Raw genomic sequence first — 72,089 nt, forward strand, 5'->3', positions numbered from 1 at the left:
ACTCTTTGTTGTATTTGAAAGAAGAATCAGCGGGGAACGCATAATTTCATGTTCATGACATTAACAAAATCAAAACAAACAAACTAAGAAAATTACATAGAAGGTTTTTGGAGCTATTGGCTCTTAGCTCACTTAGCCATTTTAGACATTTAGGCATTTTCCACAACTTCTCAGACTGGTGGGAAGTGACGCGTATATTTTAAAAAGGGACTCACAAATGTCATTTTCTGATGGACCTCATGGTAATTCTGCTCTATATCAACGAAGCATTGTGTGTAACATGGACTGAATTTACAGCCAGAACTCTGTGATTTTCTCCGCCTGAACCAGTGTCCTCATCTGGGGCTGGAAAAGTGAGTTGCAGCAGCATGTCATGTCACATTAACACAACCTGATTACCATCCCACATTTAATTGGAGTTATATCACAAAAAACAAAACATGTCTAACCATATTCCAGCTCTTATGCGTCATTAAGCAACATTCAGTACTTTTTGGTGGGTGGTGAGGGGTGGGTTTTTTGTTGTTCTATTTTGCTAGAGGCCCATGGACCCAGGCTGTGTTTACAGACTGAGAGAAATAGCTTAAATCTGCTAGCGTCAATGCTGATTCATGTCAAATTGAGTGACAGGTGACCCGAGAGCCAGCAGCCAGACAGTGAGACGGATTACAAGTGAGCAAAACGCCAACAACCTCTGGCCTGCTGTGGGGCAACAGATGACAGCAGAGGAGGGCAAGAGGTGGAGAGCTCTGCACTCACCCCCCCCATCCCTCCATCCATCCATCAACCCATCCCCCTCCTGGCCACCATCCACTCAGGCTGACTGATAGACAGGAGAAAATGAGAACATTCAGTTGTTAAAATAATACGGCTCCGTCAGGTATTATGTCACACATTACAGATTGAGTGCTGTACTTTTTAAGAATATCACTGCTACTGGGACAGTGTTACATCTGGTTAGGGTTAGGATCCAAATTAGGTCAAGTTATAGTTGTTGCAGGAGCAGATTGTAAAAAATGCTTGTCAATCAAAAAGGTCTTTGTATGTTATGTGGTAATTACATTCTAGCCCAATACAAGTGAATGTTTCTGGCTTTAGGGCCGACACGGCTGCAAGTCAGGATGTGATCTAATAATATGAAGGTGTGAACAGAGGAGCGGAAAGGAAAATGCTTCGGTTCGCCTACAAATTCACAGTGGCAAAAAAGAAAGCATTCATGTGCCCTTGTTGACTGCTGGCTGCAACAGAGCCAACAAACCCTGAATTCTCCTGACAGTATCTGAGGGGTCCAAATCCAATCCTATCCAATTCTGGTTGTTAGTTTACGGTGAGGACGACCTTGCGCACTGCTGACAGTCAAATTCTTTCCGGACTCTTTCCGCTGATTTTATAATTCTTATACCTCATGTGCCATGACGTTAACGAAATGTATCAAAATGTTTGCAGCTGAAGGTCCATGAAACAAAATGATTCAACGCTTCCATATTCTGTAATGTGTAAGAAAAATCGACCCACTGCAAACTCGCATTAGTAAAACAAAGCAATAGTAATCATGTCGTCCCCAAAATGTCCCCATCTGGGCCAATCAGCAACAAATGTGTCACTTTATTTTGAAATGTAATTTCCCCTCGGACCAATCAGTGTAATTCTAATGGCAGGCAGCAGTGGTGAAATGCATCATTTTCCAAGTTTTGTCAAAGTGAGATCAGTCATGTCTGATGTTTTGTTGTTTGACACATAAATGAGCAAACAGATGCTGCACAGCTCCTCCTTGGGCTCATCTGTGTAATTCTGAAAATCTAAAAACACATTTGTGAGTTTCATCATTTTCCCAAGTTTCAGCAGAATCAAACAAACACTAAATACTGTGGCATCCTTCTAATAGGCCAATAACTTTAATTTTAAAAAGGCGTTGCATTCATTTCCTTTTGAAGAATGCTCCACTGCTGTTCTGTGACTTTTCTGTTCAGTCTTTAACCTTACCTGTATTTATTTAAGCTGTTCTATATATTTTTATATTAACAATACGTGAAATCATGATGTATTAGCCTAATGTTAAAGGGATAACTCATAGTGACAAGACTTTCGTCCAACTCTCAAACGCTCATGAGCTCTACAGAGCATTTAAGCTCATTGTTTTAGTTTCATGGCTCACAAATTGATTGTTTAGGTTCACTGTCACCGCTCTCATCAACTTCATTTACAACAGCGGCAGGAAGCTCTGATAAACCCACTGCGTGCTACCCATCTAGAAGCAAATAGCAGACAAACAAAGTCAGCAACAAACTGGTAAACATAACGGTTCATTTAGCAGCTAAAAATCCTGATATTTACCTCAGAAGTAGGTGGAGACCAAAACAGAGCTAAAAGGAGCCACGACCCCAAATTAATTACATTGTTGTTTTTTGCTGCTGAATGTGTAAATGGTAAATGAATGGCAAATATATGCTAACATCTTCACCCTAAAAGCTTTTAAAGATTATAATATGCTATTGTGTTTGTTTGTTTGTTTCTGCTTGTCTCTGCAGCCACAAAAGTGGCCAAAAAACAATTAGTGCAGGTTTAAGGAAACAAAAAATCTTATACCATCTTTTTTGCCTAAATTCATGCAACTTTTTAAAGCATTTTTTAATAGCCAGGAGTCATTGTGTGACGGAAGTTCAAACCTCTAGTCCCACGATTCGGACGGGTCATGCATAGCTACCATTGCAACCTGGCTAAATTTTCCACATGCTAATGTTGGTGGCTGAACAAGCATTTCTGTTTACCCGACAAACGAGAACACAATTGCTACTTCTTGGGCCGTATGCTAAAGTTACTGACCTCATCTGATAGCAGTCTTATAGGCTTAATTTTCACCGCGGCCAATATCAAGCTGGAAATTACACCAGCAGTACATCTAGTGAGTTCCTGGTCCTAGTCAATTGCTATCTTGTTTCTGTTGGCACTGGCTGTTGTGTCCAGTTTATCTTTGAGGAACATTTAAAGCCCCCTTGTCACAAACACTGGCACTCTCTGGTATCAGAGCCTCACGAAAAATGGGTTCTGTTGGCTAGAAGCTGACAAAAAGTGACTTGTGGTTTCTGTTTGCTCCCAGGAATGAGTCTTTATAGTCCCAGCTAGGATATGTTTTGTTCTTATGAGCTGCACGTCTCTGTTGTCCACACACCTGACAGTGCAGAATGTGGTTGGGAAGCTCAGTTAAACACTTCTGGAGCATCCACACTGAATTGTAACTTCTAGCTATATCTATTATAATTACTTCATGCTTGTGGTCTGAATGATTTAGCATTGTACCCTATAACATTGTCAGATTCATGATTAAAACGATTAAAATAGATGCAGCAGAGCCAAAGATTACCTTTTTTATTCCACACCTACTTTCTTGTCAAAACGTGGTGTTTGCTTTACCCACAATGCAACTCAGCCACAGTTTGGTCAGAGGTTTAGCTGTGTTATGCTAATAATGGCCAAGCTAGCCTTGACCCACTCGGCCTGCAGAGGTCTGTGGTAAACTCATTTCCTTCTTACTCCAGAACCACAGATTTTCTTTTTTTAATTTTCAAATTACACCGACACCGACTCAAATGACATCACTCGAGGCAGTTTACCGGCGTTCGCGGAGCTCCCCCTGGAGTCACAAAAGGCTTTATACAACTTTTTTTTTCACACATGCAGTAGTGCTCCCCAAGACCTGTAAACAGACTTTGATGTGTAAAATCAGTGGACTTCTCATAGTATAAATCATTAATGATCCAGTTACACTCAAGTTAATGAAGGAATTAGGATTCATTTAAAACATGAGGCATCAAACCTTTTTGCACACTGTTGCTGAACAGAGAAAATATGTTTTAGACCAGAAAATCTGACTTTTATATTATCTTTAGTTGGACCTTCACTTGGACGCAGAAAAACAGAAAACTGCTTGAAAATATTGACCTTGACTATTTTTTCCCGAAAAATTTAATTGTGTTGACATTAATTTTTTTTTAGCTATCCTCTGTGTGGATTTACTCTTCTTCTTCAGTTATGTCTTTGGTTGCAGTGCTTTTTTAGACTCCAAACATTACTCCAATACATATATGAGACATCCATCCTTGTGGAAAGTACAGATGCAGAATATTAAAAATATCATATGTGAATGTAGTGTACAAGTCAAACAACTGACTAATCCAGCAAGTGAGCTTTTCGCTTTTCATCTTTCTCAAGATCGAGTATGTTCGAACATGTTTCCGAGATATAATCTCTATTTACAGTTTATCCATGGATTACTCAAAGCACAGTCTTGTTACATGAGTTGCACATGTTCTTACTACCATATTAAAGCCCCCTAATAAGCGGAGGTGTCACCCCAGTCTCTGGTGTCTGGCCATTTGCGTTTGAGTCCAGAGATGCTTGGGAGGCACAAGCAGCCAGTCGGCAAGAATTAGAGCAGCATCCATGATTGTGCTGACGTCTGCAAGGGGCCAGGCTGGAGATTAAGCCCAATAAAAATGTGTGATTTGTTGCTTTCATATTTGGAAGATGTCAGCTTCAATTTGAGCTAGCACGCTGCCTTGAGGCAGGCTGGGTGACAAATATGAAGGATGCACTGATGAACTGCTGGCAATCAAGTGTTAGTTCTCTCATCCACTATATGATGGCAATGAAAACCTCCACACATTGTTACACAGAGGTTTGGCTACAGCTAATGGAATCGGTTTTTTTATAGACTGTAATATCATAAATCAGCTAAAAAAGATGGAAATTTTATTTATTTATTTATGTTTTGTTCACTTCCATGGATCAATTATTCATTTATGTTTCTGCTAAATGTTTCTCCTTCTACTGAATAAATATGATGTTTCACCCTAACATGCAGCACAGTAAACCATGTAAAAAAAAATGCTTTTTGTTTGTTTGTTAGCAGTGGTCACTGTCACCTTAAATCTCTACTACTACTACTACTACTGATTTGTATTAATAAAAAAATATATATTTTTTGACATATCGTGTTGAAAAGCAGTCAAAACCCCATATTACACCCTAAAAATGACTGGGTTCAAATAAATGATGCAATACTGGATCAATTTGGCCGTGTACCACTAATTTGTTTTGACCCAGTGGTTTTATTATTATTGTAATATGTTCCTACTGTGATGACTGTTTGTCCAAACTAAAATATAGTTATTTTGACCCACTCTTTACACTAAAAATGTCAACAATTCATCTTGTAAAACTGGGGGGAAACAATATTATTAACAATAAGTGACAAATAGCGACATGTACGTTTAAAAAGAGAGAGCAGACTAGAAGAGTTTACAACCCAACCAACAGTAAGATTAGAAAATAACACTGGCTCAAACAAGCCCTTGTCTTGGGTGATTTTCTACCAGTGGGTACTGGGTCATGCTAACCCATTATTGCATTGGCGGTACATTAATCTGAAGTGGGTCAATTTTGACCCAGTTATTTTAAGTATATACTCAAAGACTGGCTTGCAAATTAATCAATAATTACCACCTTCCTTTGCTATGGAAGATGGTGTCTGTAGTTAGTAAGCAATCATTACAAGTGAATACTTAAAAGACAGAAAAAAGGGAGAGAAATAATTAAAAAGGCAAACGTGCAAAGGGTTAGGATCATCTGAACATTATTAGGATCGACTGACTGTTTAAGATTCTGGAAGTTTGAAAATACCTCATGCATTATAACTGAAGCTCTACCCTGAGTTCCCTGAGTTTAATCCTTTTTGCAAGTGCTTCATCAACCTTCAGCTTTTTTGACAAGACAGAAGTTTCAGCATGTATGATTAATAAGATACAAATGTGCAACTGATATTTGATAAATGACTTTGGTTTCATATTCATGATGTACAATGAATATGCAGCACCAGGGGCTTAGGCCTACTTGATTGATCAAATGTATTCCATTCATCACTTATTTTTGCTTAATTAGCATATTTGAAGCAACACCATTAACAGTGGAGGACTATGGGCTATTTGGAAGATATGATGTATGTAAGAGAGCAGACATACATGCATCCCTCTTTGTCTTGTAGAGCTTAAATTCTCAGGAGGCAGAATTCATTATGAAGCATATTTTACAGCTTATTATTTACCAAAAAAAAAGAGAAGAGGTGCAGCATTTAGGTGCATCATTTTTCATGGCTTTTATTTGCTCCTCTGCATTTTAAAAATAATATCATGTCGGTATATCTGCACCGGTAGAATGCAGGTAAAAGGACAAATGTTGTGATATCTCTGTGAAAAGGAATGGAGAGATGTAATGCTCTTTCCGGGATATTTCTCAGAGGGACGTAATAACCTGAGGACTTTGGGGAGAATAAATGGGAGAAAAGGGAGTTAGGATGTGGGTCATTATAGCTATAAGTTCTAAAGCCCTTCATTAAACACATGAGCTAGTCATTACCCTGCTGCTGTGTGATGAACATTTTGAACCCTACTCCCCCCCCCTCCTCTGCTTTACAGGCCAGATGAGGCAGAGAACCCATGCTTGTCTGGCACAGGGCGAAGCAAAGTCAGGCACAGTGTAAATGTTTGGTGTGTATCCAAGCAGGCAAATTCTGATGCACATTTGCCCTATTACAGCACATCAGCATCAGGGAGACGCACGCTAGTGCAAGCAAGGAGCGTACACTTATCATTATTTGATAGCATGTTTAATGACAGATTGACAAAGGGTTTGCAAATGCGAGCTGGCGTCAATTTTGCTAAGGTCGGGTTTCACTGCGTCTGCAATGCAAGTGTACTTATGTGCATAATTTGATTTTTCAACTAAGCTATTAGGACTGTTTCAGAAAGTAACTCGAAGCTGGGCAAAACGTGAGCACTTCTTATGTTTTCAGTCACACAGTAAGACATTTCCAAAGCTTTAAGACACTTTAAAGCAAATTTACAGCCAGACTTAGGTAAAAGCCAATGACACTTATAGTTAAAATAATGTATTTTATATGTGTGGGCTGTATATTTTCATTGTCCTCTCTACTTTTAGAGTGATTCCTTTGAAAGAAAAGGTCTGAGGCCTGACTACATCCATTTTTAAACTACATTTTCTCTTATCTTTATTTTCTTATTACTGAGAGGGGACATGTACTGTAGAGCCAAGCTTTATCACCAAGTCATCTGCTTATGAGCTCTGGCTCGTGCAGAGTCCTGCAAAAAAAAAAAACATGTTTACTTCTTTTGTATGAACTGTGTGTGTTCATGTATGAGCATGTGATCGTGCTTAATGTCTATCACAATCAATCAGTTTAAAACCAAGGTTGTGTGTGTGTGTGTGTGTGTGTGTGTGTGTGTGTGTGTAATTGCAGAAAGCTGACTCTGTTCTGTAATTAGCCATGACATGTTAGATATACAGTGTGATTACTGTGTTAATATGCAAACATCCAAAATGAATTAATATAAAGCATCAAAAGAATTATGGGTTTATTTCACCTAATTGCATGAGATGTGCTACCTGAAGTATGTCAGTATTTAATAACTCAGGTATTCATATTAGAGAGCTTTATGTTTATATGAAATACGGGAGCAGCTTATATTTATGTTGTATGTATGATTAATGATTGCATGATGGGAATTATATTAACCCTACAAAGTTTGCTTTAAATGTAGATTACAGTCACATAGCATTTTTGTGTACTAACAATAAATCCCACATTGACTTTGACTTATTAGAGCAAATTATGGTCAAAGACAACTAATTTCCTTCTGTGATTGCACTGATGATAGCATTTTTCTTTGGTTAGCCTTGGGTGAATCTCTACTGGGTTGTGCTGAATCCTCAAAATGTACATGTAGCATATACTGTATACGCGCTGAATAATGATTTGTATCTACACATATGGAGCTGCTGTGGAAATCAGCAAATTAATAATAAATAAATAAATCCAATAAAAGTGAAAGATTCTATGATGCATTATGTACCTTTCTGTTAGTAAAAAGCAAAGAGTATCACTTTTAATTCCACCTAATAAACACCAAGTAATACTCTTGACCTTTTTTTTTCCTGCAAAGTATTCTGCTGCATCTTAAGGACAATGCTTGCTTCAATTCAGAATTAGTTGCTCCTCTAAAACATAATGGCCCTACAGACAAACCAGAGATCCATCGGTGAAGAAAGGCACTAAATAATTTATAGCTTTAATCTGCTCACTGAGGTGTGTGGTCTTTGACAGTAATTATAAATGCAGGGAGAAATTATAGCTGAATACTTTAACTGCATTAGGAGTCATCTGATGAACAACGTGATTGCCTGCTCATTTCCAACAATAGGGGGCAAGTTGGTGTCACAGCATTCAAATCACCACAGTGCCCATGTGCTTTTTCCCATTTACCATCAAATGTCAGTTGGCCGTTATAAAATAGAGATTTGATGGGTGGAGGTAATTGAGGACTTGATTGCTTGAAAAGAGATGAATTGCATAAAATGTTTATGAATTTAGAAGGCAATTATTTTTAATAGCCTTGAAATAATAGAGCTGGAGGAAATATGTTTAATTGTTATGATACCATCTTGCAGCAACAGCAGTGGCGTTCGCAGGAAAGCAATAAAGTCTGATAGGACGATGCATCTTTGAGGTGTATCTAAAAGTCATACTGTGCTGTGCAGTGTGCAGCATTGTCACACTGATGTTCTCCATGGATTTGAAAACTTGAAGTAGATGAGGAAGATACTGCAAACTTAAATATGAGACATTTTGGCAACATTGTATTTTATGGGCCTGTGATGTTTGCCTGTATACAAATGTCACATTTTGGCATGTTCAGCTGACCTGCTGTGCAGTGACTAAAAGACTCCTTCAGCGTCACTGGAAATTAACTGTAATATCTTTAATTGTGTTGCTATTATTAAATGACCTAATCTCTCTTAGAAATTTCCAAGGAAATTATCAGGATATTACCTAATAATTTAATAACATGTTACTGATATTGGCATAACATATGAAAATTTCACACTGAGTGGTGTTTGTTGGTATAATATATATTTATTGTTCATTTACTCAGTTGGTCAGTGTGTAGATGGGCAGAAAAATGTTAATATCTTAATAATCTCAAAAAAACAAAACGAGCTGCTAGCATCGTACGCAAACACTCCAAGAGAAAATGAAAATAAAGAACGATATACAAGCTGTTATCAAATGTTAACTCTTTATTTGAATAAGTAAAAAAAGGTGCAGGTATCACAGGTGTCATCTGTCTTGCTGTTGTCCTTGTTGCATGAAACACACGTTTTTTTTTTCTTCTAAAATATATTTACATGTGAAATATCCTAATTTTTTTTGAGTCATTTACAGAATCTGAGTCTAAACTGGTGATTAAACATTTATTAAAGTGCTTTTTTTTCTCTTCTATCATTGCAACACAAAACATCTTTACAGAGCAATACGCTGTACAGGTCTGCATGTGTGTTATCATGTGTCGGGCTACCTGTATCAACAGCTGCACATGTATGCAGGTGTACTGTATCACAGAAGTTGTAAAGTACAATTAGTTAATTATTTTGTCTTTGAAATACAATTGAAACTTGACATATCATACAAATAAATAGTAGTCATAGCCAGGGCTATTGCATGCAAACATCAGCAATTATGATTCTTCAAGCAGTAATACATTTCATTACTGGTGATGCATTTGAGCAGGGTGCAAAAGTATCTCTTAGTGTTTCCTTATACAAGTTCTAACCAGTGTGTCTTTGCTGTACTCCATGAAATGTTTTAAAAGTCATAATGATGCACACTACACAACGCTAATTTGAAAAATGGTTGAAATATCTGACCCGTGTATTAATAAAATAAAAAAAGAGGGGAAAAAAAGTGACAATAATATGAAAAACTACTCCTTGTCCATTTCCACATATTGTGAATGGTTGTCAGGGGATTTGCTGTGAGTTTTACTCAAGTGGAGTTTAACTGCGTGATTACTCGCAAATGTCCGACAGCAGAGTTTACATTTGAACTTCGAGTCAATGTCCTCCTCCGTGACTAGGGCCTCTGTGGCTCTGACACCGAGGGCCTTCGACAGTTCTGGCTCCTCTACCTTCGTCTGGTGCTCCACTGGCATTTTGCACATGTCTTTGATTTGGAACCCGAGATGGGATTCCAGATGGGAAATGAATCCGCCCGGTGACCTAAACTGGGAAGCGCAGTCATTGCAGTAGAAGACTGGGTGGCCCGTGTCCATGTTCTTCAGAAATTTGGTCCCTCCAGTTTTCCGCAGCTGATACTTTACATTTGCTAACCAATGGCTTATGGTGGTCATGGACAATCCCGTGAACTTGGAGATGTGCATCCGTTCCTGAGGGCCGAGGTCTGAGAGTAAGTACTTCCCCTCAGAGGTCTGAAAGAGGCTGGAGGCAAACTGAGCTTGCAGGATGAGAAGATGGCGAGGATTCCAGTTTGACTGTCTACCTTTACGCTTATGGACGGAGTACACCTCGGCAGACACGTCCTCAAAGCGCCTGACATCTGATTCCAGTTTCATGGTTGGGATCCTTGATGGTATGGAGGGTTTTGGCGTTGTGGCTTTTGGAAGAACTTTAACCATATCTGCAATGTCAGACAGAGCATATTTCTGTGACATTGGGGTGGAAGGCTGTAGTAGTGAGGAACTTGGCTTGTTGTGTTTAGATTTCGTCAGGTCTATTGGTTGGTCATCACTAACAAAGAGAAAGTTGTTATCAGGTCTATTTCTTATAGCCCTTCCAAGCATTAAAGCTGGTTTCTCACTGCTGCGGTTAATGTCAGCAAAAATAGACTTGGTGTGGGCAGATAGTTTATCTACTCTTGAGTTATTGGGCTTATTTGCTTTGCCCAAATGATTGTTCAGAACTGACTGCAGTGCACTAAGAGGGTTTATGCCAAGTACAGCCGGAGTGTCACTGAGAGGCTCTGAAGTAGTGCTGCGTCCATTGCTGGCAGAGGGGCTCGGTGTCTTGCCTCTGTCAGAGAAATCTGGGCTCAACTTCCCTTTGATCGCTTCACTCCCTTCATTCACACAGTCAGCATCAAGCTTTGAAGAGGAAGAGGAATCATCCTGACAATCGCTGTCATCATTCTCTACCAGATCAAACTTAATATTCTGACTTTCTTTACCATCGCTAATGCCAACCTTTTCTTTTTTGATGTCCACATTTTGATGCTGTCCCTGGGGAGCCTCAACTCCCACAGCACCGTGGTATAACTTCCCCTTTGGGGCAATCGGTCGCAGCTTGTGGTTAAATGTCTGCTTTAGCTGAGTAGGGGGAGATGCAGAGAGAGGGGCGCTTTTGATGATGCCGGAGAGCTGATAGGCAGCATGAATGCTCGGATAGGCACTCCAGCTTGGTGTCCCTGTTTGAGCTTTATTGATGGCAGAGGCCACTGTGTTGGCTAAAGATTTAAGAATGTCCCCTCCTCCTCCCGAATCCTGTTCAAGATCCTCCTCACGGAGATAAGGGTACTTAAAAGACCCATTGCCTTCCTTTTGATCCTCACTCTCTTGCTTGTCATCTTTAGCCTCAGTTTCTTCCATTTTGTCTGATGTACCTTCCCCCTGGCTATCCCTCTCACTGCTCCCTGGGGAAGGATTTTTTGGAGACACCTTTTCTCCCTCAGTGTCACTGGCAGCAGGCTCAGCTAAAACCTGCATCTTCTCTATGGCCAGGGGGTCAAGTGCTAACTGTTTACCCTTTTTAGAGGCTGAGTTTGTGACTTTGATGAAGTGTCCAGTGACCATCATGTGTGTGGTCAGTTGCTGAAGGGTGTCATGGGAGCTTCCACACTCCATGCACTTTAGAATTTGAGACTTGCATGTCTCAAATTGCCAAGTGTAACTCGCTCCGTTCTGATAGCCATAGCGATTATTGTTGGCATTTGAAATGGCAGCGGCCCGTTGTGCCTCAGTGTAGCCAGATAAACCAGTCGTAGAGTCGGGGGAGCAAGGTCTCACTGTTTCGAAGGCCCGTTTCTTTGCTGGTGGCAACAATTTGGGTGTGATTACTGGGATTGGCTCTTTTAAAGGCACTTTTTGGTAATGCTTAGTTTTTATCATATGGACGCTCAAGTCCTGGAGTGAGTCAAAAGAGTGGCCACAGAACATGCACTTCAAAACTTTTTGTGCATCCTCTTTTCCTTCCATATCTTGCAAATTTCGTTTTCTAGATTTAGAGGATGAAGCGGAGGCATTGCCCTGTTTGCTGTGGTTGTTGTCCTGATAGTGTCCACTCTTGTTCATGTGGACTGTCAGCTCCACGAGAGTGTCATAAGCAGCACTACAGTCCTTACAGCGAAATCGGCTGGCGCCTGTGAACACTGAGCCACAGGGTTTGGTGGTTTGCCTGTACAGGTGGACAGAGCTAAAGAGGTTAGGCTTGGATGTGGGCTTCGGAGTGAGTGTTTGTTGCAAGGTCTTAGAGAGCGCATCCTGGTGCCAGTCAAACTCACTCTTGGCGCTTCCATTGGTGCTGTCACAGTTGGCTTTGCTGGTGTTTTTGCCCATTTTCAAGTCCATTCCTATTCCCGTCCAGTAGGAATCAGAGAGAAAGTTTGCATAGGCTGCCCTCATTTTCTCCAAGCTGCCGCCCATCTCCTCTTTATGTTTGGAGCTGCGACTCTCGTCATCTTTCTGGCTCTCAGGTGGCGAGGAGGTTTTGAAGTCTGAGAGTCTGTCACTGCTGTCGCTAAGGCGGGACTCCAACTCTGCCTCTTGATTGGAAAGGACACTAATGGGAGAGTTCTGGTTGCTAAAAGTGTTGGTGCTCTTGTTGTCTTGCTCTTTGTCCTCAGACACTTTGGGGCTGGTCTTCTCTGAGCATTCCTCTTCAGTTTGAGTGTCGTTCTCTCCGTCTTCCTCGGCGATGGAATCCTGAAGAGCAGCATCATCCTCTGGCATGTACACTAGAAAAGGAAGAGACACTGGAATTAATGGCATAAAACACATAGTGTAACAGCAGTTTAAAATTTGTAATTTCACTTCCAAGGTACAATATTTAGAGAACATACATAAGGTATCAAGTATCCTTTTTTTTGTGAGAAGTCACAGAAGCTATTTAAGACGACATAATGGCGACTGCTTTGTGCATCGGGGAGGTGGGAGAGTATGGCTGGACATAATGTCTTTACTAACGGACTGCTGCTGGTGTAACAGCAGCATGTGATTCACGGCAGGCCATTGACTTAGTGCTGTGTCCAAGGGTTTTCTGGCCTCAAGTTGAGATGTTTACAACAATCATTGGCCACTGAGTGACAAAAGGAAATTGATTCTTCTGGGGCCTGTTAAGTGTTATTGTAAATGACCTATTCCATAGTGATTATGGATTCCTCAAAACTGCATTGAAAATGTGCGCCTTCCCTTCTTGGTAACACCTCAGCTTCCCTGAAGCCACATGTGAGGAATGGCCTAACACAAACTCCGACGTTTTAATGTCCCGCGTTGCTCTATCAATAAATTACAAGGCTTGACTGAAAAGGATGAGAAAGCATTCCTTCAGCAGACATTTAGCCATTTAGCAAAACACAAAAATATGTTGCAAATGTGATTGCTGATGCTGATGAAGATGTTGATCATGCTGGTGGAAAAGCTGATTCAATTATCAGTGTCAAAATTGGACGAAAAATTCAAAAAATTACTGGCAATCTGTCACATCATTATATTTTCCCTGACAGTCTCATAAACAGCAATTACTTCTTTCATTATTCACCTGTTCATTCTCCCAACTCATGGTGCACAAACATTATTGCTTCAATTAACAGATAATTAAACAACAGTATTTCTAATTGACATATTTCCCATCATCCAATTAGTGGAAACTGACTCAGCATAGGGGGTTTTTCATGTGGCTGCAGGGTCTGCTCTACATAATATGAACACGGCTGCAGATTGAAGATTGAAGTGTCCTTCCTGACAATAACTATTTCAGATTATTTAAAATCTAACCACCTGGCAAGCCCACGGAACAATATCACAACCAGTGTTTGCATATCTTTTGAAAACATCCTGCTATAAATGCAGTTTGTCAGTGCTGTCACATATCTGAGATATTTTCCGCCTCATAGTCATGCTGGAAAATGTGCATTTTGGGAGAGACGTGGCAGATGTGCTCTGAGTTAAATATGAATAGGACATAACAGCCCTGTCCAGGCACTTATGCATTTCATGTGGTTAATATTTCTTTTCTGAATAGAGGGCACTCCATGAGGGGATGGCTGAAGCTGAGCACTCAGGAGTCCCACACTGGGCGGCCCATAGAATGTCTTCCCTTCTTTGCCTTCTGAAAATAAGACTTTTTTTTATCAATATTTCACAAGTGCCTCAAGAGAAACCCTGGAGGTGAATTGCCTGCCAGCTAATGGATGGAGATGGAGATGGGATTCGGACTTTCAAAACAAACATGGAGAATGGGGCCTCGTGAACAAGAGCCTGCACACACACACTCACACCCATGAGCCCCGATGTGCTGTGACCTTGATCCACCGCAAGACTGATATTTTGATTGGCCAACCGAGAACTGTGATGGCCTCCAAAACACCCTTCATGCTAAGGGAGAGAGTTGTCAAGAGCACAGAGGTATGTTTTATTTATAGTCTTATATATAGTATTCACAGTGACGGAGAACACCAATGGCTATGACAAGCTCCCAGTTGATGTCCTCTCTCTTCAAAGTCGTCACTAAAACTGAAGGACTGGTTAGGAAATATACCAAAGTGGGGAGATGTGCACTTCTCCACGCCAGTGATGGTTTAACAGAAATGACAAATTCCTGATATGCACCATTATGTAAAAGCTCCATATTTTATGCAGCTTAACTTCACCAACACATGCAGTTCAGTTCCAACTACACTATTTGTAAGATAAAGGTGCATTTCACAAAGGAGGGCTTATAAGTATTGCTTTCCTTGAAAGAACCATTTAACCATGTTAGTTATATCAACTTTAATGTGAATGTTTGTGTCTTATCGTGGTACTTGAGGATGGAAGTGACAGAGATTAACAGCTGCCCTTCCTGCTGTTCTATGCCTTTCTATCAGATGCCCTAAGTAGCAAACATCCAGAGGCACCAATTAACCTTCTGGCAGGGATCACTCCAAGATACCCGCATGTCTAACTCTGCTCCTCGCACCATTTGTAACAGTGCTTTGCCAGCTCTTGGTCTACCACAGTGCTGCTGCCATGCCAAGCTGTATTACTCTTTAACACAAGATTCAAGGCCATTCAATGCCACAACAGCAGACAACACCTCCAAAAGATCATTATGTTATGACAAACAAGTTTGTCAAGACTACAGAATAAACAGTCGATATGCTTCATAAAACAACGTTGTTCAAAGTATAATGACTGGCGCGTCATTGTGTACACCAAAAGTGAAGAACAGCAATTGCTTATTCTCTGACACATTTTTTTTTTCCACAACTAAAAAAAAATAAAGAAAAGGAAATGCTTGTTTTGAAAATGTTGTCTAGGATTCCAAGCAGGGCAACTCCCATACTAACTAGCCTTACAAAACAAGAGGCTGGCATGCCTTGCCTGAGATTTAGCATGTCATAAACTGCTGTAAAGCCTCCAATCTGTGTCACTACAAATTTATATCTTCAGACAGAGATATGCAAAGGTCAAAAAACCTGAGGTGTCCATCATAAATCAGGCCGTTGAAGTGTTTATAACCTTTATCCGTTAGAACAGACTCTTGGCATAGCGAGGCCTGGATTTACAGAAGCAGCAGCCTGTTTCTGAGCCAACTCTTTTTCCCCTACATCTTGAGAAAGCAGCTAACTGCATAGGAAATAGTAGATTACATTTACTGCAACATTCGTGGCAGCATGCTGTCCAACTGGATTGGTGCTAAAGGCTTACATGACAATATATTTACAACTCAACTTTAAGCATTAGTATCTTCATAGAGTACAATCCCCTCTCCCTTGTGTGAGTGAGCCAATTCAAAATGTGTCAATCACTTTAGAAGTGTGTGTGTGCCAGCTGTAAAAGGGCATTCTGTTTCCAATGTTAACATGCCAGTAAAAACTTTTGTAAATTTGAGAACATCAACATTTATCCCCTGGAAGGTCAACATTTCCTTCATTAATCTGACAAGCCACAGAGAGTTAGCAGCCTGAGAAGCTTAGCTAATGGACAGCTGCAATACCCAGCGCAGGACTTTGAGAGTATCCGAGGTAACACTATCTTCAGAGAAGATTGGGTAATTCATAGGTGCCAGTGACAGGTCTGCACGTCTGTGCCACTTTCCCCAGTGCTCGCTGGTTGTCTCAAGCTACAGTTTTTGCTGCTCGCAAATCAATATCTCTTTTTACTTCTCATTGATTGCCTAGCGGTGGGACCAACCTAAGCAGGACTGTTATGACATTTCTAGATTTCCCCCTGTCCTTGGAACAATCAATTACACGTGCATGGCAATCAAAACCTCTTTGCAAAATGAACCTGCTCCATGACATTTTCATCTCCCGGATTTATGCCATGTAGAGAAGAAAAAAAAAAAAAAAGAGGAAAAAAAAAAAAGGAGGCCTGCTGGATCGGCAGAGAACACGCTAACAACGCAGGTCAGCAACACTGAACAATCTCCAGGCTGTCTCAGTAACTATCATCTGTGTCTCCTTCCCGCTTTCACTCACACGTAAGCAATGTGCCCAATTAATTGTGCCTGTAAATTTAAAAACACTTAGTCACCGTGCTTATCTGTTGTTATAAATAGGTGTGAAATGTCAGTCAAAAAGTACTCGGTGAACAAAACATAATTCCAAAGTTGTGAAGCTCTTTTGTGCCTGCAATGTTGGAAACGGGATGGTGTGTTTATAAAAGTCACCACGATGCGATTTCTTCAGTGAGCTATGATTAGAATGAGACACACATGTCACAAGGTTTAATATTTGACAGTGATATCTGACTAACTCAGTGAGCAGAGCACGTCAAGATCAAATGGATACATTGTCAGACATCCTGATGATAGTCTTGATGACACATCTGAAGTTAAGTCTGAACTGAATCACATGAGAAATGGTGAAGAGCTAATTCTGAGCCCCGGAGCCATCTGTAAAGATCTGTAAACACCTCTCTCTTCGTTGTTCCCTGTCAGGAAACAGTCTCCCCGAGCCCAAGGACACTGCAGAGTAAAGAGAGAACAATCACATTCGGGCTGCTCTCTTTGAAAAAATTTGTCTGGAGGTTAATTGATATCACAGAATAAAATAGTTTTTGACTTGCTTTTAAATAGGAATGTGCCATTAGTTCCCATCTGACCCATTATTTAATTTCACTTTTAAATGACTCGAATGATGCCTTTTACAGACTTCGAAACTATGCAGACACGCTGAAACTAAGTCTATATTCTGTTGTTGAATTTAGCATCATATGGTTTTAATGGTACTGTGGTGCACGTTCTGATGAAATGAAAAGGACAATCCATAGATCAGACAATAAAAAGTGGGGTTAAAAACAGCCATGAACCCCCACAAAGTGGTTTTGTTGGATCTTCCTGAGGCTTGCTGCCAAACCATGAGACTGAAACACTCTTGTTAATTTTTGTATGCATGAAGGGGATGTTACTTAAAGCGCATTACTTACTTCACTAAACACAAGCTATTCATGCAGATAAATGCCTTGCTTTCATACACCCTCAACTTTAATATTTAATAGTCTAATATAATCAAATAAAAACTCGGAGCTCAAAAAAAGACATGGACAACTTGAGGACAGATTGTGAACACAGCAAACGGCACAATGTGTTCAGATGGACCCAGAGCCAGATTAATATGATAGGATCGCAAATATGACACCATATCCTGCCATCTGGCTGTTCATTTGGGCAAAAATGATCACAATAATTATGGCAATTAATCAAAAATGTTTTCACAACCAACATTCTGTTAACTAAAAACACAGAGAACTTTGGAATGCACAAGCAACACACTAACAAACGCAAAAAACATCCGAAGGCAGTCAGTCTGAGCTACACAGCCTTTCAGCGTGTTTAGTTTGAATTACGGGGGTATTTTTATGTAATGATACAAATGTGGGAACTTCTAAAAGTCTGTCCTAGCGTGTTGCACGGATGCTAATCATGATATTTACTGAGCCACATCAGATTGCCCTGCCTGAAGCTCCAGGAGCCCCTTCCCTCTGTGATGTCACTGAGCGATGCTGCTCCTTTTGATGCCTACTAGAAGCTTCTGCTCCGAGACGCATCAGTCGGCCCGCTGCCTAATTGGAAGTGAGCGGTGGGAGAGCATTGCAATCTGCACTCCAGCACCTAAGTCATCACTTTGAACGTGCCACAGCCGCCGCATCACATGCAGTTGCCTGGTGTTGCATCTCACCGAAGGGTCCCCTATCAGCACCGGCAGAAAAAAATATATATACATGACATTCCCCATCCCGTCTCGTAGACCTTTACCAGACCTGCAACAGAGAGCCAGGTGGATACTTGCTATTTGTGTAAAATTCATTACTATATCATACACATGGATAGGCCTGGTCTTAGGTGGGACTTTTTTTTAAAGGGTTAGTTCACCCAGATTACAAAAGGCACACGCTCAGAGAGAAATTATTGTACCTTTTGATGCATTTATTTGAATGCTGTAGCTGCAAAATACATTTTCACGTTACTTTCACATTAAGTCTACGTATAAAACACATGATTCGTTTATAAAAATGTGTTGGGTTTTTTTTATTATAAAATAAACTATCTGGTAGATATATGAAGCAGTTAAAATTAACTCCACCTTAACAAACTAAAACACTACAGTACCACCCACATGTTAATGCGGCATCAAGCACAACCCAATGATATAATAACATGACACTGCTAGAGGCCATTCTGCATAATGAGGACATTTACTTTTGATACTAAACATACAATTTGTTGCCAATACGTCTTTGCTTCAACAAAGTTTGGAGTTCAGACCTTTTGACTTATTGTCATAGAGCAGTATTGCTACTTTTACTTAAGTGAGGGGTCTGGGTACGTCTTGCACCACTGCGTACCTGTGTGCACCAAACAAAATTCCACTGTATCGAGGAGGCAGCAGATTATCTCAAAACCAGGAGAAAAAATTCAAAACTATCTGCATGGCTAGACACCACTAGGGATATGTTTTTTTTTTTAATTTGGGTGAACTAACCTTTCAAATAACTAGCTGCTAAATAACCTTGATTGTATAAGCAGTTGAAAAACTGTACACAGCAGGACTGTCTCCCATTTGTCCTCTACTGCTAACAAGGAAAGGTAAATATAAACAATTTGGCGAGCATGTAGGATAACGTTACAAGTGAAGAGGCTTAAAAGCCTCAGTGTATATTTGTCAGATTATAGATGATCTTTTCTGCCCTGACTGATACAAGGTTCCAGTTGGCGGAGCAGAAGCGGGGCGGCTTCAGCTCCAGTGTATTTTCCACTAGCAGGAGGGGAGCAGCCTCGCGCCGCTCTGTCACTTGGTTTCTGAAGAGCCTGTGACACGGCTCTCCAGGAGCGACATGATGAGGTCTGATGGTTCCTTTCTGCAGAATAGCAGTTTACCCCTCATTCACCCTTATCAGAGAGTGAACCCATCATCTTACAGTGTGCCACTCAAACCGCTTCGCATATTGGAGCTGACCATTCGAGCAAACAGGGCGGTACTAATAAAAGACCATCTTGCTTTGGTTCAAATTTCCCTGATTGAATGTCAGTCAGGAATGTTTGCGTGGCAGCAGGGAGGAAAGTGGGCCATCGTTTAAAGGACCACTGCCTCGCACACATAAGGCCTTTGTTCTACTTTTATGAGATACTGAGTGAAAGGTATGATGGCCTACACTCACCTAATGTGGTGTTTGTTTTTCATGGCCACTAGCGCGACTAAATAAAAAGCTTTTCAATTCCAATTCAGTGATTGTCTGACGTTTTGTACACATTTGCTCATAATAACGCGATTCTGCTTTATTTTGCATTTGAGGGTCAAGTCATCAGTATACGCAGGTTTTAATTGTGTTCATATTATTGTGTGTACATCATGTGTTATTTCATGAGATGATATTGAAGTCACAGCCAGCGGCAAGTCTCCTTCACTCTTTGCTCCACGGACTGTGTTCCATTTAGTCTTCCCCTGAGATCAGCTGACGTATATACAGTACATACAGTCCCTGCATCATAAACTTTGCATGAACCCTAAACACTGGCCCTCCCAAACAACAACAGCCCTCCATCAAGGTCAGACCTTGATGAATCCGATAGTGCAGCTGGAGGAGACTGTGTGTATTCTATTAAAACAATCTGCATTTCACTAAGTCTTCCCGCCCGCTCTGTCCCTGTATGGATCTTTCATTAGATTCTGGATGGGCTCCAGCCAAAGCTTTCCTTGTACAAGCAGTTTTATGCAGTTTTCAGCAAAGGGAGGCATTTTTTTACATTCCAAGTTCATTAATAGTAGATTGCCACTTTTTCCCTTCATTAAATACAATGAGGCTACAGAGTGAATTTGCAGCTGAAGCGTAGTACTGTCAGTTTCTAGTGGGACCAAAGGCTGCTTCATGGCAAGCATAAAGGGAGAGAAGTAAGCCCGCCAAACCTGGAGCTCTGTGGGACAAGACGAGCAACAGTAAGAGAGGCAGAAATGCTTCAAAACAGCTCTGCTCCCTCCTATTCAGATTCATTTTAATGGCAAATTTCTTGTCAAGTGTCCTCCACAAAATGATTAGGGCCTGCTGTTTTCTGAAAAGTGCAAACTTCTGGATTTGCCTGGTGCGCATTGTCACTTTGACAGCCCATTCTGAGAACAATGGCTGCCCAAATAGTGAAATGTGTTGGCACCCAATAGTTGAAAGTTTCCCCTCAAAACAGGCTTTCTGCTGTTTGTGGGTATTCTGCTGTGTTGATATCTGGATGTTGATTAGAATGAAAAAAGAAGCCAGTGAATTGGGCTCCCCAGAGCAGGCACATCAACCATTGTAAGAGATTGACAGTCACTCCATTGAGCCAATTATTTCTGTTCATAAGACCTGTTTCTATAAAAAAAAAAAATGGTTAAAGACTACAGTCATTGTTAGAGTGTCTGAATTAAACTACTGGTAGAATTTACAGAACACCAACAGCAGTTAATGGCAGCACAGCCCACTTAGAGTGGCTTTTACTACATGGAATAATTACAGACATAATATTGTTTCCATTAACTGTTAAAGTTGAATACGGTATTCAGAAGGAATGCATAAAAGAACAATGTGAGTGTGTCTAGCCTAGGTACATGGGCTTTTATTGTGTGCTCAACTTTTGGCAAATTATCCTCAAGCCACCTGCAATAAAAGAAAACAGATGCAGCACCCTCTATGTGTGGGATATATGTTCATTACTACCACCCTGCAAACATATCAAAGCTGTTCAAATATTTCCACTGGAAAAGTCAGTGCAACAAAAATATTTTCTCTGTGCTATATCCTCATTTAGCCTACGAGTCAGCGGCGTGACATTTGTAAGGTGTTCAGCTGTAATGGAGGAGGAGTAGGTGCCGACTGCAAGACAAGTGCAGAGCCTTTTTATTCATTGCATGGGAGAAAGTGGTTAATTTATTGAAAAGAAGGTAGGCGGACGAAGCAGCGGAACGGAACTGATACCCTGCGTGGCTGTAGGTTGTGCACCGAGGGGGAGGAGAGAGGGGTGGAATGGAGGGGTGGTGGTGGTGGGGGGGGATGTGGGGAGAAAAAAGGAGGTTGAGGGGGGTGGAGACCAGAGCGACAGAGGAACGGTTAATGGAAATGAGTGACAGGCTTTCAGAATGATTTACAACGGGTGGCGCTGCGGCAGAGCCAGCGCTTGATGGATGATCCTGAAAGACGGAGACGAACCATAAATCATGTCTTTGAATCATTGACAGAGATAAAGGAGGGGGAGAAAAAGCAATGGCATTGACGTTCATTCTTCCAATAATGTACATTGACGAGTTACACTACGGAGCCTTAATTAAAAAGTGAACACGGGTCTTCTCCCTCTCTCAACTCCCCCTTACACCCCCCCACCCCCTCTGTGCCGGCTACGCTCCTCTATCCCTCTCTTCTCTATTGCGATATCAATGGTAATTAAAGATGCAGTATCCCCGGCCCCTGTCCCATAGCCACTTCCTCCAGCTTCCCACAGCAGCCAGATTAGATAAGTGCTCTGCTAAAAGATAATGTCACCCCTCAACAATATCAATGTGGGTCTGGCCCATTTGTTTCTACATCTGTAAACACACACACATAAACTGGGATGAGCGGGAGACGGAGAGAAAGAGGCTAGCTTTATTTCTTTAAAGGAACAAATCAAATAGGAATTCTAGTGTTGTGTACAAATGAATGGACACAAGCTAAACACAGGCGGAGTTCAGTTACAGAGGTTACCATGTTGGTTTTACCCTATAAAACAGCATTAAAAATTCAGCATGAGAGGAGTATGAGATTTTTTTTCTAACATGAAAAATAAATAATAATAAATAAAAAAAAAACATGGCAAGGAATTGTTCTTCTCAGCATCCCGTATCTTAAAAAATGGTGTCGTTGTGTCTTGAGTGCAGATGGCACTTTGATAAACAGGAGGAGCCCTGTAGGAGCAGAGAGCCTGAATGAGTGGCATTCCACATCAGCTGAGCTCCCTTAAAGTGCACACAATAGAGCAATGAGGTGAAAGTAATCCTAAACATCTGTCTTATGTGTCCTACACGCACAGGCTGTTTGTTCAAGTTCTAGGAAAGACATTAGCAAGAGGGGAGAGAGACGGAGAGAGAGGAGGATATATCAATTCATGCACTAGTTCTCCAAAGGGATTAAGCGGGGCCTCTGTTGTCTGTCCTCTCACCGCTCTGGCAAACAAAATGGAGAAGACTGCCCTACTAATGCAAATACCCTCTTTCATGACATACTGTAGCAAGCATGTCTTTAAATGAATACTTAAAACTACAGTATATGGAATGTTTTTAATTATTCAAACTTTACATTTCTTTTATAACCCGGTTTATGAGGCTTAGGTGGAAATCGGAGCACAATGTAAAACTGCTAATAAAGGAAAATTCTTTGGATTTGAGAATAGGATGCAGTGTTTCCTGAGCCCTCGCGGGAGCCTGCTCTGTCCATGTGAGAAAGGACAAGTGATGAAAACATAGCAGACCCGGTGCACCGTCCTGTTTGACGGCTATGCGGGGAGACTGGGGGCAGTCGGTCAGCCCACTGCGTATGGGGATATTCACCGACAAAAACTGAAAGACACACAAAGCTGTCGCCCTCGCTTTCTCCATCCCTCTCCTGCTGTGAGAAGACATTTTGGCAAGCTAAAATGGAAATGAATACACAATGGTCATCTCGCATTGAAAAGCTGTGGCAATAATATTGGTCAGGCAAAAGGCTGCCCTGCCCAGTGTCTGTGTGTTCATGTGTGTGTGTGTGTGTCTGTGTGTGCGTGCGTGTTTATGAATGATTCATGCCGCAGCGCAACACAAAAGCTCACACTTGAGCTTTGCACGATTTGAGAATCATTTTCATTTGAAGGCTTGAAGTTGTTAATATCATGTTTGATCGCATCCTTGCATCAAAACACAGTTTGATGGACAAGGGAAATAATTACTTGTCATTCATGTGTCTGAGGACTCTCTCCTCTCCTCTTTTGTTGCTGTTAAACATGTTCCTCTGTTAAACACTTTTTACCTCACCAAACTCCAAAACACTCCGACGCGACTTTCAAGTCGCACGTTAAAATAAAAATGAAACAATGTCAATCGATTCAAGCAGGAAAAAGGAATAAATCTGTGACGGGGAACCTGCCCGTTCAGCTGAATGAATCAAAGGGTTTTGAGTGTAATGAACTTCTTGGAGTCTCTGTCATTAGTGGACAATGGCTCTCGTTGATCTTAAATGGTCTTAAAAGATGATCCATACAGTAATGAAGCCAGCTCTGCTGCTGGCCTGATGCCCATAACTGGACATAATCAAAGTCACAGGGGATACTCTGGAGCTACTGTTACCAAACAACATCCCTCCACTTGCCCATTGTATGCCCTTGTAAAATTAAAAACGAGGAAAAATGTGTTTGTCGTTACACTGTAGCTTCTCAGTGCTAAATATTCAAATTCATAGCATGTGTTTCGGGGCCGTCAGCTGGGACCACAGAGCAGCAGGACAGCTTACAACCAACTGGGTCTTTTGGAAAAGCAGCATGTAGTGTCCAAGGCCCACCCTCCTCCTGACTCTTCTGCCTGGACCACCCTGCTCGCTGTGTTACACTACATGACAGGACGATGCTGCTCAGTCCTTGGACCCATCGCATTGTTTTTCTTGGACCATGGTGAAAGCAAATAGCAGCTAAAGGGCCCCGGCGCTCGCAGTAAAAACCAAAAACCCGTGCAGTCATTCATCAAAGCCCAGACAACTCGCTACTCCCCCACCAACTACCAACCCCCCCAAGGCACGGCCATCTCCCCCCACTCTGGGTTTTAACTAGGACTCCGAATAATTCCAGAAATGACAAATGATACTTATATCTCTGGCCTGTGCCAAATCAATAAGCATGCAGAACAACTATCCATCTTGAGAGGTATCGACAGACGCGACTCGACATCGCCGAAGAAGCACTTGGTGGCTTTATTCAGGATTGCTATGGGAGGGACGGGGGGGGGGGGGGGGGGGTGCACAGGAGAAACAGTGCACTATCTTTTAAATTACAATAAACCACCCAACACTGTTAACAATCAAAAACCAATTACAGGAACTGCAGCATCCGGAGATATTTTTCTAAAAAACGCGAAGGAGGTGGACACGTCCTCACAATGAGGAGGCCGGCTGACCATTTGTGGAAATATGCGTGACCTCGTGCACTGGAACAGGGGTTATTTTGACAGTAGCACCTGCACATGTTTACATGGCAGTTGTGTGCTGGGTATGAGCTGATGGGTGGCGATACGGCCCCTCTCTGGTCCCCCGGCTGGATCGGAGCAGCTGACAGATAGCACTTCAGAGCAGCTTTAGCTGCAGCTCCCCTTGAGGGGCTGTGATTGATGACTCGCACTGCCACCTAGATCCATTTTCTCCTCCAATCTGACTCCTCACAGGTAGAGTGGAGTCCTGCATCCACCCCCCCACCCCCCGTCTCTCTCTCATCTCCCTTCAAATTCAAGTGGGCTCATTTTCGCGAAGGAGTTTACCAACAGAGTGACTTCAAAACATCTACTTTGAACAAATTAAAAACAGAATCATACAGAGAAAATAATTTTAACTAAATGACTTGCACAGCCATTTTGATCCTGAACATTAGGGATCAGAAAAGTAAAGGGGAAAAAAAGCCATGAGATGTTTGCAGGCATAGTGTCATTAGCAAGGAAAATGTTAAGACCTAGGACCCCTGCAGGTCTGAAGGCATTTAAGAACAGTTAGCTTAGCCATCTGGTAGACAATTACACAGGAACAAACACACCGCCTCAGCAAATAAAGCTTGGCTCATCAATCACGAGAATGGCTAGAAGTTGGCCTGTTATTCCCTCTGATTTAATAACCCGATGAACTGCAGTGTTATCAACCACAAGTCTTCAAGTCAAGTGGAGAGCACCCCAACATTTACCAGCAGCATTACGTGACAGAGAAGCTCAAAGTGTGAATAACACGTAGCTTCAAATTACTTTTTTAATTCAACATTTACAATATATTTAATCAATTGTAGATGTTATCAAATACTTAACCAAAAATAGTTGATTTTGTCGTTGTTGAAAATTTACTGTAATTTGCACCAGACTGCCAATATAAATGGAAGCGAAAAAGAAGTAGAAGGTCAAAAGTAAAAACATTTAAAACATTCGCTGTTTTCAGTTTCAAGCAGTTTACTTAATTAACATTTGGCCCTCTCTTTTAATTGCAATCATTTGTCCCCATGGGACCCGAATGTGGATTGTCTGGTAATTGCAGATGTTGATACGAGATGGTGACACAGTGTCAAGTCTATTTCTGAAAATTATAGAACAAAAAGGAGGATGTTCAGGAACCCACGGCAACTGAATGAAAGACCCATAAATTACAATAAGAAGGGGAGTTTATAAAGTGAAGACATTACAGTGAAGAAACACTAACCCAGAGGAATTATCCAAAAACAGACCAGCACTATGCTATTACAGGTAGTGAATGAAACAGATCCTTAAACATAAAAAGGCTAAGATACAGCCTGAATTTCACCTGGATGGAGGTCAGTCTTTGTCAGTTTCACCGGGGTGTTTTCTGAGCCAAGAACATATTCATCTGTGTTTCTGGGTTGTGGCCTGCATGGCCTATGTGGAAGAAAAGAAGTAGGCCACCGCTGCGGTCTCCGATTCTCCTCTGTACACGCGTCACCTGCCAGCTCATGTGGCCCAGCTGAGATGTGAACAGGTCTGGCAAGAACCAAATGTTTTCATTTACCTCAGGGGCATCTACACTCTTCTTTAGCGGGCGGTGGCAGGCTAACATGTCAAGATACTGGCCCGGGACTCTGGGCCTCTGGGAGAGGTCACGCACTCAGAGCTTAGGTTCAGAAAACATCAAGATGTAACTCTCTGCAAAAAAGGAAGCCAGCTCAGGCCTCTGCACCGCACGTAGCTGCAGTCTCACAGCTGAATTTTAGCAAATAACATCAACATCAGATGTGTTATTAATGCAGTCTTGCAGATAAAGACAGACCAAAGGTAGCTTTGGATCACTTTGTTTCATAGCAGAATCTAACACCTTGAAACCTGAAAATGTGCTTCATTACACCTTTACGCTCAGATTTGATGTGTTCGCGTTGTTTGATGGATTCACATCCTACTGGGCAGCAGGGGGTGGCAGTGCTTCTTAGGCTAACCTCAACACGTCTATTTCTAGCTGAGGACTTGCTGACAGCACATTTAACTTTGTGATCTGCACATGAGAGACAGCTAACAGTTGCTGACAGCTGAAACACACCGAGCACCATTTCCCTATACAATACCTTATGCTTATTGACACTTTGCATTTTATGAGGACTTCAACTAAACTTTCAGATGGAAGAAAATAAACAAAAAGTCCGGATGGTGGGTACAAAAATATCATAAAGAAAAGGTTGATTTCCAGCCAGCTCATGGAAACCAGTAGTTCCTTTGGGGAGGCTCTGGGAGGGGTGGGGGAGGGGGCAGCGGTTGTCTATAGAAGCCTGATTTATGATCTACTCAGTTTTGCATGTGTGTTCACAGGTTTCTGGGAGTTACACTCAATTAGAGCAGCAGGGGTTAGGAGTATGTTTTTGTGAGGATAAGTTAAAGCTTGACACGTTTATTTCTGCCAGTGCAGCTGAAGAGCTGGTGACAGCCTATCAAAAGTCGTTTTCTTTGATCACCCAACTCAAAGTGTGGGAAATAGTAACCGTCCCTGACAAGTGAAAAGAAAAATCCAAAGGAACACAAAATGTTTATAAAGCACAATCTTAAATACCAGTCAACATAACCGAGAGCAGAAAATAACTGTATAGCGGAGATGAAATTGTCATCACTTAGCAGGACAACAAGAAGCTGACAAATGCAGTGCTAATCAAATTTGTAAATTCAAATTAGCTTAAATATAATTCTTGCAAAGCATGACCAGGGAGCTCGCAGCAAATCCAAGACTGAGGAGCGACTTAATGGATTCAGCAGGACAAAATCCCCAATTACAAGTTAAATGCCATGTCCCTTCACAATTTATATAAAAGTAGTAAATCTTATTTTTGAGACATTTAATGATTGAGGCAGCCAGTGAAACAGGGGAACAAAGTACCAGTGCAAGGAGTTACTCATATCCCTGTTGAAAAACTCCTCCGTTTAATGATTCACCACTAAGGAGAGTCCACACACTTCCAGAAGAATTCAAATCCCTTTTCCCACAGCCTCTTTCAGCCCGTATGATAAATGACACCCGTCATTCCGCCGTTGCCAAACAGCACAGAGGGGAATTGTACTGATATATGATTCACAAGAACAGGAAATAAACTCTGCCTTTCTCTGTAGCCCTCCCTCTTGCCAAGTAGGACGGACCTGGACAGTGTCAAGGCTCTCATGGTGGAGGCAGTGGGAAGGCTGACGGCGCTGAAACCCAAAAAGGGAATAGACAGTGGGTTTCCAAAATGAACTCTCCCCTTTTTCAAAACGCTGGAGCTCCTGATGACTGATGAAAGGCAAAAGATCCACTGCATTAAAATAACAGCGGCATCTATGGGAACGAGCTTAGGAGGATCAAAAAAATGAAACAGAGGGCTTGCTAAAGTCCGCAATTATCAAACAGGGGAAAGAAATATAGAATGAGCAACCTCCTTCTGCCCCCAATTACAATGCAGCAAGTGAGGCTAATTACTGCGCCTTGATTATTTCAGATTTCTGAGTGAGTGAGAGTGACAAAGACTCAGAGAGATGGAGTGCAAGTTCAGATAAGGCTAGTTCACACAGATTTAACATATATAAAATAATATATGGCACATTGTTCAGACTGAAAAGCATTTAATAAAAATATTCACACGTTCTATTGTCTGTTCTGTTAATAGCGACTGCAGCAGTTGAACCAAGTTGGAGCTCTGGTGTCAGAGAGACAGAAGGAGAGGCATATCCTGCTGCTGTGCGGCTGCTCGCCTTCAGGCTAGTCCCTTCAGGCCAACGCTCAGCGGTAGGCCTCCCACTTGGGCTCAGAGCGCAGGGATGTGCCCAGGGCCAGGACCAGCAGCACTCAATCACCCAGACAGCGACATCCTTTCACCATCACCATCAGAGAGGCCCCTTTGGGGTGGTGTGAGGTGGGGGCGGGGGGCGGAGGAGATATTTATGAGTAGAGCGTTCACACACACGCCCATGCGGCTGCGATTCCGCTGATATACTGCCGGCTGGACTGTGGGATGGAGCCATATAGTTCATCTCCTCCTCATTTTTAGCCCCTAACCAGACCCCTGTAAGTGCTCCTCTGAGCTTTACAGGTTGGGTCTGATGTAGGAAGCAGACAGTGAACACTGCACTGCATGTAAATCTAGCACATTTCAAATGTGAATGTGGAACAAGAGCTACAAGGTAGTTATTGGATCTCATTATAAATGATTGCTTTGTTTGAAAATCTGAACCAAATGACCAAAATAAGTTGCAGCAGGATGGAAAAAAAAAAAATACATGCACGAGCTGCGGTATTTTGGGACTATTTGTTACAAAAGACACTTTGAGTGAAGCCCTACATGATGAGCGGCACATGTTTACCTAAGAGGTGTATTTTAATGCCTCTTTACCTTTGATTTCAGAGCAGAATAATTACAGAGGAAGCCATGTAAAACCCTGTGGCAGATTAGGGAAGTGAGTTGGAAATGGGTTCAAATTGTCGTTCTGAAGTAAAGAGGCTACTTTGCACCACAAGGGGTTTCTTTCCTCAGGCAGGCCAGGGGATTAAAAGAAGCCATAAAAGGTCTCTGTAATGGCATCAGTAATGTCTTGCTGCCATTAAAAACGGTGGGAAAAACATCTGCTTTGCATTTTTCACTCCCCTGCTACTCATTTGTCTTTCAAACTATCTCCGAGAGTGCCTTGGTTTCAATCTGCTCATATTTTTTTTCAGAATAAGGTTATTTTACAGACTTCACCCGGTGAGCATAAGCCTAAAATCAGGATTGTGTTGGCAAATGCAAAAACAAAGGCTAAGTTGCGGTGGTCAAACACTGGGAAACAGTGCAGTTCGTATCCTAGTTGGTACTATTGAGTGGATTTTTTACTGCAGTTTCACTTCACCCTCAAACTGTAAATCTGCATCCAAACCTGCAGCATAATCAACATTCTTTAGTAGTGGTATGTTTATTTTCAGCCCAGCTTTTGCTAAAAAGACAGATTTTTAAACTATGTGTATTCACACCCAGATCGCATAATAGGAGCCAGCTTAGAGTAAACACCTTGATTGCTTTATGGCTAGCCCCTAACCATTAGAGGTGCACTGTATCCTCCTTCCCTAGGCTTCTGGGAAGCCGAAGCCCTGCAGTAATGTTTTTTCTGCTAACCCTTTAATAAACCATAGACTGCTTCATTAGCTTCCCCTCACAGAGTGATTGATCGGTGCCAGTCACAGAAAGCCCATCCTCGCTCTGCCTACCTCTCCTCAACCAACTAAATAAGGCACTTTTTTGTCAGCCAGCTACCACCCATCACACTATTAAAGGAGAGTATTCAGTGTGAGCCAAAGAGGGAGTGGCATCAGCCGTGGATGGCAACGCAACAGTGTTCCTTTTGTTCAAAGGCTGGGTCAAAATCAATTTATAGGATGCACTATACTGGGCTCAGTATATTAGATTCTTGTGGGTTCGGATTCTGTCTCGACACATGAAAGGGAAAAGAAAAGAGAAAAGATTCAGTGAGATTTCAACAATGAGCTGTTCATATTACACAGACGAAAATACATTAAGAATGCAGCCTGACTGAGAAAAATTAGGTGGGATTAAAGGTGCAGTTTATAGACAGGATGACTCATTATTTTGCCTATTGCTTAACAAGTCTCCTGTTATTATCAAATGATATTCACTGCGATTCTATTTCGCTCATTTCAAGTAGTAATAGTTGGGACAAATATAGATGGATAATCATCCAAAATCAGATAAAACTGAGAGGAAAAAGTTCAGATAAATTCTGATAATGCCCTCGAATTACAAAATAGACCTAAGATTATATTATTTGAGGAGGAAAACAGTGAAGCGAGACACTTTCATGGCAACATAAGAAACTGCACTCGCATGCTAATTCGGAGAAAATTACCCATCTGATGAAAAAAAACCCACCATAAATGCTTATCCAGATACCCTGTGTACAAGATCCATTTGTAAGAAGACAAACAATGAGACAAACACTGAGTTAAGATACTAAACTTAATGCAGAATCCAACCGGGGGGAAGAAGAAACATGTATGATTATGATAAGAGTGGATAATACAGCATTACCGTAATAAAGACACATCATTTTCCTGGCCCCCCATTAGGAGCTGGACTCTTTTCTCTTTAGTAGTACCTACAGTATATGTGTTGTGTGATCCTTCACTGCTCTACAGCGGAGGAATAGAGAGATACAGAGAGGAGAGGTGCTAGATGCTGCTCAGCTGCAGTGATAAAGTCAGTAATATCACTATCTCGCCCTCCTCTCCCAAGAATTGCTATAAACCTATTTCGAAAATTGCACCCATATATTCAGCGGCGACAGTTAGCTCATCCCGGTGACAGTGCAAACTTTTAGGCTGAATTATGCCGGTGTCATTCAGAGGGGTTTATCAAACAGGGTCAATAACTCACAGACCCAAATCTGAGATAGGCCGGCCCAGCACCTCTCCCTCTCTCTACTACAGGCAGCTGGTGTGCTGCCACGGAACAGCCTGCTGCTATTGCTCAGGACACAAGATGGTGCCCAGTCACACTACTACATGGCAACACTGGAAGCTGTGCAACTCCGGAGCAACCAGGCACAGGAGCACAACGTGAAATACTAAGCAAGTCACCAAAAATACCCGACTGACACTCAACAACTCACTTTCACAGTCCAAGGCAAACAACTGACAATTGTTCTCGTTCATCAACCTGCTGATTGTTTTTTCTCAATTTTGATATCATTGCCTGAAATGATCATTCGATTGTCAAAATAGCTGCTAATCAATTTTCTCTCTCGACCAATAAATTCATTGTTTGAGCAATAGCATTATTGATGCTTAATTCCCAATACAAATAATACATTTAGATTTGTCTTTATGAAAAGTCCGTGCACGTGTCTTTTTGTTTTCACATGAAATGAAGATGTGTGTCTTTTCCGAACCAATCCTAACAACGGCTATGATTCAGTGCTGACAAACACTCGAGGAAGCGGACAAACCTTTCTCAGTCTCTAAAAGAGATCTTGTGTTTCCACCACATTTACTACACCCTGGGCTTTTCCACTACTGTATTACAACAAAAATACATGCCGCCATTTTGCACCATCTTAGGCTCAAAAACACATTTCACCCTGACACTTATCTGCAATTAGCCATGTTAGATGTTTGTCATGTGCAAACACTTAGCAGAATCTGACATTCATTTGATTCTAATGGGCTTTTCAGTGGGGGTTTTGCCTGTAGGATGTTGCAGTGCAAATGCATGACTGTTCACAAAAATACATTTGTCACTTGGGGACAGACTAAATTGGGATCATTTATTGTTACAACAGACACTTTATATTTTCCTCAGTTGGTCGGACGGGATTCAAGAGTTCCTCTAAATCCTGAGCTTTTCAGTGGGGCCTTTTGGCCCTGCCTTGTCTATAGTCTGAGGGGTGATATCACCTGCAGCTGTTTGCAATTAGCTCAATTGCACAGCAGTGCTTAAGTTCTACTCACCCTCTTTAAAATCTGTATCTTCCAGATAGCCCAACGTCCAAGCTCCCTTACATTTGAGCCCAACTCAACCTGCACAGCCCAGAATAAGAATTTTATTCATTTTGAAACAGCGTCATGGAAAAGTTACTGGACATGAAATGGTCTATATGGTTTTCGCTAAGGGATGGTTGGCTTACTTTGAAAGGAAGTGTGACTGAAGCTCAGCCTCTACACTAACAGGAAGCGTGTACATTTTCAGATTGGAGTATGTGTTGTGGAAATTGCATTGTATGAATGCACAGGTCACTCTGCGTCCACCAAAATATAACTTGCCCTCGTGGTGAGAGATGCACTGGCTGCTGTACACAAAGTATTTGCTGCGCCGGTCAGCAGGAAAAGTGTGTTTTGGGTCAGAGTGATACATGCCCACACACTCTCTGTGTAGAGTTAAAGCTGCTCTATAAAAGAAACTGAGGTCTATCAGACACCCACAGCCACAAGCTATTTTGCATCTTGCAGGACTCAGATGACAGAGAGTTGCATGAGTACCCGCACGCTTACTGTACAGAAGGATAATTCTGTTATCATATGTGGCCCAGATTTGGAGCCCAACAATGCAGAATTAGTTCTGAGCCCTATAAATCCACTGGTGAAAACCATCACGTGCCATTTCTGAGAATGAGCTCTCACTTTGTCTACAAGAGGCAAAACAGTGAGGCAACTATCTGATGTAAAGTTGTCCGCATCACCACACAGAGGGCGTTTTCAGATTTTAATCTTCAATTTTGGAACTAAAGACAGACTGATAGCTTCAGGTCATTCACTATTTTGAAATCAGCTGAATTTTCATGCTTGGTAAAAACTGAAGCTTTGCTACTTTAATCTTTAATTAGCAACAAAGAATCTCACTAATTTCATGCAGAACATAGTTTTGTAATCATGCTCATGTGCTTCAATTCTTCATACGCAGAAGCAGTCGCATCAACAATGTGGTCTAGGTATGGTACTGTAAGTAGAAACCTCCATGAATGGTGTGTCATGAATAATGATTGGTGTGGGATGCTTGCAAACCATATACATACTCTGCTGTGTACGCCTGAAGGGCAGGAGTACATTCCAGTGAGTGGAGCGACACCGCTCTTTATCCAGCCAGAGGTGGAGATGATCCTCTCTCACAGTGGGGCCTTCCCTTTGTGTACATGTGTGTTTAGGGTTGTCTCGGCAACTGAAAGCCCGCTCCGTCAATGGGGCCGGGCCACCCCGCCCTGAGCGCTGTTGTGCATAGCGGAGGGCAGGATCCTGCTAGCGGAGCTAATAGTCTACCTGAGGTTTAGTTAAGTAGGCGCATGTGTGTGTTGAGTATATATGGCATCATCAAAGCACACCAATAATTACAGAGTTGGGTTATTACTGTATGTGACTGTTATTTTCATTAACATTCATTTCCCGTCTCCGGTAAGAATAAATACCCACCCACCAGTTTAATCACAGGTTTTTTCAAACCAATGCAGTTATCTCCATGATATCATAAAGCCCTCATAACTTGACGGTGGATGAGATATTCATTTCATGAGAAGCAGACTGCATTAAGTTCTGTAAATACAGACAACAGTGAAACTTTAGTAAATCAACAATGAGCCGGTTTTTAAGCTAAGGAAATAACATACTGCACTGTGCAATGATCCACACTATGATTCTGACAGTAGTGCACTGTATTATTGTAGTAATAACCCTGGGCCTCTATTTTTCTTTTGGACATGGCATGACACTAATAACATGGAACTGGTCATGTCCAAATGGGAACGTGTTTGCAGGTCTTTGCAGATTTACGTTGCATTGAAATGCAGACAACCTTGGCAGGAAATAAGAGATGGGAAAGAAGCCAGCCTTTCATCATTTTCCCCAAATCAGTGGAGGAAATGAATATGGATGCCCTCAGGCGTGAGGGGAAGGAAATTCAGGGGCTGATGAGGTCCCTAAAGGATGCGTCTGGACAGTACCGGAACTTTTCAGCTGGGCCGCTGCCAGGGTATGAGGGCTGCCACGGAGCATGTAGGAAACACATGCAAACATGAAGGCACTCGCACATACAAACACAGCAACTGCACGGGCACATAAACACACAGGCATGCGCACATAGAGACTGATTCGTTCAAGGAGTTGCAGCCCCCTCTCTCTTTCATCGTAACAAATGGGGGGAAAAAGGTGAAGAGAATGTAGTTGGGCAGGCACTCAAAACAGAAATGAAACTGATATGAAAGTCATCTCTGTTTCTTTAAAGGCCACAAAGCAAACGTTCCTAAACCCTGTTTATAAAATCTGACTAAAAGAGGAATGTGTAGATGTGGCACCTGGCTTTAATTCTCACGTTTCAACGGGACAATCAATCAAGTGTACCCTCATGAACCCTCACAGACATACCCGTAACACAGAAACTTAATCAACCCCTACTAAGCCACCCTCAGCCACAAGTCTCAGAACGAAGGAATAAACTGCTATCGCTCTCTGCAAATTGTCGTATGGGACCGATGGGCGCTGCTTGCTTGCACTGTAGCATGTGAGGATGTGGCAGATGACAAGAAAAAGAAAAGCTGGTGGAATACACTGAGCCGGCAGCCGGGGATGAACGGTGAGGCCGGAGAGGCAGAGTGCCCCCCTGGAAGTTGGGTGCAACGGATCCACCACATCAACAACTAATTCACTGAGGGAGTGAGGAATTCCTGGTTAGGGATTATAGCAGGCTTCAAAGGAAGCTATTCAAGGCTGCAAAAAGACCAGTGGCTGTGAATGGAAAGAAACAAACCACATTCCAAAAGACGGAAGCGCATATCGTGACATATTAAGTGGATTGTGACAAAAGATACATTTTACATTGTTGAGGTTACTGTTTACTGATTTAATGAGGTTTTGGCCTGCAAGGTCAGCTGTCCCATTATCCTGTTGTTAGAGACCAACAGTGAGATTACAAATAATTTGGTGCAATGTTCGGGGTTTAAAGCCACAGCGTGCCATTGTGACAACGACCCGTCATTATAACCTCCCTGTGACCAACAGCCACCCGTTTAACCGAGGGCAGAGTCAACGCTTTTTAGCGGGCTTCTAGTTTCTGGGTTTCGTGATATTTGTTTCTTTCGTTTTCTAATAAATGTGCATGAAAAGCGGAGTTTATACGTTCATTGAAAGATAGTTTGTTAGAGAAAGAAAGTTAACTTTAGCCCTGCAGCTAGTAATGTAGCCATTATCGCTAAATGTTAGCTACAGTACGTTTGACTGGTTTTCTAGATACAGGTGACTTTTCAAGTACTTTAAAAATCAATTGAAACGCTGATTGAAAAATGTGTTAGTGGCACAACAAGGGCTGTGCTTTATTACTGTGTACTTTATTGATCACCATATATCTCCATAATATAATTTCGTAAGAATTTAGATTGATGTAATCAAGGCGAATCTAGACGAAACACTGATCACTTCAGAAAGTAGAAGGAAAGGATGAGTGCGACTGACATCTCAGGTCCTCGCTGCTGTTCTGTGTATAAATTAGATATGATTGGACCACTGCTAGTCCCCCATTCTCACCTTTCCCTGTCATCCAAACCAGGTTTCTACGCCCAAGTAAAAACAACCAGACCATCTATAATTGTGATGATGGAGCAGATTTTACTCGCGTTATTTCCAGATCCATCACTGAGCAGCCACTGCACCACTGTCCTGCACGGGTCACTCTGTGTTAAAGTCAGGGCCTTTGGCGAAAGCAATGATCTGTGTGTGACCTCTGTTACATTTTAGGGATGAGTGGGCCCCGGGCGACAGTTACCAGGGATACACTATACAGCGCAGAGAGGACATGTCAGTCAGTAACAGAGAGAGCGAGACAGAGAGCTAGAGAGACAGGTAGATATTCAGACAGAATAAGAGCTAGATGTAACAAGAAGTCGATTTGACAGAAGGACAAATGGCCACCCTGAGAGCAGGCAGCTATGCAAATGAAAATATCTAATAGGGTTCCTATATGTCAATTTCATGAGTGGGTTTAAAATTTGAGTTAGATGACAGCTGAGTAGCCTTAGGTGTGTCAGGTCTGAATAAAAGTTGGGAGATCTGGAAATAATCTCACAAATATTTCAAGCGTTTTTAGACTTTCTACGAGCACCGTGAGTACAATGAGACAGGCTTGAAGACAGACAGCGAGAGGTGACTACGCTGGACAAAATGTCTTTAGGGGTCCCAATAGACTCTGTTTCAGCAGACTGAATAGCTTTGCTGACTGCCACAACACTGACCTCCTACTGACACAGAGAAAATGACCACTTTCTACAACTTTAAAATGGCCTGGGGGGGAACACGAGATACCAGTACTGCAAATACAACAGACAATTGCTGACTCAATGTTTGTCAGGATATGGGAAGGAGGAAAATGTGTCCTTGACAACTTAAACGGTTTTGGATTGAACACGACTTATTTTGACAGTTAGTTCTATATCAATGACTTTTTCGCAGGCAGACGCAGAAGCATGCATGCACACACACACACACACACACACACTTCCAAGACAAAAACATATTCTTCAAAGAAATGCTCAACGTATTGAAAACAAGCTTTGACAAAAATAAAAGATAAAGGATGAAAAGAATAACCTTGTCACGTCTGATGAGCACTTGTGAGGATGACCAGGTCCAGCCAGGTTTCTTATGGCGCGTACACCTGTATTATTATTATCAGCCTAATGAAAAACAGCAGTAATACAACACCATTATTTTCCACGCTCCCTGAGGTGCAATGCAGGCCTATTAGATCCTTCAGCTGATCCATCTACACACATACGCATACTTGGCCTCACGCACGAAAAGCCATAAAATATGACTGTAACATATCGTGCTATTATAGTTTGCTTTCAGAGGCCTCCCTGCCACTCGGTTAATCTTAAGAATGCTGTTCGGGTTTACAAGTAACAGCTGAAAATCAAGCCGAGAAACATGGTCTCGTCTTGATAGGCAGGATGACTTATGGCTGGCCTGGCTAGCAACCTCTTGAATGTCTGGGCTGAGATATATGATGAACAGGCAAACGTGGGAGGACATGGAGTCCCTGAAATTCTTGTAAAGGGGGGAGGGTGATGAATCTGCATCTGCTCTTAACAGTACAGCCAATGTGGACATACTGTAGTTATCATCAGTGATGTCATGGGTATCGTTATTCGTTTGGTAGACATGTAACCTTGAAAATAGGAAAAAAAAAAAAAAAGCAAATACACTTCCTTATTGGCTTTTATTGAAGCCAAATCCCATATGCCCACAGTGTTCCTGGAAGGTTGCTGCCAGCTGGACGTGCTATATAACAAACGCCTGACTTCTACCGTTGCTCAATCATTTGTGAGCTTAGTATCATGAAATCTGGGTGACGATGACATCACCGCGCACCCACGTAAACTGTCTGTGTGACGTGTCAGTGCAGTTCCTACTGGCAGCCTTTGGTATCATGTTTGCTCTCAGTCAGACACAGTTGGACCATAATTAGACATGCTGCTTCCTGTACAAAGACCTCGCTGTGTAATATTAATCATGTGAGGATAAAGTTGTAAATCCATCCTCCGCGGAAATTCCCACTCTTTCATGTGTTCTCAAAAAAAAATGGAGGAAAGGGCTCTGTCTGTTGCGGCGCGGAGCGTCAGCTTAATCAGATGTCAGCATGGCAAGGAGCGACGCGGGCCTTTAAAATCTGAAAGCGATAAGGATTTTAATGTCGAGTTTTCTCTGAGGCCATCACAGAAAACAAAACAGCAAAGAAAACACAATCAGATCATCATGAGAACTTGAGTATCTCCCACGTGCCCCGATGACCTGATCTCCATGTGGAATGTGTTTCTATGACATTGTGGAAAAACATTGTGAGTAGATTTTGTGGGGTATTTAGTGAAATTAGTTCATCTTCATGGAATTATCATGGTATATGAAATGCTGGGGAACAATATTTTTGGTTTCCCAGCATTCATTTTCTTCTCTAAATTATACCATTCGTCATGCACTCGTTACAAAGACAGTCAATTTTGAACCAATTCCAATTGCCTCTAATTTTTAACTGAAATAATACAAGATGCACATTTTTCATCTGCCTGACATCCATTGACTTTATTATTGTCTGGAAATGCCAGACTGTGGCTGAATAAACACAAAGAAAAGTCAACATAATTCGCATTTTTAGATGAAATATATTCTCAGGTGTTAACACTCTCTAAGTTATCAGAATCAAAGTCAGAGAAGTTATAAGCTGTTTTTAAAAAAAAATAACTTTTTCATTTAGAGTTTGAAAAGTTGTTTATTTCAACGGACCGACTTAAGAGCAGCTTGCAGGTAGCACGACCAATAAGGCTGATAATTTAAGTAGCTCGTAAGTGCACACAGACCAAGCCATAGGCTACAACACCGACATGTTGTGTGCTTCTCCTTAATCAAGTTGTAAGTACAACAGAATTATTCCACATTCATCAAGGACACCTCAGCTGTCACTGCTGTTTAATGAGTATCAATTAAGCTGTTTCAACAGACCAGCTCAGCACATACTGTAGACACACACAGGCAGGCACAGCCCCACGGAGCAGGCTCCAAACACAACGCCGTGCACCACCTCCAAGGTAGTTTATGTACAGGATGAGGGTTCAGACAAAGCTAAACTAAGCCGGGCGTTTTTATCCAGATGACAATCAAAGAAAGCTCAGTGTCTTTTGGTCGATAGATGCCGACCTGATTCTAACCATCTTAAAACACTTTAATGTTTCTCTGTGCTTAGAAAGGACCCTGCTCTTCTTCGTCTTTTTTTTTTTTAAACTTCTTTCTCCAAACTGATTTATTCATGCCTTTTTTGCTTTCTGCATGTTTGAACCAACACTGGCGTTTTCAGGGGAGAATTCACGACATGACAGGAACAATGCTGCTGCTCTCAGGCAGGGGCTTATGCTGTAGTGTACTTGACCAGAGAGAAAAAGAGTAGTGGTTACATACAGTCTATTGAGGAAACAAATGGTAAGTTTCAAAATAAAATACTTTAGTATTCAATTTTGCTTTGCCCACATTTGTTGGTGCTGTAATTTCATGACAAAAATAGAAAACTTAAGTAATAATTTCAGTTTTAATTGCAGAGAATAAAAATACATAAAAGTTGCAAAGTAAAACAGCACCTATGTTGTCATTCTTTATTCGTGTCTATATTTTGGCTTCGGCAAAACCATCAGAAGTGCACTCTAGGTATCAGGGGCTAAATGCTAATGTGTTTAATAGGGTGCATGATCCACTGGACCCCCCCCCTCCACCCCTCCACCCCACGAGGAAAAACAAATTCTCTTTTCTTGTCATTTTATATTCAGTTTGACATTAAAACTTGTTTGCTGCTCACAAAAATTATCAAATGAGCCATTCAGTATTTGAAAGCTTCGCTAATTAGAAAGCTGGAGTTTCTATCCAACAAATCAGTGTTTCTATTGAGAGGAGAGTTTGTTAGATAACAACACTGAACGCATTAACAATACATGGAAAAAAAAATCAGCCAGCTAAACAGTGCTGGTCGGTTTCTAATTTACTTGTACTTACTCAAGGTGCTACTTAACAACTGTACAACTAGTTTTTCGATTTCTATTGCTGTAACAAGAAATATGCAGGGTGACAATTGAACAAAGAAAATGCGGGTAAAAGTAGTTCAACAAAAAGTAGTTAACTTTTATTCACTGTTCGGTCCTGAAACATGAAAAAAAACAACAACTTTTAAATGATTTTATTGGCAGATATGTTATTGGCAGCTTTTATGGTTTAGGTAAGTGAATGTTAAACCACGTTAAATGTGACCTGCTCTTTATTACTCCTACATGCCGTCACTATGGTTGTGCCACTCAAACACACCAATTTAAATCAGTGAGACATAGGTGTTCTGATGGAGTTAATTATGGGGCAATGACTGTAAAATACCTTCGACTGTGATTTCTGCTTGTTTATATTCAGACGCCAAAGATATAACACACGTATTACAAAGATCAGAAACATAAGAAGCGTTTTTCACGGCAAAACGGTGGAATTTAGAAACGCATTGTTTTGCTTTGACTAGCAGATTAATTGATTCATTTGGAGTGATGGTTTGCCAAAGCTATTTAAAACAAACCTACAATAGCTCATTACAAATCAGTTCATTCTCGAGTGGCTGTAATAACCAGTCCAAGTTCAAGATTTTTTATTTATTTATGTTTTTCTCCTTCTGCCAGAATGTGACTGAAATGGTCAAAGTGTGAAAGCCTCTGTTTGACCCACGTGGGGAGACAGGAGATCACAGGCCAGCGAGGTCAAACGGAGCCTGTGAAACATTGACTTGATTCATCAAATTAGGTCCTATGTAATTGCGCTGCATGACGACTCATAAAACATGCAGGCTGTAAAGCTGTCAGGAAGCCATCAGCTTCTTGCTAAATGAAGTTGCAAGAGGTGCAAGGTTCACAACTTCATACAGCGCAGGAGTTAAGTGTCCAGCAGCACGCCCTGCCTCTCTGGTCATAACCTCATCGTGTAGGACGACCGTGGTGATCGGAAAACTGAGCTTATTTGTGCATCTACATTTTGAGTTTTGCCTGTGATCAAATGCACTAAATTCTTATACTGATATAGTGGAGATCATTATTGGTATACAGAGGCTGCAGCTGCAAACAGCACACTTGTGAATCTGTCCTACATCAGTGATAGTATCACGATTGTATCTGCCGTTGTCTGAAGGATACCTTAACAGAGTCTTAATAAACAAATTTACAAATCTCCACAACAGCTGAATGCATATTTAGCGGACTGACCTCTTGGAGACTTGCGGAGCATGCAGTGTGAAAGCAGTTTACCTTTGTAATTGTTACAGATCACACCATTAGCACAATATTGTCATAGCTCCTGCTCCTGCAGTCAGTAGCAGCTGAGGGTTAATTTGCATAATAAATCTTAATTGAAGCTCATTAAGGATTTGATAAGAAGCAAATCAGGTACACCGCGGATAACTTAAGATTAATGCTTTCTCTGTTTTTTGGCGCTCACATATTGAGGGAAAATGTCACATTCGTTCTCGGAATTTCGCATCACTGTTTGGTACATTATAGGGGATTAGATATATTTTATTCAACTTTAACATGTGAGCAAGTGGCAAAAAAAATCTAAATCATGATCTTTCTCTTAATAGACTGCACAGATTATGCTTTGTATCATCATCCATAGTGATCCTGAATAATAGCAGCTCATGAACCTCAGCTGGTCTACTCCTCTGAGACCGGAGTACATAAAAAGTAGATTTTTAAAACTGCAAAAGACAAAAAATGACATTGTAATCTCAGCACAAACATCCCAGCTTAGTTTATCCTGGCCCGGCTGTGATTGTTTATATAGACCCCCTAACCATATGGCCAACATGTATGCCCTCTGCCTCACTATACATGTAGGCCAACAACTACAAGATGGATGTCCTCACTTAAAACTTCTTGTACTCTTGTAAGAAAAAAAAAGGAGATGACGTGCTCGTGACAAAACTGCAGATGATATAAATTACAAAGATATAAACTATGGTGGGAATGTCCATCATTACAATAATAAAAAGCACATGAGGTGCAGTGGATTTTGCCATAAACCATATAAAACGTTACCATACCTCCTCCGTGTAATCAATACCAGACCCACGGTGCTACTGTATTAACTGTAAGCTTGCCTTGCATTCTTATTCTCTAAATCCACATAAATGAACGACCCAAGCTATAAAGTCTCCTCTCCATTTTTCTCTGTAAATCATTATATCTGTTGGGACCTGGACAAAATACCATAACATAATTTCTTTTGTGCTTGGGATGTCTAGCAGAAATAATGAGTTTTAGCCTGCTCGCAATAAACTCTCCCAATATTCTAGTTATTGTCAGACTTAATGAGTAAAAAAAAAAAAAAAATCATAACAAGAAATAGTCTCTTTTCTGCAGTGATGATCACATGGAAACATTATCCACATGAATCACCCCAACGGCATATCAAATTGTGTCATTTGCCTGGAAACTAGTGCAGGTCTCAGAGGGAAGGCAAGGTGAATGAGCAGTTGCTGTAGAAAGGTGCAACACTGCACAGGCACTTGCTTTGAGACCAATCATAACAGGCTGTTTTATCCACACAGGAGAGCGCAGAGCGGAGGAGAGAGATCACTGTGCTGGAGGGCACAGGAGTCTTGGTTCTTATCACCTAGACAGTGCACCACCCTGTCTGCCTCTCACGCAAACAAAAGCCTTCGCAAACTATTAGCTATCTACACCTGTCACCTAACTGGCATGCCGGAGAAAATGCAGTGAGATCACACTAAAACCACCTGACTTATATATTACTCCCCTTTTCTTACTGAAGTAAAAAAGCACGAAAAGTAGCTGATGAGGAGAAAGTTATTAAAGGGTATCTCTATTGGGAGCGCCTGCAAGTTAGAAAATTGCAAGCAGTGCAACAAAGTCTATGTATATGGTTTGGTGCGCTCATAAGCCAACGAAAATTTCAAGGCTGGGTTTGATCAAAACAAAACACTGGCCCTGTTGACACCAATCCAGAGAGATACACTACAGAGTAAAACACAGAGCTTCAATGCTCACTAATGATAATATCACTTGGTAACTTAATTCGAGGTGGAGTTTTGCACTTAGGACGGCTAAAAAGGCTGACAAAGTGACTGAACGCTCTTAAAAATGACAGTGTCTGGTATTAAGTGGTTTCACCTTTCATTGTATGGATTCTGGAGTTGTTGAATGTGCACCCATTCCTATTTTCAGCCTTGAAAAGCACATGCACAAGAGCTTCGTCTCAGCCCATGTTCCTACAATATGACAGTTCAAGTATCAAAATAATCAGAATGGCACATTGAAACTATTCGTGCAGCTACAATCACGTGACATCCAAGGCCAAGAGGGAGCTTTGTCTCACCGTTGTTTTGCGCTCTGTACATTTCAAAACCTGGAGAAAAAAGGTAGTAAAAAGTTGCCTGTAATCTGTCACAACAATATTGTTCTGTTGGTCAGTTTCATGATTAAACTGTCATGAGTACTTAGATACCAAAGCAGTAACATCACAGCCAGTGGGAACTCTCATTTCCTGCAGCTATTCAAATCCTGGAGTACATGGAGAATCATAGAATGGCAAAAATATAGGCTGTCATGTCCACCTGATTGCAAAAATGATTAAGACCATCATTATTATCCCATGTTGGGGTTATCAGAGATTAAATGTAGCCTCAAAAACACTCCAGAAATCAACCATGGACTTTGACAAAAAGAAAAAAAAAAACAACAACTAAGGATTTGAGTGCAGTGAAGGTATCGTTGTCTGTTTGATCTCAGTCCATTACAATGGGTAAATACATTTTAAAAATCACAGTAAAAAAGAAATGAAAACATGAAATAATGGCTGCAAAAGAAGAATGTGGCAATGCAGGAAAAAAAATCCAACAGGGTGATAATCTGTTATTAAAAAAAAAAAAAAATAAGACACCCTAGTATTTGCTGCCATTTCCCTCCCAGCTTTTGTCATTCAAAATGGACTTCCTTTTTCTACCTAAACTGGATAAACAACATCTGCCTTGATCGTAGGATGTTTTCTGAACAAACCACTTAGGAGGAATTTCTGCTAGCCAATTCCCACAAGCTGCTGTCAGTCACTGGCTGGCACTGCAACACTTAATGCCTTTGTCTGTTCTCCAATTTATCTTGTTAACAGCAAATTGGGCTAACGGTTTGAGGCACAGAGCTATTGTAAAAAATAGTAAGGGGAGCACTCCCACGGCCGCAAAATAACATATGGCTCCCCTCACTCAAAAATGCATCTCGTGCACTTATGGGGCTTTAGGTTTACATCATATATAACCCTAAATCTCACCCTGGATTCTGTAGCCTGATAGACCTCCGTCTTTGTGATGCTTTCTTAGTGATAAAGCAAAGGTTTGGCGCATCCTATCCTGCACCGGTGAATAATTGGCATTTTAAATTACCAAACAAACCATGTATGCAAAGGAAGTAAATCAGATACAACTGGCCTTTACTAGAGCGTCTGTGGTCTCACGTTTACAAATGTGCCTATTAATAATACAATTCCCAGAGGAGATTACAAGCACCCTGGATGCAGAATGTCCTCTGAATTGATGCTTAAGCTGGGAATGGTGTTTTTTTTTTTTTGTTTCTTTTTTTTACAAATCCTGTAGCCACAAAGAGGGATACTGCATCTTTAAGAGCCCTGCAAAAAAAAACTGAAACCTATTCCTTTGCATCTTCCGTGCTCTTATTTCAATACTCCTCTCTCCTTGTTCCCCCTCCACACATCATTAAACATATTATTATAACATGACTGTCAGCCTGCGTCTCTCTTCGCTCCATTCTTGCTCTGCCAGGTAATCAATTTGTCGTCACTCTCTGTAACCCCAGTAAAGTCATCAAGTGAAATGAGTTACAGCTGCAAAGAGCCTTCAAGAATACAGGAGGAAAAAAAAAAAAAATGAACGCGAGAAAAATGACAACACAGCCCAAGAATATTCCACCGCTTGATAGCACATCCCAGGTCTTGAAGATGAAATATTAATGCACAATTTGTTTATCTGCAGGCCCACATCTCTCCAGTGCCGAGCTGTTAATTTTCTATCGGCACAGACAACGGATCAGTCAGTCATGAACTCTTCACAGCCATTACCGGGAGACATTTTGATTAAGTATTCCTAATGTAGTGGATAGGAAAGAATGAAAACACTCTGCCTGCCAACTTTTGATTGACCATTAAGCCACTGATGAATGTGCCTGTCAAAGAGGAGACAATTACCTCAACAATGAAGAAACTCTTCTGGAAGGCTTATTTCTCTATAGGGCTGACACATTTACCAGAGTACAGGCGAGGCAGCTGAGAGCGTGTAAAGGGATCACTTAGGCATCTTCTCAAAAGTTCTCTGAATAAAAACTGGGGGCATTGTTTTTAAGAAAAGGGGACTTTTGGAGGCTAAAATGTGGGAAAAATATTTAGTGTATGGCAACGAGTGCCTGTGTGTGTGTGTGTGTGTGTGTGTGTGTGCATACATGTGTATGTGTAAACTGAGAGTGTGCCGGGCAGATAAGGGTCTCAGTATCTTAAGCGGGTATAAAGAGACGCTATTATTGGCAGAGAACAATCGCCATCTGGTTGCTACATCCGCAGCCATAATAAAGACTGATAACTTCTCAACACACCACAACCAAGTAATTGCATCCTCATACGCTGAAATTCCATTGATCAATCTTGTTTTAATCCACCAACAACATCACAATGAGTGCAATTTTGGGGAACATTAGAATTTATATGAACCACTGTAAGGTCAAAGGTAACGCTGGTTTTTTTTTTTGCCACCTTGTGAACGTTTGTTGAGGAGAAGTCGTGCATTTTTTTTTTTTTTTTTTAGGGTGGAATATAAAAAGACAGGGTTTGTGGGATGTTTTGGAGTCGGCAGGAAGAGGGGAAACGTTGAGATTCATAGTCCCAAAAGAGCTAAATCTTACAGGATTGCATGGTGAAAAGATGTAATAAACACAAACACTCGCACACATGAAACCAGTTTAGGACTGACACGTCGGCATGAACAGTACGAGGGGCCTCCTAGAAGATGAGATTATTAATTAATCCGCTGCCTCAACAAACTGTTAATTTGACACACAAACGCCAGACTGCACATTAGCACACGGTAGATTTTTTTCTATTTTTCCTAAAAAGTGAAATCAGCGTGTTGTGGAGGTGTGTGTGTACGTCCTCTACTCTCTGTCAGCAGTGTGGAGAGCATTTCTCTCGGTGTGTGTGTGTGTGTGCGAGTGTGTGTGTGTGTGTGTGAGTGTAACCCATACTCCATTTGTCCATAAGATTATGAGGAGTTCATACAGAGTTCATCTGCTACGGATACAGCGGCTCCACATCTCTCAGCCCTTCTCCACACTTCATGAGGGTCAGACCAAACGCAGTGAGGGAGGTTTTCTAAACTGCGAGTGAAAAACTAAACTTTGTGATCAATGAATGAATAAATGCCTCGTGACATGTTATTGGGTTATTGAGGGGAAACTACACGGCTTCTTCTCGTCTTTCTTTAAAATCCTAATGAACTGTTCTCTTTAGTGTTTGTGTCATCACTCTTATTAATTTACCCTCAACTGCAGGAGCAGCTTGTGATGCTGCAACTCACCCCCCCTCCCTCCTCACCTCACCCCACTCCCCCATTCCCCTATTGTTTTAACATTTGACTTTCTTACAACAGGATAGTGCCCAAACTGGGGTCCCAAGGCCCCTGCTGGAGCCCTGGAGAGGGTCCCAGGTGAAATGAGAATTAGTTGAATTTCAGTATAACCAGATTCACTTTGAGCTCAAAAGGTAACGGTGTCCATATCCTCCACCACCGCTGAACATCCAGTTATATAACTCTGTAGCCGACTAAATCCTCACCAACAACTAAAGCCTGCTCAGATGAGCCTCCTCGGGACAACATTTCTGTGAATGCGGATGCGTGATCTATTCGGGGGTCCCACATGATAAAAGTTTGAGGGGGGGAAACCCTGTTTTGTGCCCACGCTATCCTAAGAATCGCAACAAAAATGAGCCAGAAATATTACACTCCTATTAAACAGGTTCTCTGGGAAAAAGAGGATCGCTTACCCGCAGCCCGTTTGGGCGCCTGCTGTTTCCTCCGTGGCATTTTTTGGAGTCGCAGTTCACTACTGTGCCCAGGTGGAATCTGAATGCGGTCTACGATAGTCCATGCATAGAGAGAGAGAGAGTGTGTGTGTCTTTATTTTGGCTCTCGGAGTACTTCAGTCTCTCTCACTACACACACACACACAAAAAAAAAAAATCCAGTTAGGGATCGTTTTCAGTGAGGGGGGGAACAGATGTTAAATCGGGCTTGTTATTTCACCTTCTTCTTCTCCTTCTTCTTCTTCTTCTTCCTCCTCCTACGGGGAGCGAACCGTCTCCTTTCACCATCCGTTTTTGTCCGTCAGTGCCACATATGTTGATCGACGTGTGTCAGTCAGTCCCGCAGGCAGTTTTCGGTGGATAAAATGTGGAGGGAATGCGCGTAAAAAGCGTGTGGTAATGGTACGGTGTATTACGCACGGTGCGAGCGAGGGGAGAGGCGATGCCAGCAGACATCGATCCATAGAACAAACTGAACATTAAAAACTCCTCCCTCCTCGCCTGGACTTGATGATGGCAGCGAGACATTTGTTACACTAGATAACCATGAGTTTATTAAAGGAACAGAGGCCAGGGAAAGAGAGACTGGAGCTCAGGCTGTGTGCTGCTGGGGCTGCTGCTTTCTCTCACTCTCTGCTCGGTGCCTTTTTTGTGCAACCTTTTTTTTTTTTTAGATCCTTTTCCACAGCTTCCGCTTTCAGCTGCTGCTGAATGAAAGACTTAAAGTTTTGTAAGATTTCCAGCAGATTTGAATGAGCTGCTGAACATCGGTTACTGCCTCGCCATGACCGAGAAAAAAAAAAAAAAGACGCCCGATGCGAGGACGAACCTGCCCGTGAGAACACGTTGCTTCTTTTAAAAAACGGATTGTATCTTTCCACCGATTTGCTTTGCATCGCACGACACGCAGAAACACGGTCCACTGATCATTCTCCAAGCCGGATGAGATGCAGGAGGCCTGATGCACACACACACACACACACACACACACACACACACACACGCACACACACACGTTTGACAAAGTGACTTCAACATGCAGTTTGTGACAGTTAACTTAAAAACTGGCCAGACGCGTCACATCTGTTGTGTAATCTGATTACATTTGTGTCAACTTCGCAGTGAGGTTTTATTCAAAGCAGTGCTAGTTTTACTGCACTGTAAACAGCAGGCTGTGAACACACAGCTATTGTGCAAACAGGCCACCTGACATTATGGGTGATTGTAATTATGTGCATCATCACATAAAGTCACATTCAGCTTTTCTCCACTTCCTTTTCCCTCCTTTTTTCTTTTTTTTCAGTGGTTTCACATGTAATTATCTCTGATCTGATTACTTCCTCTTTGGATTATTGTTGCAAATTACAGGCATCAACCCAACTCTAACTATTTAATCTATGGCCGCAATTATCTCCGTAATCGATTAACTAAAGCTATAACATGTCACAAACTAGTGAAAAATGCCCATCCTGAGTTTCCGGCAAGCCCAGCATGATGTCATCGAATTATGTGTTTTCCCAGAGTAACACTAACCTAAAATATTCACTTAACTACTGAATAAAACAAACAAAACAAAAAAAGGCAATTTGCCTTTTCAGCTAAGAGGAATACCAATTAATCAATTATCAAAACAGTTGCAGGTTACTGTATCTGTTCTGATCGACTAATCAGATCACATCTAATTTAATCTTAGTCCCTTAAAAGTAAGTCAGGCGCTTTACTTCTGTACTAGCAGGTATTTCTACCTTCTCTAATGAGAAATACCTTTTACTACAGTCCTGTGTACAGAATAACAGACTTGATGAATTGCTAGAGCTGAAATTACACTGGAGTAGAAAAAATACTTCTATAAGGTTGCCATTTTAATTACTTTTAGCTTTTGATCCCAATGTATATTTTTCACATTAAAGTAAAACCTGGATTTTTACTTTTAAATTCAATATTTATAACACAGTTTTTTTGTTTTTTTTTACAATACAAGCTCTAATTTGGGTTCTCAGACTGTGCGAGCACATCGCTAAGGCCCCTCTTTCTCTTTAAAAGCTACTCATGACCTAATCAAATATGAAGTTGAAGTGATGGATGACTTCATTTCAGAGAGACAACACCCCTTAGAGATCCAGGCTCGCCCCGCATTACAAATGGCTTCCTGATAATATTCCATCACTCTATTTTGTGTCTGTCACTCATTTTGCCAATGATACCAGAGACCTCCCGTGAACTCCACCTGAACCTGTGCGATCAATCACGGCTCGCATCAAGCCTGAGCCGTACCTGGCTGACAGCTCTTAACACCCTGTGTGTACACAAAGCATGCGTGTGCGGTGACAGGCGCTACACCGGCGCCCACCGCCACCTCACCTTATCTCTCCCAGGATGGCCACGCTCCACCGTCGCTCACATCTACAGTATCCTGACGCCGTGGGCATCGCCACGCCGTTATTTTTGCCAAACCGCCGCTGAAAAACTTTCTGATCGGCGCTTGTGTTTCAAAACTTTTTACTCACCAGTCATGCGTCGGTGTCAGTGGCAGATCCGCATGCAGATGGTGGAATTCGTCATCCCTTAAGTGTTGATGAGCTTTTCCTCCCTCACATGGCTGCAATTCTCATACCTGGCTGCTTGAGGATTTTCCAGGATACAACTTCAACAGATTTCACTTAAATGTGATCGTCTGCTGTGACAAAAATGTGACAAACATATGTCTTGTTAGTGCTTCTTTAGAGCCACCTGTAGCATTACAGAGGCAAATATGCAGCTCCCATACAGAGAAGGTAGACAACAAAACCAAATTGACATCTGTGGACTTTGACCTTTGATGACAGGCTTATAAACCTCACGTGGAACTCAAATCAGGCATTGGGTTAAAAAAAATGTAAGCAGAATTTGAAAATCTTCCCAGTTACACAAACAGATGTTTCCCGAAACCTGAATTCTTTTATCTGAGAGCTCATCGAGAACTGGAGCTGCTTCTCTAACAAAGAACAGGAAGCAGAGTTTGTACATTCTTTGAATGTTTGTTTGAGCTTTTACACCCATGTAAGCCTGATTTCCAGTCAGCTTTGAGGCACAAAATGTGCCCGCATTCTTTGGAAGTCACCCATGGTACTTCTGGAGTGTCGACAAAATCAGCCTTTTATTTATTGTCAACAAAGCGGCTCCAGAAAGTGTCTCTCGGCAGCAGCCAGAGTTTTGACCTCTTATAATCTCTCTCTTTGAGAGAATTCGATTGATCATTACAGTCTATTCTGGACCATTCAGAGGTCAAGCAACACTGGTTTTGGAGTGGAGATTCAGTTGGACCTTGAATCTTGTACAGTCACTGTTGTAACTTGGGATTAAAGTTCACAAAAGGGGCAAAACAGACCATTTTTAGGACATTCAGAGTGGGTAATATCTGTCTGCTGACACAAACCTACAGGCTCAGTTACAGTTGAAAATATTTACTGTGTTTTCGTATTGTAAGGTCAAGTAATAGTTCAAATGCTTAATGCAAATCACTGGAGTACACTGTCCATGTTACAAACGTTTACAATCCAGCATTACAAGCTATTTATGTTATTTACTGATATGGCAGAGATACTAGCAAAGGTCCCATTTATAAGATAAGATAAGAACAACACAACAGGGACATTTACAACGTTACAGCAGACAGGAGGAGATATCAAAAAATTATGTACAGTGTAGACAGAGGAAGTACAAAAATAGAAACAATATACATAGGGGGATATAAAAAGAAGGATGAGATATATCAAAGTATCACTCATATCACTTGCACATTGTGAAGTGATATAAGTTATATAGAAGTTATAACACCTCCTACTGATGCTAACTGGAAACATTTATTGAAGTTCTCATATTGACTGACTGAATTTCTGACACAAGAAATGTCGATCAGACAGCCCGCTATTTTGCGCATTTCCCAACAGGAACAAGATTTAGTCTAAAAACCTGCGCTGTCTACATAAAATCTACACGATTCAAATAAATATTGACAACATAATGACGCTATGACCTTAAAGTTGCGACAATCACTATTTTTATATTGGCAATTAATCACTTAACTATGTGTAACATGAAAGTTGGAGCTGTACATATTGGAAACTCACAGAGATTTATCATTCAACTCTGCAGTTCCCCTCAGGCCTTTGGAGCATTTTAGCTTCTTTTAGCTTACTGTCTTTTTAACACCTGCAACTTTACTGTTCTGGCTCATGCTCACCACTTTTTTTTTTTTTCAAGTTGCTTTGGGCTGCAGCAGGCAGCTCCTTTCAGTTCTCAGAAACCAGCTGGTGAACATAGTGGAGCATTTAGCAGCTAAAGAGCCACATATTTCCCTCAGGAGATGGTAGAGACCAAACCAGAGCTAAAACGAGAATGAATACTGAATGTCCAGATGTCAAGAAACACGACTCACATGTTAATGATGAAATGCTAATGCTAGATGTGTAAATAAGCAACTGTTTAAACATAAGTCATGAGATCTTGCAATATGTAAATGTCGTGTTTACGGATTCTTGTGCCGCCCCTCAGTGGCCAACAATTCAATTTCAGTCATGATACAAAATCTGCTCTCAGAAACAGAAGAAAACAGATGGAGTTTGTTCAGATTTCTGTATTAAAGATTTGTTTCCTTATGAAACTAATGGCCTCAAGGCAAAATGAACTTTGACTCCTACTTTGGTTTCAGCCTGGGCAATGAGAGGGATGACAATACTGCAATTAAGCTGTTGTATTTCTTTTTCTCTCATCCCTGACATTTGTGTCTGTCTTCTACCTCTCTCTAACATTTCAAACTATTTAATTGGTTGGATCTGAGCTCACACAGTTCAAGTATTTAAATCTTCTCTAGAAAATATGAGATGTCAATGTGTCTTTGCAGGAGTTCTATAATTTTGAAACAACCGCATTGCCTGGTTGTTCTCTGTAGCCCTGCGGTTCGGTACACATTAACTCTCAAACAAGATTTATGGGCACTTTTTTTCCACGTCAGACCTGTAATTGTGAAAACAACGTCCAAATAATTACACTACATATAGCTTTGCAATACAAACAAAAATGGAAAATTTTTCAGATTCAGTTCAAATTTTTCTGACAAGGCATTATACTCCAGCAAACATCTGACAAAGAGCGATGTGCGGGGGCTCAAACGAGCACGGCGTACACAGACCTGCTCACATGAGATTTACAAGCTCTCTGCAACCCCAGAACATTTAAAAGGACAAAAGCTTTTTGAGGATCCACACTGGTCAATTATCCACTTGGGCAAATCTGGACTCAACCTGAGACTGTTTCCAATATCATAACACTGGCCTCATTCATATTGTGCGGTTAGACTATTTAGTTACAGTCTTTTCGTCAATAGGGAGTCTAATTATAATGCTCTACTCATGATAAAAGGAGGACGGTCTAGGAAATCCAAACCTGTCTTCAATCCAAAGATGAAATTTCACGTACAATGGACAGCCTGTGATTGAAGTCTGGTTTCATAGTTTTCAAAGCGGAACAACAACATATGCATACAGTCAAAAGCAGCTGCTTGATTTTAAAATGTAGTTCATGTAATGCTTGTAAAACTTACCAAAGCTAAAATCAAGGAGCTATTACTAATTCAGAGGATGTCTGAAAAAAAAAAAAATCTTACAGTTGCATGATTGACAAGTGGTTAAAAATACAATTTCCCAGAGCAGGACTATAGTGCAGCAATATACTGCTGCAATCCTAATACGAGCTTGTTTCAAGCATAGGGAATAACAAATCACACCAAACAGGATGTTAGTAATTTGTGATCACCTAAATAGATTAAAAAAAAAAAAAAAAAATGTAATACGACTTGAAATGAGGCATTGGTTGTAGATTTTAGATGGCGGCATTAAGGAGTGTGATGCAACAACTCATTCAACACCACAAAGAAAAGGTATAGGTGGTTATACACACAATAGCACGTGGTCCCATCCTGTGTAAGAAGAACGCAGTTTAGTTGAAAGTAGGTGAGGCTGAACAAGCTGATGTGAGTGTTGTTGTTGTTGTTGTTGAAAGCACAGTTAAAGGAGCTTTGTGGGACTCAGCGTGTTTGTCCTCAGGGCTGAATGTAACAGATGACAGAGATCATTGGAGCCTTTTTTTCACATCAGTCAGAACTTACTCCTTTTCACAATTTTACAGTGTACTATAGAGACACAGACACCATTGTGATATTGCTGCACTGTTTGTACCTAATGCTGGTACTTGACAAGTGGGTACTTGTCGTTCTCTTCTTGACAGGTGTTAATACCTCACACTTCTTTCAATATTCCATTATTTTGGTGAGCACTTTTGATTCAGTACTGCTATGGGCATGTGTGTATGTGCCTGTGCGTCAGAAAATGCACACAAAATAAAGGCTATAGTTGGTGTGTATATAATGTGTAGAAAGGCCCCTATGCACAGTATGATAATAGCGATCTTGTAGGTCGACCGTGTGGCACACTGTGCAAGTTGGTTGAATAAAAGCACAGCTGCAATCAGAGTCAGATAACACAGATTTAAAACTGTTCACTTTTTTCCCACATTTTATTCAATAATATACTGCCGGCCGTTGTTTTTGTGCGCCACTCTCACCGCTCTCATCAGTGGCACTTCCAGACGCAACTGTTTTCAATAGAAAAGCTCTGATGAACCCACCGTACACTGTCTACTCAACACCAAACGGTTAGCACGTTAGCAACTAGCCGAGGAACAGGGTGGAGCATTTGGCTGCTATATTTCCCTTAGCAGTTGGTGGAGACCAAAACAGAGGTTGCTAAAGAACCAGTGTGCAGAATTTAGTAGCATCTAGCGGTGAGGTTTCCAAACTGTAGACAACCGAATACTCCTCGCAGGTAGAGAAGCTACGGTGGCCAAAGGACACACACTCCCTTGAATACTATATGTCGCTTTTGTGTTTACAGCTTGACGAGTGGCACACAATCGAGGATGCATTTTTATTATTATAGAGTCATTATTATCAAAGTGATGGGTGCTAGAGGAGAGGGGTTGGACCTCCAGAGCCTCACATATGTCTCTGGTGACATCTTTACTCAAAGCACACTGATATTCTTTCATGTACACAAGTCATTGATGTGTAAGTATGTATCGGTTCAGCAAATTATAGTGGCTATGAAGATTAAAATAAACAAAGGACTTTGAAAAGTTGTGTCGGGCTTAAGTGGACTATTTCTTCTGACGTTAGAGGTGCGGCAGGACGCCTCCCCCCTGTTTAAAATACCTTTGATGCTCTCTGAATATACTGCACATTTAAACCTGCTTAAAAGGACTTGAATGAATAAAAAAATATACAAAAATATAACTCTGTATTTGCACAATTTTTGTGTTTTTCTGATGGTTTGATATCTGGAGGGGTCTTAAATCACTCCCTGCACTTTTATGCGCTGCGGCAAGCTAAAATCCTTTGTTTTCTTAATATTTGTTCTTGTCTGTCATTTGCCCTTTGGGTGCAAGTGAACATCACATCCAGTTGTGGGGTTAAAGTTGAGTTATTATCTCAGGTGAAATGGCACTACGACCCAGATGTGACCCCAACTCATAATCTGTAGGAAAATAAGTCTGGAGCTGGAGCTGTCAGTCACTCTGCAGAGTAAGTACAGTATATGGAGCATGAAGGAAGAGGGGGGGGGGGCACTGTTCACAGTTTTTAACCCAATAACACCCATGCAAACAATCTTTCTAACATTGCTGCTTGACCTATTTCCTCTCATGTAATATATTGTTAAAGCAGCCTTGTGAAATGGCTTAATTATTTATGCTTGATTTCAAAATGAAGAGCTTTGAGAACATGGCTCCACAGGAGGATTGACACACGCAACGGTGCTCTTACAAGCACACACACTGAGGCACACTGGGGCCCGGCTTACTCAAGAAAAAAAAAAAAAAAAACTTGCACACCCTTGACTGACTTCATCCACTGTGTTGTGCACAGAGCATTAAAGCAAGAGTGAAGATAAATGCCCTGTCAGCGCCTTTAATGATTTATTTCAAACATTTCACTCGATCCAATAAGGTTACAATCTATGGCAGGTAATTGTTTATACAGAAATAGATGGTATTTGTTTGTTTTATTGAGCATTGAGCAGAGTGAACACACTAACCTCAGAAATGGATGCACTGTCAGAAATATCAATTTGCCGTTTTAGAATACATTCTGCACTTGCAATTCTCATCACACGCATTAACGTACAATGCCCTCTTCAACGTTTTGACTTTTTTCATATTGGGCTCAACGCCGCCCCTGGAATTGTTTTAATCTGCTTTTTTTAAAGTGCGCGAGGCCTGCTCGTCCATATGGACGTCTGTGCACGTGGGTGTCCAATTCACCACGCACTATTTTTGCCTCCCTGCGTGCGTGCGCTGCAGTTAAGTAAGGCATCAGAGCAGCCTGTCACTTGTCCCTTGGTATTGCTTTAGTCTGCGTCGACAGTGTGTCCACCCTGGGTTTGTCAGTGTCTATTCAGACCTGACCTGTCTTGTTCAGCACATGGCAGAGGATGCTGATGGACATTTCCAGTTCTCCTTCTCAGTGTCCATCACTCGGCGCAGGATGCATCCCTGACGCATCTTAGTTTGAGCTCCTGAAATTTGTTGACAGTTGCAGAGGGTGGTCTGCAGTTCTGCCACCCTCAATTATGGCAGATGTGATCTGATTCTGACTTGAGGGATGTAGGTTGCCTGCTGTGCATAAATGCTCAATTGTGGTCGATCGATATCTTGCTAATAGGTTTTGAAAATTGAAAACAATGCAAATAGAAAAGATGCGTAAACCCTGCTGAGGCATTTTGAAATACAAACCCAAAGGGCTAAGTGAAGGTGGGGTAAGTGACATTTATTTATTTATTTCCAGTCCTGGTGGATTAGATTCATTCATCCTCTTTCATGTTTGTTGCTTTGCTGCCAGTCAATCTTGTGTTTGTTCTCTTAATTTCCTGCGAGTCGCTGATGAAAAAGAAGGAGTATTTAATTAGCACTCCCTCTGTTCTGTTGAAACAGTTAGTGTATTTTTATAGGACCAGGAACGGAGCTCAAGTCTGTTTCTAATGGAGATGGAGGCAATCAGATAACCAACATTGCCACCCATGCTCTCTTTTACTCTTCTTGAAGAGGACAACTTCAGCTTTTAATAAACATGTAATAAGAAGGAAAACAGCTGGTAGCTGCATCACAGATGGTGCCGTTCTTGGCATCTCCAAGGAAGGGACCACACATACAGATGGCTCATTATTCCAGCATTTGGTTATGCATATTGCACAAAATTTTATTCCAATGCTTAACAACCAGTATAAGCAATACAGGTGTTACTATTTTTCACGAGGCTCCCCCTGCAAAGTAAGCAGTAGGGATCTTGTTTTGGTCATATCTTTTGATGCGGATCACTCGCACAAGCCTCAGAATCTACTTCTCCCTATCAATATTTCAGGGCTGTCTCCGTTTGTGAGGACTGCCACGTTAATCTACACTCAGGTGTGATTCATGGCTGAACAGCTGTCAGTCTCGCCCTGACTGCAGCTCTGTTTTCCAAAGTGCACCTTTGTGTCATTAGGGTAACAGCCCGCAAATACCTCAGCGGGTCGTTGATTAAGATGGAGGGGGGGATATTGATCACAAAGCGACAGCAAAAGAAGTCAGCACAGGCAGCCGAGAGTAAGGCCGAACACATCAGCGCGCAACCTTGACCTCCGCGAAATCCCTCAGACCCCTCTCTTTCATCTTAACTTACAAACTCCTACCGACGCCCTGTCATCTGCATATTTCTGAACCGAGTGTCCTCTGTGTATTATTTATATTCGTTCAAATAGAAAATGTCACTGGTAGAAAATAATTTGAATGAAAACAAGGCAAAGGATTTGGTCCCACGAGAGAAATATGTTCTTCGTTGAGTCTTTTTTTAGGTTGACTGTTTTAAATTACAGATGCTCTCTAATTGGCTACGGTCAAATAAAGCCCGCCTAATGAGGCATTGCATTCATTTGCTTATTTCCTTTCAAGTCGCTTCCCTTTGTATCTGAGAGCAAAAGTCTGCTCTTGTGCATACTGTTGTTCCAGGAAGGGTATTCTTAGTCAAAAGACTATTATGCCTGAAATGCACGTGTAAATATATATTTGTTTTTGCAACAAGGTAGTCGAAAGTGTGAACGTATTCATTAACGGTACAAACAGTGGCAATCATAAACCCTGAACTTCAACTTGCAGCCTACCGTTCTGCATTATTGTGATGACCAACAGCGGGGCTTGAAGCAAAACCGGAAAAACTCTCACTCACTGCATCTCCATTATATGATGAACTTAGCGTGGACTTCTCCTTTAATGTGATGATTAAGTGTGCTAATCACAAGTGAGAGCGAGACGTAGACACTTTTATCCGTCTGCCTGTGTGTGTGTGTCTGTGTGTGTGTCCTGAACATCCGAGGGATTTTCTTTCAGACCTCCTCACACTTGACACTCCATGTATGCTGGAGCTGTCCTGTCCAATTTATAACAGGAGTCAATGTGACCTTTATCCTGGCAATGACTATAATGTACTTTAGCACATGTCATTCTCAGGTCAGGATCATCCCCTGTGTCATATGTTTTGTCTTGCATGTTTTACAGTCACCAGGGACGTACTGCTGTGCATCTGTGCTGCAGCCTATTCAACTTTAAAGTGAACTTAGACAGGTGATAGCCTCAGAAAACATCTAACGTGTTATTACCATAGAGAAACAATCCTATTTAATACAGCATGCTATTGTGCACCAATTATTTCTGCATTATTATATTTCCAGAGATATTTATAGCTTGCATAATGTAATTAGACATAATAATTACACAGAAATAACTATTTTGAACCCCAGTTTAATAATAATAGCTTTCCTTTCTACTCTATTCAAGTCTGCAACAATTGCAGAAAACAAAGGAAGCCAAAGGATTTAAAGTGCTTAAAAGCATAGGTAGGCTGCACAAAATAACTGTCACATGTTTTTGGCTCTAATTTCCCCCCTCATACTCATCTTATTGCTCATCAGCTAAGTTGTCAGGTCTGCTACATCCCTTTGATGGCATCACTGACAATTAGCAAGACGATGCCACACAAAACCATCTGGACAGGCACATCTCTCGTTGCTGAGGGAGACAGTTTCTGGTGTGACAAAAATAAATCTCAAGGTCAGTCACTGTCACTTTTTAAAAGTATCGGATTCCTTCAGAGGTAGATTTATGGGATTGGATTTATTTTGAGAAGGTTTACTGGCTAATGACGAGGTGTCTTAGAGACTGTTAAGTGAAGAAGAGGAATTAAATCAGTGAAGTGTACAACCGTCTCCCTGCTCCGTGTTTTCTATTGTTTTCTACATTACCATTTTTCATTGTCAGTGTACAGAAAAGCAGCTATATTCATTTATAGGGTGATATGTGATAGATAGATAGATAGATAGATAGATAGATAGATAGATAGATAGATAGATAGATAGATAGATAGATAGATAGATAGATAGATAGATAGATAGATAGATAGATAGATAGATAGATAGATAGATAGATAGATAGATAGATAGATAGATAGATAGATAGATAGATAAGCAGGTGTTGGCTGCTTTACTAGCATTCAAAATGTGATAGACCTGGCATGTCATTGTTCTAGTGCACTCAGAAAAAACGATCAATTATCAAGAGGGGCGGGAAATTGATTTTCCCCTTCCCCATACGCAGCAAATGTTCCACATAAATATATGATGCTTTGACAAACCTCTTTGTATTAAACTTGAAGGGCCCTGGCAATGAAAGTCAGACTAAATATAGCTCTGTGAGGGCCCACTCACACAAGCGTTTAAGACCGCGATGTCTACTGGTTGAAATCATCATTCCACTGCAATCACAGCAATCACTGGATTCACTGGCGAGGCAAAGTGGAACAGCACAATGTTCCGGTGAACTTTGACACATACGTTCGTGGCGCTGACCAATGACGAGCTGTCACAGAATGAGGGAAGACACCGGGTGCCCTCTTTGTTGCTCCATCAAAAACAACCAACCAAAAAGTGGACGGAGCAACATCCACGATGTATAAACTGCTCCACAAAAGAAGCCTGGTTTAAAGACAGGATTCGATGGGAACTGTGTGAACTTGCTGCCTCATTAGCAGCCAAGCTAACAAGCTTGCTAACTGACAAGCAGCGCTAGTTAAGCAAGCTAGGTAGCTAACAGAGCTCCCCCCCCCATTCAGCGACTCTTTATCTGACTACAAAGGAAGGGATCTCTGTATGTCTGCGCGACTGTCCTTCGCATATCTCGACAACCGTTCATCCGACCGACTACACACTTGGCGGGTGTACTGCTGAGGGCCCAAGGGAGCGCAGTGTCGAGTGTGAAGTCAATCAGATGAGCGGTTCTCGAGAAAACTGCAAGCAGCACTTCCATGGGGCCAAGCAATCGGCCCGCACCGAAGCAGCTCACAGAACTGTTGTGACTGACGAGTGCTAGCATGTTAACAACAAGCCCCGTCACCACTAAGCTTTTCACTGAAGACGTGCGGATGAATTTTGCTGTGCTACTTTTTGTAAATCCAGGACCTCAGTCACTATGTGAGATAGGAAATGACTTTGGATGCTTTTCCACAGCTGCGGTTTAAATTGTTTTCCACAAGGACTGAAGAGATTCTATGGAGGCCATAGGCTTCAACGTTATCTGCAATCATTCCAAATTCATTTTCAACGGCTTTATTTTTGCCGACACGTTCTGATCAAGGTTGCAGGGGCAAATGGATCGTTAAACAGAAACTAGAACATACTGTCATTGTTTTGAAGAGCATGTTCGATGCAAGCCCTGCTCTCGCTACGGTAACTCATCCGCAGCTCTTCCATTGTGTGGTCCCATGATGCTTCTCTGCTTGTGTGTCCATACATCATGTTTGTGCGCGCTGTACTAAAGCAGATCCCCTACAGAATTGGCTCCAGAGTGTCATCAACACAGAGTTATCCCTCACCACTGGCTGACCGTGGCATTATTCCGATGGGGACTGTTTGACTAATAAGCATTTTCGCTTCACAAGTGCCGGCTCTAGTCAATGCTGCTGCTCTGGATATACATACTGTATAGAGGACACCTTGAATTGGAAAAAGAAAGGTGGCAACACTATTAAAAGCACCCACTGGTCCGGAAAACACACTGTGATTTCATTACAAAAATCATATAATGGTCGTAAACACAATAACAAAGTTGCACTTTCGCTTGGAGAATTTGCAGCGTATGTAGAACAGAAGCCCTCTCTCTCCAGTGATTTTTTTTTTTTTTTTTCTGACAAGTTACACTTGAATGCGCAAGATGTATCCTTTTGTTTGATTTCAATATTACAAAACTGTTATAGCAGTAAACAAATATTTTACTGAGCAGAAGTGGAAGCAGTCTAATAAAGATGTGAAATAAACAGTGTGCTACTTGATTTTAAATGCGCTGTCAAAAAGAAAAGCACAGGCTTAACGCTTTGTCCACACATCAGTGGGTCAGCTAAGAGTCAGTGATCCAGCTGCACTCTCTGTGATCCCTCACCCTTTAAGTGGGCTGTTTTAATGTAGTTCCTGCATTTACATTTAGAATATGCAGATTTACAGTGTGCCGTAGATGTTACATAAGTATAATTGAACATTTGCTCTGGGATATTCTCAAGATAAGTACATTTATTTTAAAACATTGGTGGTTCTGTATTTCTGGGGTTATATATTGTTAAAACAAGCGCGTAGTGCACAGTACATAGTATGCATTATATTAACACTTGTGCTCTATAGTCTCTGACTGATCGGTAGAAATCCAACAAACGTTCGTGTGCAGTCTGCTTGCTGTTGACCCTTAATAGTTTGAGCTGAGGGTGAGAAAGAAAGCGGCAGAAATACCTCGTTGACCCTCTCTGTGCTAGGAGACACTGCATATTTCGACAACCACCCGCTAAAACTATTTTAGCTCTATGATGTTACCTGAGTGTTTTCCTCCCACACACAGTTAAAAATGCACATTGCAAAATGACCTCTTTCTTTCTGCTCAGTTTGTGGAACTGAGGAGTCGCAGAGTTACTTGCAAATTTGTTTTCTGTCTATATTAATATTTATGTCTGTGCCGTAAATAATATTTGTTGCAGCCGCCAAAACAAATCCACAGCACTCGGCAAATTCAATTCTGATGAGCAAATGTAACTGAGTTTTGCGCTGCTGCTGCATGCGTGCCACTGCACTGTAAGTCAGGTCCAGGTCCGAGCCTGCTGTTACTCAGTAAAGTGCTGCAATCACCTCAGCACACCACCCTGACAACCTCTTCCTCTGTTGTTAGACTTCCCCGCAGAAAGCCTCACAGCACAGGGATTCAGTCCGTGGAGGTTTCCATCATCAGATGGTGTATAACGTCTGGCAGTCTCTCACGGTAGGGCTTTGGTAGAAGTTCAGCACACATGAGACACCATCATTTGAAAAACATCTGTCACTCTGACAAATAATAAGTGCAGAGGGCCTCCAGGGAAAAGGGAAGTGCAAGCTCCATATTTTATTTCTTTCTGTATAACACTGCGACTGACTGCTGTTTTTGTGTGTGGTGAACTGTACTTTATGTCTAATGCAATGCATGCTCACACTGACAATTGACATTTTAAGGGCATTACCCTTGACAAGGCGACCTGGACAAATGAAAGGAAAAGGCAGAATGATTTATCAGGGGGGCTGACGAAATAGTTTGATTTACATTTTTTCTGTGCTGTTTGAAATGAATCTCCAAGACATACACCACACCCCTGCTCCGGGCTGTGTGAGCTGTCTGCAGAATAGCCTGATGACCTGAGATCAGGTAGGGCTGTATCTCCCCTGGGCACTTGCAAAGCCAAGACAACACTGCACCGCTCTCCTTTTCTAATTCTGCCAGTTCCTCCTGGCTTAATTGAGAATTTGAACAAACAAATTAATCATTGCAGCCCATAAAAATGACAGGATTCATGCAGTAGCATTCTTCATTCTCTCTAATTTGTTGTGTGTTGTCGTCCCCCCCGCCCCTCTTTCCGTGCCTTTTCTCAAACCCCCACAGCATTTTTTGTGCTGAATCTGCTGGTTTACCCCCTTATGAAAATTACAAATACTTGTCAAGGTTAACGAGTTAATATTCTCATTCAATATTTATTTTATGGGCGAAAGAAAGCGTCTCCCTTCAGCGCGTCCTCTTCCAGAGCGAGGATGGGTTTGTTAATCAAAATGACAAGGACAGTGTCCTTTTGATAATCCCCTGAATCATCGAGAATAAAAAATGAACTTTATTAATCAGCGGCCCCTGATTAATTGTTATGAAGTGTTGCTCATCCATTTCCCCTGCATTTCCGTAATTTTCACAGAAGCCTAACAATCTCCCCAATGATTTGAAGCCTTTTGAGCTGGCGTTGCATTCAGCAGGATAGCAATAAATAGCTGGGCAGCACACTCTTCTTCCTGGATGAGCTCCTGCACAGCAGACTTGTACAAAAACACAAAGCTTATTTTCCCTCTCTGCTTACAGCATGACTTTTTTTTTTATGTAACCTTTTTATTTTCGCCTCTGAGTTTGCATTTTTAAAATGGCATTGTCCAAAAACATCAATACTGACACTAACGTCAGTTTAGTAGCAGCCATCAGTCTGCCTTTATGTTTGTATCCTGCATCAATACTGCAGTTTCTGCCCACTTAATCCCTCAATGTGAGGCGCAAATGCATTATCCATTCCTCTCCAGGTGGAAACAACAGCACAGTTCAGCAAGTGAACAGTGAAAAAGCAGGAATTCATATGAAATCAAATATGAATGAGGAGTTAGTAAATGGTGTTACACATTATCTACAAATTAACTACTCAGGCAGAGAAGACCTCTCGACGGTGAAACATGATCCCCAAATCTCCTTTTTTCTTAAAGAACTATGACAATTAATACTGCATACATCTATGATGTTTATGATTAATATATAATGCTGGGTGTCGTTTTCACAGTGGATAGTGTAAGGTTTGGAATCTGATGTAATTTACATGAGAGTGCGAGACGTGTGGTACTCATTTGCTCTGAAGTGATGTCCATGAAACAGAATATACAAACGATAGGAAAGTTGCATATCAGAAGGGTGCCTCTCTTTCTCTTTCTTCCTCCTCAAGGCGTATTATTACAGAAGGGGGTCCTGATGAAGAGAGAATATTTCATGCTATGCCCATTAATCAGCAGCCATCCATTTTACTTTATTTACCTAGTAGTTATTATTTTTACATTTAGCTCCACATTTCGAAGTCCAGTGTGAGGAAATTATACATTTAACGAGCGCACGCTGTGAATTTCAGCCTCTTCAACGGATTTAAGGGGGTTGGGTGGCTCGCACGCAATTAATTGTGGAGGTGTTTTATCCATCAGAATGAATAATTTAAAGGGAATGTTAATAGGTATCCCAGACTTGGCCAAAGGAACGGAGACAAAGTGTTGTTGAAAGACGTTTCATTACTTTCCCTCTGATGCTGCTCTTCATTTGTTCTCCTGTGTCTTTTTTGGGTCAGTCTAGTCACTATTACAAGCAGCAAAAAGGAATAATGATGATAATAATAATAATAATCAGAATAACAATGTATGAAGGGTGTATGTTGATGCTGAAATGCTGATTTAAGATTAATGCTATATAGATTCATTTCAAAACTGGTTTACGGCTCAATATAAAAAATATAATCACTGCAGCACAAAGCCAGAAGTTAAACTTTCCCCATAAATAAAATCAAGTCTGGTTCACAGCACATGGGAACACGAGTAAATCTGAGCAAGAACGTCCCCCTGCAGAGTTACCTTTGAAAAATCAGCTTTATGTAACATAAATTGTTACAGGGAGGGGCGTTAAAGCCACAATCTGTCTTTTTTTTTTTGTCCACATAAGCGTTAAGTATATTCACACAAATGGCAGGAGTTTGAGTTATAGATTAAAAACAGTCTCATCATAATTAAAATAATAGACTTGCTTCCTTGCTGTTTTTCCCTTAAGTACTGATGTTTGTAGGAATACTTTGCCAGTTTTCAACTGGCTTTGTATCATTACAGTGTGGGTAGCATGAACAGTGTTTAACTTTCCTCTGAGGTGCCTGCACCCAGAGCTGCCCACTCGTGATCCACATCGCTGTGTGCTGGGTGATGCAAAATGCGTCATCTCGGCGACATTTCCCAGCTTTGGGGCTGTCGTTCGACCGACTAACTGAAATGATAACAGTCACAACAGACTTTCTACAGACTGGTGACCATCGCCAGTTAAACATATACTAAAACTGATAAAGTATCCCTTTAGCAATGTCAAAAACATTAATAACTAAACAATACCACATAAAATGAGAGACTTAAATTGTTACTCGTCTATCACAGATTGAGCCTGTAGGTGACAAAAAGTAAATTATTTGCATTCTTGGGCTGAAAAGTTTTACGAACACTAATAAATTTATCAGTCACTGAATAAGATTATCTTAAATTACCATATAGTCTTTTAAAACATAAAACCACAATTCCCCTTGAAGGAGGCATTAAACTGATTATGTCTGAGACTTGATCTCGGTGCAGCTTTGACTGATTCCTCCTGTGTGTGTGTGTGTCTCTTCTGGTGGGAAACATTTTGAACTTCCTCGACTCCCACGTGCACGGAGGGATGACATCAGAAAGAAGTCGTCTCCGTCAGATGCAATAAAGGGACGTCCACGTGTGCATAGTTCCCCATCATTCACACTTTGTGTACACCCAAGCCCTCGACATGAACTGGCTAGGGTGACTACTCTCTTTTCAGCGGCCGTCCAAGACGGGGACATTTACAGAAAAAAAAAAGATGCACCGAGGGGTGGGTTGCAGCCCAGGTTTCCCAAAATGTAAACAGTAAGTTCAGATGAAATATTGCTAAATTAATTCTCCAACACTCTCCTTTTCCCTTCGGTAACATGCGTCTGTTAATTTTTCACAAAAGGATTCACAAAAACATGAGTCCTTTTGTACAGTTTCCTCAGATGGAGATCTATGGCATTGTGAACAAAAGACACTCCTTCAATGACAAGTGCCAAGTACATCAGCCAGTCCCTCTTTTCAAGTAATTCCAACCCTGGCTATTCAGGGTTTGCCCTGTGGCGAGACCGAGCACTTCGTTCTCCAGAAATAGCCATAGCTCATCTTTCACAGGGACTCAGGTCGTCTTATCACGAGGAGAGAGGTTCATTTGAATTTCTGTCTCTTCAATATGCCTGGCAATCAAGATGCCCGGTTAATATTGAAGTTTGGGGAGCGCTTGGTGTTGCCCACCCCCCCCCAGGGCTCCGTGGCAGGCACAAAGATCTTGTAACATGCCGTCAAATATCTTATCACATGATTTTCACACCTCAGCAGCTCTCCACCTTGGCGAAATCGTGACCCTCCGAATGTCTTTTCTACCTTTGCTGCGTTCAAGGTGGTTTGTCTTTACAAACAAACTGACTGCTAAAAATGAAATAATTGTATACTACTGGCTAAAGAAAAAGACTTTGTTTGCTTTACTGGCTTCGTATTTATTTGTTGTCCGCCGCACCTCCTGAAATCTGAATTTCCTTTTGTTCCCTGTTCGCAGTAGAAGAGCAAAATTGGCTTACCACATCTAATTAACACCCAAACACACCTTGACAACTTTTGCATGACACTCACTCAGCTAAAATCTTTTTAGAATAACAAAAAAAAATCCACACTTCAACTGAAAAGAGAGGCGTTTTTCTTGATAAATTTAAGATAAAAGACGTGGCAGTCATTTTCTCCCATGACATATTTGTTCTTTAACAACAAATCAATGGCTGTGAAAGCTTGGCACCTGAATACAGAACAATGGGGAGATGAAGCGAAGATTGTCTTCATTAGGCACATTAATATTCATAGAAAGTAGAAAATCTGACACCACGGAGGACTTGGTAACCTTTTCTCATATTAGATTTTTTTTTTCAACTTCTTAACACAATTAAAGTCCAGCAATGACTTAATTAATGCGGCTTTCTGTCAGGCGCTTTAAAGAACTGTCAATTTGGCCTGGGTCTGCCTGTCAGCAGGGAAGAAAGACAGTCATCCCACTCTTACAGGAGACAGTCGGAATCACAGTGCCGGATAAAGTCACATTCTCAGACACCTTGCCAAATTGATTCTTTTAAGGGTTTTCTTGCAGATTACCATTTCTTCCCTCCTGTCTCTTATTCTGCATGAGTGTCAAATCTGAGAGGAAATCTAAATTCAGTTTTAGGTTCTGGCTATTACCATCCTCTCCTATTGTGCTCCTTGTTGCTGATACCCTGTTAAATTATGATTTGAATGAAACATTTCTTGTGCAAGACGGTGTCCTCGGAGCTCTGAATCAATTACTGGGAGACTGGGAACAATATGGCGCGGTTAGAGCGCGCTGCCCTTGCGGTTTGCGTAAGTTATTGAATCAACAACATTAGCTCAATTATTTGTTTGCACGAAGTTACTGCACATTTATATTCTCGTTATGCATTTTCTCAACATGCCCCTGTGACAAATGATATCAGTGATACATCACAATGATTGTGCGGCGAGTTTCTTGCGTGGAGAGGAACGAGGCATTTTCCTTTAGAACCACAACTGTCTTCAAGTGGAAGCCACAGGCTGTCCAAACAAGATGACAGTGCAAATGGCTCCTGCTAATGACTGATTCTCCTCTTGCCTGAGTTTTGATCAAAAATAGCTCCTTTCTCCTCTCTCCGTCTCAAATGGTAGCCGCCAAAATTGAGGTAATGGGCCTTACTTTAGAGGCTGGCACAGCCGCGGGATTTGTTATCACTTTGACGGACTTTGTAATAAGTGAGCTGAGCTTCTCAAGAAATACTGAATTATTACACACGAAGTTTCAGTGTATGCAAAACAGAAATGCATACGAACAATATGGCTGCTGCTCTGCGAATCTCATTTTCATAAAGTCCCCCTACTCCCTTTGTCAATGTGATCTTAAATGGTATGAATTTTATATTTGACAGAGGAATGCAGTCAAAATCTGATCGTAACATTCATTTTCTCATCTATCCACTAGGTGTGACCGGTGTGGGGGTGTGTATCCATGGGGGAGGGGGGGAGGGGGGGTACATACACTGCCATTCTCTGTATTAATGAACCAATACCTGTGATCATTCTGCAGGAGGTGTAACTGGCTTGGCAGGTGTGCTGCCACTGGGAAACAGATTAAAATAGTCAGGGTTCCTTTCAAGGCTTGTACAGAAAACAATGGAGGCTTCACAAGGTAATCATGCCATTATATGAGACGGAGGGACTAATTGGAATTATACTAGAACAGGCAGGGAGCTCATTAAAACCTTGAGCACTACCTCATGATAAACAGTCACTTTAAGGGCTGGCACTAATATGATGAGGCAAAGTCTTTATTTCTCACTTTCCAATGAACACATCTGATGTTTAAGCTCCTTATACTCTCTCAGCAGGTATCGTGTGGAATGTAAGACTCCTTAATTGCCACTGGAAATTAGTAAGATGGTTATGGTGAGCTTTTGTCGTCGTGCAGAAACACTGACTGAGATGATACTGTACCGCCTTTTCAAGGTTTGCCTCATGTTGAATTCTTGTAATATAATCATACTGCGCTTTTCATACTTCACATTAACAATTCATATTTTGTCATCTGCTTTTCAACGTGCATTTCATTATTACAAATGGAGCCGTGCGTTAATATATTAATTGTTAAACTTTGCTCATTACGACCCTATAAAACCTCGCCGATACAATACCATAATAACACAGCCAGCTTGTTATGGACTCTGACAACCCGTGATTAAAATCAGACTCATTTTGCTTGATGAGAAATTGGCTTTACCCAAAATAACTTTATATCCCCCTGCTTTCCAACCACAGTTCATTAGCTCCATCTTGCTCAGGCAGGATTCTTTGTGCCATTTTGACTGTATTCAAATCTCTCTAATGCCATCTCATGTTTAAAGACTGGCCATAAATCCCATATCAGTTCTTAATGACCACTGCCGGCCAGCCAGTAATATGTCATTGTTCGCAGGCGATCACCCAGCGGGGAATAGACCATGCCAGTCTTTGTAATTGCACACCCAGAAAGATTTATATTGCCATTATGCACACCCATAAGAAATAATTCAAACATATCATTGAAAAAAACAGCCTGCATATTGCTGATCCCCAAATCTCCTCTGAGCATCTAGCTAGTATAATATTCTACTGCCTCTGCTAACATGGCTTTAATGTCGCCTAGTAAAGATGTCTTGAACACTCATATTCCATATGTCTACTTAGTAGCGATACCGTTTGTCCTTGTGCAGGGTACTTTGGAAGAGTGTGCAAATGCTGCAAAGGAAAATGCAAGGTGTCATGGAGCACTACAGTGGTTAAGTGGTTGGAATATTCCTCGTGCATCAATCAGCTGGTGCAGTATGCATCCTAAACAAACTCCTCCTGCTTCTTCTTTTTTTTTTTTTTTTCCTCCCTAAACGCCCGCAATCCTCGGGTAGCTCTGAGATGTGGTGATTGAAGACGCAGTTAGCTGAACTCCCCAAGTGTGCCGCCGGAGCTTTGTTGTGCAGCCTGTCCTGGTTCCTCCTGAGAGGGGGAGGCAGGTGTAAGCTGACGCAGGTTTGATCACCTTGGTGAATGTGGACCTAAGTGGCTTCTCCGTGTCCACAGGGAGGACAACAGCAGCCAACTGCAGAAGGACAAGTGTTTGACTTGGGCTAATGAATTGCCTGGTTGAACAGAATTACATCATGCTTGTTTTCTTTAAAAGGATTTGACAGGTGCTCAAGTATGCTGCTTGACGTTATAATTTAAACGACGACTCCGCATGAGGGAACAGATAGAAAATGTAACTGTAGATTGATAAAATGTTGTGTTCCCCGGGATGTGCAGGATGTTTATTCATGAATGGCTCCCATTAAGTCACATTGCTCCGCTTGATATAGTTGCATTTTTAAGAAAATCTAGTAACACTAGAACAATGGTGGCCTCTGCTTGTTCTCTTTATCCCTGGGCCAGAGAAGTAGAGGTAAAGTTGAAATGCCCTGCTGAAGTCAGCCATCAAAAGCAGGCCAGTCATGCAGACTCCTGTTTCAGAGTCTACTGAGACCGCTCCCAGGGACTCTTTGTTCCTTTTCAACCAGACTGCTGCTGTCTCCGTGCTCAGGGGGCTCACTCACCAGTGACAGCCACAGTCAGATCATACCCCCACAATCAAATACAGTTTTATTAGATCTGTCTTGCAGAGCGGCACTCCACTGCAAAAACATGTTTTGTTCTCTTTAACCTATTCCACCGGGGACACAAACCAACAGTGACACTGTCATTTGTGAGCAATGCAGTATGACTCCCTTGTGGTACAAATGTCAGATTATACCGCGCAGTACTAGTTATCCTCCCTAAATATAGCCTCTCTGGTATCATAGCCTGTCGCAAGAAATTCATGGCTTCACACACATGGCCTTTAGTGGAACCCCAGACACTGTCACAAACCTTAAGAAGTCGCCAGGATGAGACTAATTGTAAATTCATATCCGTCTGCAAACTCTCCTTGTAATTCTGAGAAGAGAGGCACCTGCCCCCAGCTTGATCCTGGCTCGTAATATGTGATGTGCACTTTTCAGTCCCTGCAGATATCAAATTGATTTGCACATGGAATTGCCATCTCTTATTAAGCTGGCATTTAAGTAGCATATTAGAATCAAATAGGCACATGTATTCGGAGGGATGACCAGCAGTGAGACAGTTTGGTCACTGGTCACTTCGACATTTTTACTTTAAGCCCCTGAAAACATGTTTGTTTTTTTTTTTTTTAAATCAGCTTCTTCCTCTGAGTGACGGGATTCTTCTTGAGAACGCCATTTTCTGCCCACGTTGGCCGTTTAACATTAGAGATTTCTGTTGTTTTTTTGGTCTTCTCATTTGACGTTGGCCGGGATCACAAAGAAATTTGTGATGTCACCTACTACAGGGCACCAATCACCATTTAGCAAAGTTTCAATCAGAATTTGACAGCAGTTGGTAGGATGGTTAGTCAGTGCCCATCAAACACACACCCACAGTCCTAATTAGCAGCTAGCAGATTGGCTGAATTTTGTATTGTGTATTCCTCTTCGGTGTTAAGACACCTGATTTGGAAAATTACTTTTTGCTTTTTTTTTGCTAGTTTTAGTCAACAAAAGTCTTCATTTTAATTTTCACGAGTGGCATTTTGCTCTCATTTTAGCCATGCATCTTTCAAGTCTTAGCTTGAGAGGAGAAGCTAAGACGTCGCACCTGTTGGAGATATTTCTTCAGTGTAAAGATGGTCGACCAACAACATTCATCCTGGAGCTTGCTCATTCCATCCGACAGAAACACAAACGACAGCCGACTGAAAGCAACATTAGCATTAGTACCACATTCGCAGCACTTGATGAAGTTGCATTAGCCAACCCCTTTATAAGTCCTTCATCAGTTCATTTGTCAATGTGTGCCTGCTCCACTGTTTAGCTTTAATTCGTTAATGAAAACTGTAACACATTTTGTCATGAATCTTGTTTTCAAAGATTACATTTCCCCTTAGTTTTAGTCTTGTTTTCACCATGGAAAAAAGACTATTTTGTTTGTAATTGTTTTTGCTGAAGAAATAAAAACTAGCCTTAAGTTGTTTTTTTTCCTTTTCCAATTGGTGGCTATCTCATGACAAATATTCAGTTTTTATGGGGAGATGGTTTGAAGCCAAGTTTTTAAGGGACTTGAAATCCCCTGATCTTCTGTGAAATAATAAAAAAAAAAACATTACAGTGCTTTTTTTCCATGGAAAATAAAAGGAGCTATTTATGATCTGAAGGCGAGGTGAATCAAACACACACATTACTTCAACGTGATGATCACGCTTGTTTTTCTCTTGCACAACGCTTAGTATAATTCACGGACTTTTCATGACGTTATCATGGGAGAGAATTGCACACAGGCAGCAGGTGAGGTCACCGCAACAAGGTGAGCAAAAACACCACGAAGCGGTGACTGCTACATTCACACGCCAGTCATCCGACCAGGATCACTGTCGTGCCGCGGGCTGAGCGTGACGAGTGTCCAGCGTGTGCATGTCACGGCCCAGCGTGAGAGACAACACGTCTTACATGGACACGAGCACTCACTTAGATATATTACAAACGTATCACATTCTGTCTGACTGCTCAGTGACATTTTTTTTAATGGTAATTTACTCTTCTGAGATTCTAGAAAAGTTTCATATCACATTTTTCTTTCACAAAAAGAAATCTTCCTTTTGTGAGAAATAATTAAGGCTTTCAGGCTGATAAAACAAAAAAAAAAGACTCTAGGGTTAACTGCTTTTGGCTTTGTATTTTTACAACAAAACTGTAGTGAAGACTTTTTTTTTTTTTAAAGGGTAGTGTTGTATTATTACCAACAAGAAATCATTCATATACAGTATTTTTTTTTTTGTTCTTTTTAGACATCCAGCCCTATAAATAATCAAGGCCTTCTCCGATCCCTCAGAGTAATTATCTGTGTTCTCTGACAGACACAGGCAGCAGCAAACTGACAGGCCTCCATGAGGGAGATGTTGTGTAAATTTTATGAGTGACAAAGGAGATTAGCAGCGTGGCTTTCTACATGTAACTTTGACCTCCTTGGAGCCGTGCATGCAGGAAGGTGAGCGGGAGGCGGAAGAGGAGCCGCCCAAGGACTCGTTTCATTCTGTGCCAGATTGTAATTCAACAATCAATAGAAATATGTTGGGACCTGTGCGTAGAGTTTAGAAAAAGCAAATAAATCTGTGAAAAAGGTATTGCATACAGATAGCGATTAGACAGCGATCTAATGTCAAAAAAAAATGTCACGCGTGCGTCTTGTGTACGTAAGGAATTTGAAACGATGTGTATCATTTCCCAAAGTGTGTTTACATCACTCTGCTGTCATATTTTGGCAGATGGTTGGGGTATTGTGTTGAATTTGGGGGAAAGCAATAGTTTTCCACAGATATAGTGATTCTGGAGAGGCACTCATCAGTTAAATAGCAACCTGCCTCAACGATTTCTGTCTCCGCAACTCCCCCTTTATCATACTCCCATTGTCTGCCGCTGCA

General features: G+C 41.5%; 1 protein-coding gene across 2 annotated transcripts; it reads right to left on the minus strand.

Annotated features, from left to right (window-relative positions):
- Nucleotides 1–9,155: 9,155 nt before the first annotated feature.
- On the minus strand, nt 9,156–49,711 carry LOC139209538 (teashirt homolog 2). Of its 2 annotated transcripts, none has more exons than XM_070839286.1 (2): nt 49,490–49,711; nt 9,156–12,874 (listed from the first exon to the last, which is right to left on the minus strand). In XM_070839286.1, exons 1-2 carry the CDS (start codon nt 49,494–49,496, stop codon nt 9,834–9,836), a joined length of 3,048 nt encoding a protein of 1,015 aa, XP_070695387.1. In that variant the 5' UTR covers nt 49,497–49,711; the 3' UTR covers nt 9,156–9,833. The 2 variants fall into 2 exon arrangements, with proteins under 2 accessions (XP_070695387.1, XP_070695386.1); XM_070839285.1 differs by lacking the exon at nt 49,490–49,711 and adding an exon at nt 46,944–47,425.
- Between the last annotated feature and the right edge of the window lie 22,378 nt (nt 49,712–72,089).

This window comes from Pempheris klunzingeri, chromosome 11, assembly GCF_042242105.1.
Source record: "Pempheris klunzingeri isolate RE-2024b chromosome 11, fPemKlu1.hap1, whole genome shotgun sequence".
Classification (NCBI taxonomy): Eukaryota; Metazoa; Chordata; class Actinopteri; order Acropomatiformes; family Pempheridae; genus Pempheris; species Pempheris klunzingeri.

What these genes read in the sequence shown, in the direction of transcription:
- LOC139209538 (XM_070839285.1), bottom strand. Translation starts at nt 46,983, where the DNA reads ATGCCACGGAGGAAACAGCAGGCGCCCAAACGGGCTGCGG. An exon ending in GGCGCCCAAACGGGCTGCGG is followed by an intron (nt 12,875 to 46,943) that starts GTAAGCGATCCT and finishes TTCCTTTTCTAG; the next exon opens with TGTACATGCCAGAGGATGAT.